This window comes from Vigna umbellata, chromosome 4 (assembly GCF_029865625.1).
Source record: "Vigna umbellata cultivar VRB3 chromosome 4, Vumbellata_1.0, whole genome shotgun sequence".
NCBI lineage: Eukaryota > Viridiplantae > Streptophyta > Magnoliopsida > Fabales > Fabaceae > Vigna > Vigna umbellata.
The window spans coordinates 3082928-3153837 of NC_142168.1; the positions used below are offsets into that span (position 1 = coordinate 3082928).

At 38.7% G+C, this 70910-nt stretch overlaps 6 protein-coding genes and 2 long non-coding RNA genes across 13 annotated transcripts in view; 4 read left to right on the forward strand and 4 right to left on the reverse strand.

Annotated features, from left to right (window-relative positions):
• The first annotated feature begins 4195 nt into the window (after window positions 1-4195).
• Window positions 4196-18950, forward strand: LOC148198993 (uncharacterized). The gene is made up of 4 exons (XM_088111970.1): window positions 4196-6123; window positions 6187-6479; window positions 17986-18263; window positions 18414-18950. The coding sequence occupies exons 1-4, from the start codon at window positions 4196-4198 to the stop codon at window positions 18948-18950; spliced, it is 3036 nt and encodes a 1011-aa protein (XP_087968096.1).
• Window positions 18951-27315: 8365 nt separating this feature from the next.
• On the forward strand, window positions 27316-33199 carry LOC148198994 (putative glucose-6-phosphate 1-epimerase). 5 transcript variants are annotated; one of them, XM_088111382.1, is made up of 11 exons: window positions 27316-27571; window positions 27663-28253; window positions 29156-29251; window positions 29788-30001; window positions 30186-30260; window positions 30726-30782; window positions 30865-31028; window positions 31187-31321; window positions 31939-32041; window positions 32266-32365; window positions 32481-33199. In XM_088111382.1, the coding sequence occupies exons 4-11, from the start codon at window positions 29891-29893 to the stop codon at window positions 32687-32689; spliced, it is 954 nt and encodes a 317-aa protein (XP_087967508.1). In that variant the 5' UTR covers window positions 27316-27571; window positions 27663-28253; window positions 29156-29251; window positions 29788-29890; the 3' UTR covers window positions 32690-33199. The 5 variants fall into 5 exon arrangements, with proteins under 5 accessions (XP_087967508.1, XP_087967505.1, XP_087967506.1 ...); XM_088111379.1 differs by having other exon boundaries at window positions 27663-29251; window positions 29564-30001; XM_088111380.1 differs by having other exon boundaries at window positions 27663-28482; window positions 29156-30001.
• A 1411-nt stretch (window positions 33200-34610) lies between these two features.
• On the reverse strand, window positions 34611-39114 carry LOC148198995 (exosome complex component RRP41 homolog). The gene is made up of 11 exons (XM_088112389.1): window positions 39063-39114; window positions 37726-37774; window positions 37580-37640; window positions 37376-37411; window positions 37218-37285; window positions 36385-36463; window positions 36263-36299; window positions 36027-36143; window positions 35817-35887; window positions 34759-34848; window positions 34611-34658 (listed from the first exon to the last, which is right to left on the reverse strand). Exons 1-11 carry the CDS (start codon window positions 39112-39114, stop codon window positions 34611-34613), a joined length of 708 nt encoding a protein of 235 aa, XP_087968515.1.
• A 3647-nt stretch (window positions 39115-42761) lies between these two features.
• Window positions 42762-46729, reverse strand: LOC148198996 (uncharacterized). The gene is made up of 2 exons (XR_015786159.1): window positions 46458-46729; window positions 42762-46186 (listed from the first exon to the last, which is right to left on the reverse strand). It is a non-coding gene; the product is annotated as an uncharacterized LOC148198996 (long non-coding RNA).
• Window positions 46730-47866: 1137 nt separating this feature from the next.
• Window positions 47867-53160, forward strand: LOC148198997 (exosome complex component RRP41 homolog). Its single transcript, XM_088111973.1, has 7 exons — window positions 47867-47916; window positions 48691-48769; window positions 48855-48891; window positions 49011-49127; window positions 49252-49337; window positions 52923-53012; window positions 53113-53160. The coding sequence occupies exons 1-7, from the start codon at window positions 47867-47869 to the stop codon at window positions 53158-53160; spliced, it is 507 nt and encodes a 168-aa protein (XP_087968099.1).
• Window positions 53161-53563: 403 nt separating this feature from the next.
• On the reverse strand, window positions 53564-55760 carry LOC148198998 (uncharacterized). Of its 2 annotated transcripts, none has more exons than XR_015785602.1 (3): window positions 55550-55760; window positions 53963-55458; window positions 53564-53648 (listed from the first exon to the last, which is right to left on the reverse strand). It is a non-coding gene; the product is annotated as an uncharacterized LOC148198998 (long non-coding RNA). The 2 variants fall into 2 exon arrangements; XR_015785601.1 differs by having other exon boundaries at window positions 53567-53713.
• Window positions 55761-59236: 3476 nt separating this feature from the next.
• Window positions 59237-59896, reverse strand: LOC148198999 (uncharacterized). The gene has a single exon (XM_088111509.1). The coding sequence runs from the start codon at window positions 59894-59896 to the stop codon at window positions 59417-59419; it is 480 nt and encodes a 159-aa protein (XP_087967635.1). The 3' UTR covers window positions 59237-59416.
• Window positions 59897-66423: 6527 nt separating this feature from the next.
• LOC148199000 (exosome complex component RRP41 homolog) overlaps window positions 66424-70910 on the forward strand; it is a 7337-nt gene continuing 2850 nt past the window's right edge. The window contains exons 1-3 of the mRNA XM_088111276.1: window positions 66424-66477; window positions 70566-70612; window positions 70698-70758. Of these exons, the coding sequence (XP_087967402.1) occupies window positions 66424-66477; window positions 70566-70612; window positions 70698-70758 (162 nt within the window). The remainder of the gene's footprint in view (window positions 66478-70565; window positions 70613-70697; window positions 70759-70910) is intronic.

A 70910-nucleotide genomic window follows, 5' to 3' on the forward strand; every position in this document is an offset into this window, starting at 1 on the left:
GGAATGAACTTAACACCCAACATTTGCATAATACTATTTGGATGAGCACTGCTCACCGAACGAACGCTACTGGACGAACGCCATTGGACGAACGCTATTAACACCATAGGACGAACGCTAATTACCAAACACCAGGCCGAACACTGTTTGGACGAACGTTATTAAATCCTACACTATCAGGCCAAACGCTAAGTCCGAGTACAATATTAAATTGCACACCATTTGGCCGAACGCTGAGATTAATACTTAGGACGCACGCTGGGATCGCGTACTTAGGCCGAACACTATTTTACCAATTACCATATTGATTTAAACACTATTGGGACGAACGCTACAATTTCTAATACACTAAGACCGAACGTTCATGATCCAACCTTAAGAATATCAATTTACAACCGAACGTCCCAGATCTAAATTTAGGAATATCAATTTAAAACCGAACGCATACTAACACATCTAAATCGAACGTTCAAGATTAAATCCTAAGAATATCAATCTAACACCGAACGCTTACGAACAACCGTACACCAAAACGGATCACTCAAGATCAAACACTGTTAAATTCAGCATCCTTAGAACGAACGTTTATACTTACTAATACACCAAGGCCGTACGTCTAAGATTCAGACTTAGAATACTAATTATAACGAACGCTCACAATCAGAATTAAACCATTACCGAACGCTTACGGAACAAAACCGAACGCTCCAGATTTAAACTTAAGACTATCAAATTATTACCGAACGTTCACATCACAATTAACCAAGGCTGAACGCTTACTAATACACCAAAACCGAACGTTTAAAGATCCAGACTTAACAGTATCAACTTAAGGTCGAACGATCAAGATTAAACTTAAGAATCCATATCAAGGACGAACGACTGCAATTTCTAATACCCAATACCGAACGCTCAAGATCACGTAAATATCAATTTAGGGACGAACGCCTAAAATTTCTAATTCCCTATATACAGTTGGGACGAACGTCTAATATATCATTGCAAACGAACGAACGCTCGTTAACACAAAACCAAACGCTCATGCTATTTTGGCCGACCACTAATTGGTCGAGCCATTTGGACTCCAAATTGGACGAACGCGCGATCTGCAGAATTTTGCAGAATCGCACCAGATTTCCAGAGAGAACCCAGAAACCCCATTTTCATCCCCTTTTTCCCAGATTTGCTTCAACAACAATATTCTACCATCACTCATACAGATTCATACACGATAAAGTCACTCTAAGTACGAAATTTGTTCATCAACGACACTAAATCATAGATTTCAGTACACACATACATGGTTCATACAATCCAGAGAAAAGGATCTAGCTCCCCTTACCTCTTGAAGACTTCCTTGGAAACCTTGAATCAATCCCTGAGTTCTTCTTCTGCCGTTCTAGTTCTCTGCTACAGTGCCCAGCTCTCCTTCTCTTCTCCCAGATTGCAGCAAGCCTCTCACTCCTCCAGAATTTCAGAATCCCCCAAAACCCTTTGAATCCATGGCTTTTACCTTTAAGAAGGAAGAAATGGTGCTCCCCACAGCCACTCCTCAGTGCTATGCCCACCAACGAAGGAGATGATGGTGTTCCTTGGTGGTTGGAGCACTTCCAAGTGGAGTGACTCACCCTCCACCGGCAGCTGCACCATTGCTGAACATGGAGTCCCACCACTACCAAAAGGGAGAGAACGTGCGGTCATTACAGGAAGTCTCTCCACTGCTTGTGAACGTGGAGCCGCCCACTTGAAGTCCCTACCCCACCACTAACATTAAAATGAACGTGCAGGTCCTTACATTTCGTGTTGAGGAATGGGTGTAGCAAACTACCTTCTGATGTAGCCAACTACCACCGTCCCACATATCTCATCCTTTTAATGTCCACTATTCAACGACATTGCTTTCCATACATGTCACATCTCTCACACCACACCCACACAATCCTCAATCTTCAATTCTGCTTAATACTTATATTCTTTCGAAGATAACGATAATCTAAAAATGATATTTTAATAATATTTTAACTTTATTTATGTATCATTATATAATTAATTTAAAATTATTTTATAATTAATAATAATAATTATAAATATTAATATAAATCAATTACAGAATGATACATGTAACATCCCAAAAATTATACAGTCATCAACTATATACTTAGAATAATCACATATATTAATATGGCAAAACAGTTTTAAAGCAAAGGGAACGAAAATTCGAAAGTGGCTGAACGCTCATGAGGTCTACGTTTGTAAGGACTTGGATTTGAGTCAGCAAAAAGGGAATGACAAGTGACAAAAGATGAGAGGTTGAGTACTTTAAAATAAAATTACATTAGTTTTGAAACATTGATTTTTAACTCATTCCTCTTGTCTGAGAAACCATTCCTCTTCCTGCAAGCTCTCTCCTCCCCCTATATCTTCTCCCTTTCCCTTCTTCACACTGAACCATTAAATTCTCGATTAGGTGCTGTCCCAACGATCACAAAGTAGCGGGTCTTGCTCTTAGTCGATCAATTTCTCTAATCAGAACCGGTAAGAAAACCCCCTTTCTCATGTGCCCTAGGGTTGTAAGCATGTGATTGAACTTGTTGCATGCAACCCATTTCGTTTTCTTCCGTAATCTAGCTTCTATTGGGTTCTAAGATTCGTTTTCTATCATCAATTGATGATTTATAGGTGATTCTAACATTTTGAGAGTGCAAGCAAGTGGTCTAGGGTTCCTACTTGAGCTTGGTTGTCTACACTAGAGGTAAGGGGAGCTAGTTCTACTTTTGATTTTACTGTGTGGAGTGAATGCATGATAAAATTTGTAGTGGTTTGTGGTGGAAGCATGAACTTGGTTCTAGCTAAACTTGAAATGCATGTATGGAAGTGTGTGTTATGTGTATTTGGTGATTGATGTCTATAAACTGTTTGGAATGACTTAGAATGATGGAATTGTGTATGTTGGAACTGTTTTAGCGTGAAAATTCTGTGGTAGTGCTGTTAGAAAGGAAATAAAGTGTCTTTAGGGTCAATTTTAGGCCATTTTAGAGGAAGTGAGGTAGGGATTTTGAGTAAATGAAGGCTGCAGTGTTCCTGGACTGTTTGGGCAGCCTAGACAAGTCCATTGTGACTTGTTAGAAACATAAGAGTGGTCGGAAACATGTTCCAAGTAGTAGAATCAAATTTGGGTCCCTAAGTTGTTGAAGTTCGTGTTTTGGAGCTGAAAGTGAACTTTAATCACTTAAAAATGGTAGTAGGAATGCTTAGAATCAGTTGGACAAGTTTAATTAAGTCTAAAACGAGAATTAAGAGTCTAAGAAGTTGAGAAAAGTGGTTAGAAATGGTCAAAGGGAGGTTCTGTTACCATTCTGCATAATTTTGCATAATTCTGCAGAATGCGTAAACTGACCGTTCGTCCATGTCGGATTTGAACGCTCGGTCATGCCATGTGCTGAGTGACGTTCGGTCAAATGTTGGTTTGATTAGCGTTCGTCCTTGTCTGGGCAATGGCTTTGCAAAGCAGTAGAGGCCACCACGAGTGCATAACCCGCCATAGCTCGGTAATCATTCTGGTCCGGACGAGTCGGTCTATAAAGTAACAAGTCGGGGTTTAATGTAACAAGTCTTGTGATGTTAGTTTACGATGTATGAGTGACTTTTGCATATCATGTTGGATTGTATAACATGCTTTTTATATCTAGCTCACCCTTGCATTGTTTGTGTTGTGTGTTGTTTGGGTATGTTTCTTTGGCGATGATCATCCACTTGGATGGGAGCAGATGGCGAGGAGAATACTTTGGAAGCAGCTCTTGATGAAGACGGCAGTGCTGCAGCCTAGATTAGCTAGTCTTATTTCATAATTCTTAATGTTTGGAATAACTCGTGTGTATTTTAAGTTTTAAATTCTCTGTGATTTTCATGGAGAAATTCTAAATACTCTTGTTGTCAATTCCGCACTATTCTAAGGATGACTGTAATCCTTAAATTACTCTTGACTGCTTTCTTATATTATGTATGATGACGTCTTTATTATATATGCATGATGTATATTTTTGGGATGTTACATTAATGGTATCAGAGCAGTTCCTTCCTTAGAAACCTGTAGGTTGTGAGTGTGCTTTGTTTGTGATTGCGTACTCTAACCTCGTATAGGAAGTTGTATTAGTTTGAGTCAAGCTAATGGTCTTTCTCTCTATGTGGACAGAAGATGGCACCCACGTCTCCTCATCGTTCTCCTCCGCGAGTCGATCAACTTGACTCTAATCAGATGCTGAATGCGGTACTCCAAACGTTGCAACAGCAGAATGCTGCGTTGGTTCAACAGAATACCTTTGCATTACAAAATCTTGAAGCCGCAAGGATATCGGCAGAGAACGCAAGAGTGTCTTCCGAGAACACTCAGAGGGAGTTCATGGAAATGATGACTAATGCTAGGACTCCTCCAAGTGTTTCTTCCGTTGTTATTCCTGCGCAAGAGTGGAGCTTGGAGAGCTTTCTGCAACATCGCCCAGCAAGATTTACTGGCAAGTGCAACCCTGATGAAGCTGATCACTGGTTTGGGGATATGGAGAGGATATTCGAAGCCAAGGGATGTCCTGATGAGAAGAAGCTAGCCTACACCCAATACTTGCTGACAGGTGAAGCTGGACATTGGTGGAACAGTGTGAAGACGATCTTGGAGAGGAACGGGACTGCTATCACTTGGGAGTTGTTCAGAACTAAATTCTACACTGAATACTTCCCAGACAGTGTCAGGTTTGCTAAGGAGATAGAGTTTCTTGAGTTGGCTCAGGGCAACAAATCAGTATCGAAGTATGCAGATAGTTTTAAACACCTGCTTCGCTTCTACACCATGTCAATAAATGAAGAATGGCAGTGTCGAAAGTTTGAGAATGGCTTGAGAAAGGATATAAAGTTACTAGTGAAGGGATTGCGCATTAGAGAATTCTCTGCTTTGGTAGAGATGGCCCGTGATATGGAAAAGACTAAGGGAGAACCAGAAGGGCCTCAGAAACAACAGAGCCAACCACTTAGGGTTGGTGGACCTGCGATATCCCGGGGAGGCTCCATTTCTAGAAGGACCCCTTTCTCTAGACCTTCTTCCTCCAGATCCAGGGGTTCTTCCTCTCGGTCATCGGGGCAATCCAGTTTTGCCAGTTCCGTTAGATGCTTCAGGTGTGGTGGACCACACTTCCAGAATTCCTGCCCTCAGTTAGAAGGGTATAGGAGGTGTAATATCTGCCGGCAAGAAGGACACTATGCCAAAGACTGTCTTACTACTAGGAGGGTAGGACCACAGCCAAGCCAGGCTGGCAGATCTATTCAGAGGGGTGGGCATAGACCTCAGGCAGCAGGGAGAGTCTATGCGTTGACCGGAACTAAGGCAGCCAGCGCAGGTAATTTAATTGTCAGCAGTTGTTTGTTATTTGGAGCTTCGTGTGTGACGCTGTTTGATTCGGGGGCGACACATTCGTTTGTGTCTAAAGCTTGTGTGGAGAGGCTTGGTTTAGTTGTCAGAGAGCTTCCGTGTGATCTGGTGGTGTCTACACCAGCAGCTGGGTTAGGCAGGACATCTAATGTGTGCTCTAGGTGTCCTATTGAGGTAGAGGGCCGCAGGTTCAGAGTGAACCTTATTTGCTTACCTCTACAGGAGTTAGAGGTAATTTTGGGAATGGATTGGTTAGCAGCCAATCGTATTCTTTTAGATTGCGGTGGTAAGAAGCTAATATTTCCCGAAGAAGATGAAGACATGTCATTATCGCTCGGTGTATTGAGGAAGGACATCTTCGAGGGTGCCAGCTGTTTCCTAATCATGTTCCATAAGGACGGGACTCCTAGTTTAAATTCTTCAGCGCTTGTGAACCAGAGTGTAGACCTTCTGGTTGTGAATGATTTCATGGATGTTTTCCCTGAAGAAGTTCCTGGTTTACCTCCTCCGCGAGAAGTAGAGTTCTCTATTGATCTGGTCTCAGGAGCAGGACCAGTATCCATAGCCCCTTATCGGATGGCTCCAGCTGAGCTGGTTGAGTTGAAGAAGCAGATTGAAGAGTTATTAGAGAAAAAGTTTATCCGGCCGAGTGCTTCGCCGTGGGGTGCGCCAGTATTACTAGTAAAGAAGAAGGATGGTAGCTCGAGGTTGTGCGTTAACTATCGACAGCTGAATAAGTTGACGATCAAGAACAAGTATCCCTTGCCAAGGATTGATGATCTAATGGATCAATTACACGGGGCTACGGTATTCTCCAAGATTGATTTGAGGTCGGGTTACCATCAAATTTTGGTGAAAGACGATGATGTGCAGAAGACAGCATTCAGATCCAGGTATGGCCACTATGAGTATGTGGTAATGCCTTTTGGTGTGACTAATGCTCCAGCCATATTCATGGACTATATGAATCGAATTTTCAGACCCTTCTTGGACAAGTTCGTGGTGGTGTTTATAGATGACATACTTGTTGTCAACACCCAATTTCGTCCGGATGGACTAATAGGTTTGCTGTATTTTATTTTCATCATGAGTGTAAAATAAAAAATAAAAAAATGAAAAATAATGAATAATAAAATAAAACAAAATAATAAAATAAAAAAAAAAGAACAGAGCGTTCGGCCTTTTGCTGTGCGACCAAGCCGTTCGTCCTCTTCTCTGAGCGACCGTTCGTCTTCTACTCTGCACAACCGTTCGTCCGCTACTCTGAGCGACCATTCGTCCTCCACCATGCGTAACTGATGGACAAATTTATGATCACCAAAATATGATGTCACAAACTTGTTTCACAATCGGCAAGTATGACCGAATCGTTCAAGTAATAAACTTGGTAAGACCAAGTATCGTTCTCCCAAAGGACTCACGGCCTAGTTTAGTTGTGTGGTTTGTTGATTAGCTAAGACTTAAGAACAAAATAATTGAAGTTTAATATGCAAAACAGAAAGTAAACATGTATGCATGAAGTTTTGATCAATGGCAAAAGCAAAAGACAAATACCTTCAATGAAATATATGGATGAATATGTTGTTGGGGGTCAATTTCATCTTATCCACTCTCATATATTTTAGGAATTCAACATTCAAATCATCATTGTTAATGCCACTCTCTAAAGTACCTTTCTAGAAGGCTTCTCCCTAATCACGAGTTCATACAATTCCTAGCATTCCTAATGATCAGTTCATAAGTGCAGGAGCTTAACGACAACCAACATAATATTGGGAGAAATTCCCCGGATCTAGACTTCCCCGTACGTTCCCGTATCGACAAAACCAATAATCATGCATCGAATGAGTTAAACAATGCAAGCATTAAGCAAAGAGGAAAAACCCTAACTAATGATGAAAGAAAGCATAAGTCTTAATTAAAAGATGTAAAAACAGATTCCATATATGAGAGCTTCAAAAGATTACATTGATTCCCCAACAAACATACAAGGTTTAGTTCACCATATTCATGGTGAACCTAGATGAACAATGAAAGAATGAAAGAATAAACCCTAAAAAGGTGAAGAGGTAGCCTGAGCATCCAAGATCCTCCTTCAAAGGGATGGAAGAGAGAGTGTTTGCCTCGTTTCTGCCAAAGATACAAACCCTAGGACGTCCTAAAGCTTATATACTATTCTAAAATTACAAAGAATCTAAGCCCAAGCCCATAAGTGTGCCGCTCAGCGGTAAAGTACCGCTCAGCGTTGAGTGCGCGTCTCTTTTCTTCCCCTCAGCGGCCATTTTGCCCCTCAGCGGACCTCCCGTGACCTCTTGAGTGCCGCTCAGCGGTAAAATGCCGCTGAGCGGTGCCTTCGGCTTCTCCTTTTGCACTCTTTGAATCCTTTTCTGATTCCATCTCTCTCATTCTTCACTTCTTTCACTAAATTCACCTTAAAACCTGCACAAAAACACTGAAATCAAGCATAAACCTGTCCAGCTCTCTTATTTCTAAAAATATGGATAAAAATATGATTTCAAGCTAGTTTCTAAGTATAAAGGTTGCTTTTAGTATCAATTTTAAGCATGAAAATAACAGTTTTTCAATTGTTATCACAACCCCAAACTTAGAACTTTGCTTGTCCTCAAGCAAACAAAATGTAACTCAATCTCCAACTAATTCATATGATGGTTCACTCATTCAAAAATCCTCTTTTTCAAGATAAGTAACAACTTCACTCAAACTTATGACCAAGAGTTCATTCAAGATGTGCACATGCTTTAGTGTTCACAAAGTCATTTAAATTCCAACAAATGTTATTTTTCATGAATGATCAATCAATTAAGCATGGATGTTCATGTGCTTATGGAATATTTCCTCACTAGATAAAGTGTTTCACTCAACACACAAGTGTATAAGAGGTAAAGTGTTTCACTCATTCACTCTACTATCACAATGTCACATGAATCAACTTTGCCTTTCATTTTACCACAATCAAAAGCATTCACAAGCATGCATCATCACAAGGACTTTTCAATGGCTTATAATGTGGCTGGGCTGACAAGAAAATTGGTTTTTCTGGATCACAAAATCCTTGAGTTAAGAGAATCATAATAACACAATCATCTTATTCATTCCCAACTTTCTTTTGCCTTTGCATTTGCATTGAGCTTTGCTTCTTTTTCTTTTCTTTTCTTTTTCTTTTTCTTTGCATATTCTTACTTTTTTAGCTCTTAGCTCAATGCTTTTCCTTTTTCATGTTTTCCCAACAACCCCAAACTTGAACATTTAACAATACCACACAAGATCTTTTACTTAACTCAAGGTAAAGATTTTTCAATCAAAGGTTTCAGTGTATGTTCAAGGCTAAGGGTTCAAAGGATAGAACACAAAGTGTTCTCTTTTAGTGGGCTAACTTTATGAACTTGGCCAATAAAAAGGGTTTCAACAAACGGCCTTGATCACATGATGCAAAACAAGCAATTGATTCAATCATATAAAACCTGGGCAAAGTCATTCATGCTTTCAAAGTAATAGCATTCAACAATAACAACTCTGGAGCTCAAAACCTCACATATAAGCTCATTCACATTTGACATACACATCCTGCTTAATTTCACAATCACAATCATGATATCCTGCATTTGTTCACAAAGCTTGTGAATCACCTGTATAAGCATTTTATGTGCACATCTATCTCAACATCAATCACTCAATAAGCATCATCAAGCATTTCTTATCACACAATCACAGTTAATAGCAAACCATCATAAGAAACCAGGTGTTCAATAGAGTACATCAACCCTAATCTAAAAACAAAAACAAATAAGTTCAGAAAACTTAAACCAACAAAAGCATAAGCATATGATAGCATTCATCAGTAAATGCTATCTCAGCTCCTCATCAGTCTGAGTTGTCCTCTGTATCTTCCTCTTCCTCCTCATCTTCATCATCATCAAATGCATCCTCCTCCTCAGCTTCATCTTCTTCCATATCTCTAGCTGAAGCTTCAGCTGCTCCAGCTCCTCCTCCATGTACTGGTTCTTCTGGCCAAGCTACTACATTATGGAATTCATCCATAGTCCACCTGTGGGCTGGAGGTGTATCATACATCCCCACTATCATCTCAGCAGTGGCCACCTGTCCTCTGTGAATGGACTGCAACTGAGCACCTATAAGAGACATATACATGTCCCTCATCTGGAATGGTTCTGCTTCATGTGTATCAGCAGATGTCTGGCTCTGTGCTAGCCCTCTCTCTCTACGAGCTTGGCGTGGTGGAACTGGCTGAGCTACATCCTCACCTCCACAGTACTGTCTGTAATAGGCCTCATCAATAGCTTTTCTTGGCCTCTCAAATGGTGGAACAGAAGTGTCCACCCCAGCTAGCTTGCAAAGGTGAGTGATCAAAGAAGGATGTCCTAGTGGTGCTTTGTTGTTTGAGGTGTTAGCACATACACTAATTTCATCAGCTATCACCTGCCCAATATTAACATTCAAGTTTCTGATAGCACAATAGATGAATAGTGCCCTGCTGAGAGTAATATCTGACACATGTGAACATGGCTGAATGTTGGCATGAGAAAACGCCATCCAATACTTTGCAAGAGGAGTCAAATCTGTCCTCCTAATGTTAACCACTGAGCCAGATCTATTTCTTTGGAAGTGTCCTCCAGGTATACACAGCACTCTCTCCACATCCTCAAAATCAGCACCTTCCTCCATGCAAAGAGCAAACTGGCATTGCTCACCAGCCCACACAGTATCCAGGAAGTTGTTGATAGAATCAGGATCATACCTGATAGCATGGCCTCTGACATAGCCCAAATAATTCTCAGCTGGATAATCACCAATCTTCTTTGCATTGGTGTAGAATTCCTTTACCACAGCTATGTTGGCAGGTGCAGGATATGTAGCTAGCTTTCCCCAATCATTCCCTAACACTTGCTCTCCAAATTGAGGAGCAAAGTTAGGTATCATTCCAACCTTTCTCTCCATCAGAAGTCTCCTGTCCTGAACCACCCTAAAGTGCTTCTCATGTTTCCTAGAGAGGAACCTGCTAGAGTGGGGTTGCTCTGGTTCCTTTTCCTTTCTCTTGGTTGCCATGGTTTTCAATCTTTTTCCTAATGAGGATGCCATTCCTACATTCAAAACACAAACAAAACCACAGAACATGATGTTAATCATTAATAAAACACAGAACACAACTCCTTTCGAAGCTAAACCACCGCTGAGGGCCAGAATTTCCCCTCAGCGCCACCAGTGCCATATTCCACCACGCAAAAATTCAGAAAAACCAAATCTGGCAGAGTGCCGCTCAGCGGCAGTTTACCCCTCAGCGGTAACTCTGCAGATTTTTGAAAAACCTGTTTTAAAGCTGTCCTAACTCCACCCAAATGCAATTTTCAGTTTTCCAGTTCATAATCATGCAGTTTAATCGGTTCAAACATCAAATATATCATCAAATCATGCATAGAAATCAAAAACCCCTAAATATTCATGCTTTGACAATCACATTCAACTTCAAGAACCCTAGAATGAACAAAATGCATTTTACTTACTTGGGTGGAGATACTAGATGCAATGAGAATGCTTCCAAGCTAGAATGCTCTCTTCCAACCCCAAACTTTGATGGCACACTAGTGAAAAAGTGAGTGGAAGAGATATTTTCTTAATAGGGAAGAGTGAAAAGATGTGGAAAACCTTGGAGAAAGTATGTGGAAGTGTTTATGCAGAGAAAAGCCTGAAAGTATAAGACTTTGCGCAGTTTAGGGTTTAAAAATACCCTAATGGGCTCGGGTCCCGCTACGGGGAACTAAGGCCCAATCTGCGAGAGTACCGCTCAGCGGCAAAATACCGCTCAGCGGCACTTTCATGATGTGCTCCTCTCCTTCTTTTCTTAACCTACGTGCCTTCCCTACATGCCCCTCATAGGTTCCCTGCAATTCAATGTTAAAAATGCTTATGCAAACCCTAACTAAAATAAACAAACAGAAATATTCAATCAACTGGGTTGCCTCCCAGGTAGCGCTTGTTTAACGTCACGAGCCTGACCCAAAATCCACCAACACCCATCAGTAGGTGTTTCAAACTTACCAACACCCATCAGTAGGTGCAAAATTCTCTCACCAACACCTATCAGTAGGTGTTACAAACTTAGTATCCTTCAGTAGATACTTAACCACCTAGCATCCTTCAGTAGATGCTGTATCCAACAAAATATTTACAAAATAATGTCCACAGATTAAAAGTTACAGAACCAAAATCAAAATCAAAAGTTTTTAAATCCACTGGGTTGCCTCCCAGCAAGCGCTCTTTTAACGTCATTAGCTTGACCCATTAAAGCTCAAGTTCCTTCTTCTTTTTCTTCTTTCTACTGAACTTCTTCAGAAATTTGATCAAACCAGGAACCTGTTGCAGTGTCTCAATCATAGGAACTTTAATCTCCAATTTCTTGAAGATTTCCATAAAGCACTTAAATTTCTTTTCCTTCCTATGATTCTTCTTTAGATGAGGATGGGATTTTTCATATGATTCCTTCTTCTTTCCTCTCATCTTCTTTTTCTTATGCTTCCTCTCCCCAAATTTTCTCTTTTTCTTTTCTCTTATTTTTTTCTTCCCTTCTCTTTTTCTTCTCAACTTCTTTATTTTCACACAAATTTTCTTCCTCTCTTCTCTCTCAACCACTTCTTTTTCTTTTTCATCATCTTTATCTTTCTCACTCAACTCTTGTTTTTCTTCTCTCTCTATCTGATGGAAGAATGAATTGGCGGATTCGGATGGAGGAACAAATCAACCAAGCTCACCTATGACTTGGACCATAGAAGCACCCAGCAATGGAAGAGGTGCTTTGGCAATGCAGCGGAATGGGTTGAAGATGATTGGAGGAACAGAAAAGTGTGGAAGTCACTCTGAAGAGGTGTTCGGTGGTTGGATTGGAGAAGATATAATGACTCGGTGATGAAGATAAGGTTGGAATGAAACAATGGTTCAGTGAAGGAGAAACTGAAATGAGGGAAGTGTTTTAGGTGTTGAAATGTGATGCGGATGGGTGGAGATATGCTAGTAATGGAGCCTAGCTAGGGAGAGAGGCTAGAGGAAACTCTCAAGCTCTCTCTCGGTGACCTTCAATAAGAAGAACTTTCTGGACAGCAGAAAACAATTCTTCATTCAAATCAAAGGTGGGTTACAACCAATGGAGCAATGTATTTAAAGGAGAAACCAAGCTCCTGGTTCACATCTACAACGTTAACTATGATGCAAGGGCCAGCTGTGCAAGTGGAAGGAAAACGTGAGTGGCTACGTGGCCTATCAAACAAGAAACTGGTGAAGAAACGTGAGTGGCAACTGGCGCAAACCCTCATCTGCTGAGCACTAGGCTTTCTTCAACTTCAACCAAGCTGCTGGTTGGAATGTGACTCATGTGGGCTTCCAAAGCAGCTTACTATGGATCCAATTGAAGATTCCAACATTCCTCTAAGTGAAGATTTGGCTTGCTTCTTCATTCTTGATGTTTCCTTGCTTCTTGATTTATCAAGTTTCTTGGCTAGTTGATCCATGATCTCCTAGCTTTATTAGACCCTACAAAACACATACAAACATATTAAAGAGAATCCTACTAAGACTTAGAGAAAGAAAATTAAGAATGAGTCTTTAACAATCCATCTTCACTTCCCTTTCTTAGCCTTAGCTTAAGTTGATACTCCTTTGAATGGAATGCCCTTAAATGGGTTTCCATCACTATCTTTTCCTCATCTCTCTCTATTTTTTTCTCTGCAAAAATCTTGTCACTTTCAGTGACAATGGCTTGACCTTCCTCCTTAAGGTTAACTTCAGTATTAACCTTAACATTCAATTTTTGACTAATAAAACGAAGGTGCATCTCCATCCTTTTACATGATTCTTCAATGCTTTTCTGAGTAGAGTTGGAATTTTTCAAAAATTGTTGAAGGGTGTCATCCAAATTTACTGATGGAGAGGGTTGTTGCTGCCATTGTTGTGGTGGCGGCCTATCAAATTCTTCGGCAGCTTGAGTGGTTTTGTGATGACAATCAGGTATCTGTATATACTGTTGAACTGCCTCCTCCAACGTTATCCTTCTTCCCGATAGAGAGGGTTTTTGCTGCCTTTGTTGTGGTGGTAGATTCTTAAATTGTTCGACAGCTTGCCAAAATTGATCATTATCCATGCTTGAGTGAGATCCCACCAGTGATTGAAATTACCTTAGTAGAATTGAGTGCCTATTAAATTCTTGTTCGAATTGCATCCTGCAAACATTAGGCACAAAACTCTAAAAAATATTTGTTAGCACAAAAAGATATAAGAGAATATATATATTCAGAAGATAAAAGATTCAGAAGATAAAAGATTCAGAAGATAAAATAAAATAAGATAGAATAAAATAAAATCAAATCAAATCTAATCTAATCAAATAAAATAAAATCAAATCTAATCTAATCAAATAAGATAAAATAAAAACAGAAAAATAAAAACAGAAATTCAAAATCAAAGTCAAAGATAATCAATAATCACACAAATTAACCAGTTAAACCACGAGTCCCCGGCAACGGCGCCAAAAACTTGATGGACAAATTTATGATCACCAAAATATGATGTCACAAACTTGTTTCACAATCGGCAAGTATGACCGAATCGTTCAAGTAATAAACTTGGTAAGACCAAGTATCGTTCTCCCAAAGGACTCACGGCCTAGTTTAGTTGTGTGGTTTGTTGATTAGCTAAGACTTAAGAACAAAATAATTGAAGTTTAATATGCAAAACAGAAAGTAAACATGTATGCATGAAGTTTTGATCAATGGCAAAAGCAAAAGACAAATACCTTCAATGAAATATATGGATGAATATGTTGTTGGGGGTCAATTTCATCTTATCCACTCTCATATATTTTAGGAATTCAACATTCAAATCATCATTGTTAATGCCACTCTCTAAAGTACCTTTCTAGAAGGCTTCTCCCTAATCACGAGTTCATACAATTCCTAGCATTCCTAATGATCAGTTCATAAGTGCAAGAGCTTAACGACAACCAACATAATATTGGGAGAAATTCCCCGGATCTAGACTTCCCCGTACGTTCCCGTATCGACAAAACCAATAATCATGCATCGAATGAGTTAAACAATGCAAGCATTAAGCAAAGAGGAAAAACCCTAACTTATGATGAAAGAAAGCATAAGTCTTAATTAAAAGATGTAAAAACAGATTCCATATATGAGAGCTTCAAAAGATTACATTGATTCCCTAACAAACATACAAGGTTTAGTTCACCATATTCATGGTGAACCTAGATGAACAATGAAAGAATGAAAGAATAAACCCTAAAAAGGTGAAGAGGTAGCCTGAGCATCCAAGATCCTCCTTCAAAGGGATGGAAGAGAGAGTGTTTGCCTCGTTTCTGCCAAAGATACAAACCCTAGGACGTCCTAAAGCTTATATACTATTCTAAAATTACAAAGAATCTAAGCCCAAGCCCATAAGTGTGCCGCTCAGCGGTAAAGTACCGCTCAGCGGTGAGTGCGCGTCTCTTTTCTTCCCCTCAGCGGCCATTTTGCCCCTCAGCGGACCTCCCGTGACCTCTTGAGTTCCGCTCAGCGGTAAAATGCCGCTGAGCGGTGCCTTCGGCTTCTCCTTTTGCACTCTTTGATTCCTTTTCTGATTCCATCTCTCTCATTCTTCACTTCTTTCACTAAATTCACCTTAAAACCTGCACAAAAACACTGAAATCAAGCATAAACCTGTCCAGCTCTCTTATTTATGAAAATATGGATAAAAATATGATTTCAAGCTAGTTTCTAAGTATAAAGGTTGCTTTTAGTATCAATTTTAAGCATGAAAATAACAGTTTTTCAACTGTTATCAGTAACCGTTCGTTGTTGACCAATATCAAGACGCTCGTCCTTTACTGGTCTCACGTGTCCACACTTTCAGCATCACGGACGTTCGACCTCAATTGCGTTCGGTCGCTCGGCCTCAAACCAATCGACCCCAAAGACGTTCGGTCGCTCGTCCTAAATTGTTCAGCTATTTGGTCTGTGGTTGAACGTTCGGTCTATTTGTTAGTGAACGTTCGGTCATGTTTACTTGCTATTGGACGTTCGGTCTTAATGTGGTTGAACGTTCGGTCTTGATGTTGTAGAACGTTCGGTCTTGATGTTGTAGAACGTTCGGTTTTAATGTGTTTATTGTTGAACGTTCGTTAACGTTCGGTCCTGTTTTAGCATTCGCCCAAACAGTAATAATTTTTTTAGATGGTCGTTCGTCATTCTATCGTTCGTCCTTACCCCATTTTCCTCTTCTACCGCTCGTCCAGGTCACTCCGCCGTATACCGTTCGTCCTGAACGCTCGTCCTGACCGATCGTCCTGATCACTCTCTCGTGTCTCCCCTCCGGCCCCAGTAATGATTCCCACAATCTGCCAACGGTCCACTTCTACCTTCTCCCACTTCACCAACCATCCAATTATGCTTCCAACTATTCCACCAACCCAATAATTTCTGCATCCTCCAATCGCAGCTACCGACACTCCTCATCCTCCAATCATAGCTACCGACACTCTCATCTCTTACTGTGCTGAAGCCTACATAATTCACACGAGGAAAGGGAGGGGGAAGAGGGCCGAGGGGCATTGGCTCCCTCTGAGCCCCTCACCCGTTACCATCTCCATCTTCATCTCATTCTTCATCCTCACAGCCATCACAACACCTCATCACCACAGCCTTGGGGGGCACTGGCTCCTCTCAGCCGTAACCACAGCAAACCATTTCCTTTTCACTCCCAACTCCACGGCCAAACACCAAACCAGGATTCACCACACATACTCCTATCCCATTCACTCCACAGAATCATCTCCGCATCACACAACACTCAATCCTCCTCCATTCTCTGTCAACAGGGCCAACACCCATCATCATTTTATCCAGACCTCACGCCCACCACACATCCTTCAATCATCATCATTTTATCCAGACCTCTGGCTGAGACAGTGGCGCGTGTGCGTGACGGGGTGGAGATACCTCCGTTGGCTACTTTGGAAGAAGACTCTAGGTCTCTGTTTTGAGTTGAGATTGTGGAACGAAGGAGACCCCAAGGAATGTTGGCTGAAGAATGGAAAGGCCTTGGGCCTCTTCTTTTTTATTTCTTTCCGACCCAACTCTCTCTAATAAATAAAAAAAAATAATGATACTAAAACATTTTCCTCCTTCACGCACCCCCTGTTTTCTCATCCGCGCACCCCCGCATCCATTCCCTGGACTCAGACCCATCCAAACCCTTAAACAAAAAAAAATAACTTTATCTGCACCCACGGTTTCATGTTTCACACCCCATTTTTTGGGCTTAAGCCCATTATGTGCAAACAAAATAAAAAAGAAAAAAAGAAAAAGGAAAGGGGAATTGGATCTGACACACGTTTCAGGATGCCCTTCTGTTTTCATTTTTACACCCCTGACAGACAAAGGAGCTTCAAATCTACTCTCTGCACTCCGGGTTTTTATCTCTGCACCCCCTATTCTTGTTGGTTTGTTTCTCTCGCTTTGTTCTTAAATTTTTATTTCTTTATGTAGCCCTTTGTGTTATAACTCCACTCTTGTATATTGCATCTTATATTTTGTTGGGTTTGTTCATAAAAAATATAAACAAAAAATAAAATAAAACAAACAAAGCCGTGTGAGTGCTCGTGCGATCGTACGCATCAGCCTAGTGCTCATTACGCAAACAATAAGAGAAAAAAGCCATGTGAGTGCTCGTGCGATCGTACGCATCAGCCTAGTGCTCATTACGCAAAAATTTAAATATTACATCAAAAAATACCAAAAAAATATAAAATCTTCAAAAACCAAAAACATCCACATTTTCAAACAACAAACAATCTTTCTGGCCAGAACTACATGATCCTTGATTCTCCATCAAAAGTGGAGATACGTAGGAGCAAGGCTAGTCCTTGTCAGGTTCATTTCCCCAAAAATCCAAATTTATCCATAATCAATCAAACAAATCTTTCAAACAATTTTCAAACAAATTTTCAAGCAGTTTTCTACAAGAACTACGTAACCCTGATTTCTCATTCTGAATGAGAATACGTAGGAGCAAGGTCAATCTTTGTCGGGCACAAAAAACTAAAAAATATTTTGTTTCTTTAGAATTTTTATTTTAGGCGATAGTTAAACATTTTGAAAACCACATCACATTCGCATATTTAGTTCAAGGTACTGCCCTAGGGCAGGCGTTGTAGGGTGCTAATACCTTCCCTACACGTAACCGACTCCCGAATTTAGAATCTCATTTTCGCAGACTATGCCTTATCATTTTATGGTTTTTCCGTAGTTTTCCAGAATAAACTATGGTGGCGACTCCCAAAAAATCTTTTTTTCAAACCCCTGCGTTTTCTTTTTCGGATCGTCGTCCCGTCGCGATTCTGGTTGCGACACTTGTCTATTCTAAAACGCGGGAAGAACATGAAGATCACCTTAGGGCAGTGCTTGAAGTGCTGAGAGAAAGAAGATTGTATGCCAAGCTATCCAAGTGTGAGTTTTGGATGGAAGAGGTTCCTTTTCTTGGGCATGTGATTTCAGCTGGAGGAATTGCTGTCGATCCCGCTAAGGTGCAAGCAGTACTTCAGTGGGAGAGACCTAAGACTGTTACAGAAATCAGGAGCTTTGTGGGTCTAGCGGGCTACTATCGTCGTTTTATTGAGAGCTTTTCCCGGATTGTGGCGCCGTTAACAAAACTGACTAGGAAGGATCAACCTTTTGTTTGGACAGACTGTTGTGAGACTAGCTTCCAAGAGCTAAAGAACAGATTGACTAGTGCACCAGTTTTGGTTATCCCTGACACAGATAAACCTTTTGAGGTTTTTTGTGATGCCTCTCATCAGGGATTAGGGTGCGTACTGATGCAGGAGAAGAAGGTAGTGGCATATGCATCAAGACAACTCAAGGTTCATGAGAAGAATTATCCCACTCATGACTTGGAGTTGGCAGCTGTGGTATTTGCTTTGAAGATATGGAGACACTATCTGTATGGCGCGCAATTTCAAGTGTTCAGTGATCATAAGAGCCTGAAATACCTTTTTGATCAGAAGGAGCTTAATATGAGGCAAAGGCGATGGATGGAGTTTCTTAAAGATTTTGAATTTGATCTCCTTTATCACCCTGGGAAGGCTAATGTGGTGGCAGATGCATTGAGCAGGAAGTCAATGCATATTTCAGCCTTAATGGTCAGAGAGTTAGAGTTGGTAGAAAGCTTCAGAGATTTGAGGTTGCAGGTAGAATTTGAAGCTGACAGCATCAGATGCAGTAATTTGGTGGTGTCCAATGACTTGTTGAAGCGTGTTAAAGAAGAGCAGTCGAAGGATGTTGAGCTCCAAACGTCATCCAGTTTGATTGGGACTGAGCAGAAAAAGGATTTTGCCTTGGGGGCTGATGGTATCTTAAGGTTCAAAGGCAGAGTCTGTATCCCTAGCAATTCAGAAATGAAGAGGTTAATCCTTGAGGAAGGTCATAAAAGCCGTTTTAGCATGCATTCCTGGCATGACTAAAATGTATCAAGACCTCAAGGAGTCTTTTTGGTGGTCCGGTATGAAAAGAGATGTAGCTCAGTTTGTTGTCTCTTGTTTAACTTGTCAGAAAGCTAAAATAGAGCATCAGAGACCAGGAGGTTTGTTGCAGCCATTGGAAATTCCAGAATGGAAATGGGATAGCATCGCTATGGACTTTGTTACCCATTTGCCACGCACTGTTCGAAGACATGATGCAATATGGGTAATAGTGGACCGATTGACCAAGAGTGCCCACTTCTTGGCGATCGATTTGAGGATGTCTATGGCGAAGTTGGCACAACTGTATGTTAAGGAAATAGTGAGGTTACATGGGGTACCTTCGAGTATTGTATCAGATAGAGACCCAAGGTTCACATCCAGGTTTTGGCAAACTCTTCAGAGTGAGATGGGAAGCAGACTTCAGATGAGCTCGGCTTATCATCCCCAAACGGATGGACAGTCTAAGCGGGCAATCCAATCGCTTGAAGATTTGTTGCGGACTTGCATTTTGGATCACCTAGGGGTATGGGATGAGATATTGCCACTAGTTGAGTTCACTTACAACAATAGCTATCAAACTAGTATCGGCATGGCACCGTTTGAAGCGTTGTATGGGAGGCGCTGTAGAACACCTCTTTGTTGGTTTCAGGATGGAGAAGCAGTTTTGACGGGACCAGAAATAGTTCAGCAGACTACAGAGAAGGTGAAGCTTATACAAGAAAAGATGCGGGCGTCTCAGAATAGATAGAAGTCCTATGCTGATCGGAGGCTCAAGCCGTTAGAATTTGCAGTTGGGGATCATGTGTTCCTACGAGTGACTCCTACTACCGGTGTAGGAAGAGCCATTCGTGCTAGGAAACTATCTCCTACATATCTTGGTCCTTACCAAATTCTACGACGTGTAGGACCCGTAGCTTATGAGATAACCATGCCACCTCGGTTGGCAAACTTGCATCCAGTGTTCCATGTATCTCAACTCAGAAAATACATGTCTGATCCTTCTCATGTGCTTGAAGTTGACGATGTGCAAGTCAGAGAAGATTTGTCAATTGAAGTGCAACCAATAAAGATTGAGGAGAGTCAAAACAAACAACTTAGAGGAAGAACTGTCAGACTTGTCAAAGTTATCTGGAACAGTGGAACGGGCGACTCTACCTGGGAGTTAGAGGACGAGATTGTCAGAGCGGCTGCAGCGGATGGGTTAGCGTGGAACAACAAACCAAGAGGGGGGGTGAATTGGTTCTTACTAAAAACGTGTGCCTTAAAAATTTCTACTCAATTAAACTTGGTTTAATACCTCTTTTGGTCCCTAGAAAGGGAGCCAATGTTCAATGTGGTCCCACCTTTTTTTAGAAGTTCAATGTGATCCCATCTTTTGTAAAAATTGTGCAATCAAGTCCTTTTTGGAAACGGCGTGAAGTTTTTAACGGAGCAGCTGACAGGGTGGACTGAAGTTAGCTACGTGGCTTTGTGTGGGTAATACGTGGCAGAGAGAGGGTGATACGTGGCTGTGAGAGGGTAAATCAGAAATTAGGGTTTGAGTTGCAGAGAAATTGGGATTTATTGTCGCCTTCTTCATTCGTCAGACCTTCCTTCGTACAATTCAGTTCGCGGAACACTTCATCCACAGGAATCCGCTCCAGATCCACTGCCTCGTTCTTGATATCTTCGAGACCTCCCATGTTGTTGTCGTTGTTGTTATGTTAACGAGAGAAACAAGATGGTTGCTTGAGAAAGAAAGTGTCACAGATGGGTATATATGCACAAAGAAATGCACAGATGCCTTCACCTCAATATGTAGACTTCTTTCCTCGAAGAAAATTTGATGAGAAGCTGCTCGGCAATTTGAACATCATGCTGCATTCTATCAAATCTCTCGCTAATGATGCAGAACAGAAGCAGTTTAGAGATCCACACGTGAAACCAGGTTTCCATGTTTCCATATCATGCTAGAGCTTCTCAAACCAGCAATTACAATATACATACACATATACATAAATGCCATAGACATGTTCTTTATCAATGATCACGTACATCAGTCACTTAACGTAGTCGATTGAAGGTAAATATTACACAATCCTTCAGAAGAAACACGACAATAAATCCCAATTTCTCTGCAACTCAAACCCTAATTTTCTGATTTACCCTCTCACAGCCACGTATCACCCTCTCACTGCCACGTATTACCCACACAAAGCCACGTAGCTAACTTCAGTCTACCCTGTCAGCTGCTCCGTTAAACACTTAACGCCGTTTCCAAAAAGGACTTGATTGCACACTTTTTACAAAAGATGGGATCACATTGAACTTCTAAAAAAAGGTGGGACCACATTGAACATTGGCCCCCTTTCTAGGGACCAAAAGAGGTATTAAACCATTAAACTTACTTAGCAATTAATAATAACAATAAAATAGAGTAAGGTTGAGAGAAATTTGCACAGATGATTTTATCCTGGTTCGGATCTTACCAATCCTACGTCCAGTCGCTTATCTCAAACCAAGATAAACAATTCACTAATCACAAAACAATTACAAACTACAATCACAAAGATACAATTTGTAAAAGTTTAGAAAACACCTCTCTTGATGCCACAAGAGATGAAACAACACCTCCTTTGAATCTTCACAAAGGATGAAACACTTCCTCCGAATACTTCACGAAGGATGAACACCTCTTCCAAACACTTCCTTAGACACACCAAGGATGAACCAGCTATTCCTCTATCACCGTAGCAGTATTTCACCAACTCTACAGACAGAGTTTCCTTAGCTGAGCAAGAGCACACAATTCTCAAGAGTTTCTGAGTATTTGAGCACAAGGGAAGAGTTTTTCTAGCTCTCTAGATGTTGATCTTGAGAGGAAATGAGAGTCTATTTATAGACTCATCCAAAGGCTCTTCCATTTTTCGTTTTCAGCCTTTCTGACTGTGTTAATCGATTGTTCTAAGTTGTTAATCGATTAACACACCAACGGATAGTCCAACGGCTCTAAAAACGGCTAGTTTTTCAAACGGGCACTTTGTTAATCGATTAACAGCCCTTGTTAATCGATTAACACTAATCGATTAGGACCCCTTGCTAATCGATTAACACTGAACTGCTGTGCTTCTCCATTCGTCTCTGGAACAATCGATTAACAGCCCTTGTTAATCGATTAACGTTAATCGATTAACACCCCTTGTTAATCGATTAACACTGCAATGTTTTTACACTTAGTTTATTTTTACATCACTTTTGAATACATACATAAAACCACTAAATTTCCTATGTTTTATACAATTATTACAAAAGGTTACAAGTCTTCAAAGATCATTCTTCATGAGTCTTGGTTGTTCTTGACTTGATTTGGACATCATCAAAACTTCATCTTCATCATTTTGCTAACAGAGATGAGAGAAACCTACCCACACTTGTTCTGATAAAGCCTAATTTTCGAGGACGAAAATTTTTGTTGTTGGGGAGAATGTAAAGACCGCACGTCCCACTTTCTTTTGAAAGTGGGAGGGGCGGCTACCTAACAGAGAAGTGGTGGGGAAGGGAGGCACGTTCCTGGAAGTGGAAGGGGGCAGGGACCGTTGAGTGCCCCCACAGATCACCACCAGGCTTTCCAGTGTGCTTTGTCCTCACTCGCACACTTTCTGGGAAAACTTCCCAGAAGGTCACCAATCCCAGAATTACTCCAGGCTAAGCACGCTTAACCATGGAGTTCTTATGAGTCAGGCTACCGAAAAGTAAATGCATTTTGGTGATATGAGTAGTCAAATCAATTCCTTTAAGCTATCCTTCAACTGTATAGTCCCATACCTATACAGTCTCCAAATCCCTCTCATTCTGGTGTATGTTCGATTCATCCATGTACCCCTTCCACCCGAAGCTGCCAGGAGCCGCTCCTTGTCTGTGCCCCCTGCACCATGCTTCTTGCACCGGCGTCACTCCCCGCCCTCGTCTCCGTGCCCGGGTGTCACATGCCCACCAGCTTCTGCTCTGGTTCGTCCTCGAACCACACCGTACTGGGAGAGGCTAGGCTCTGATACCATCTGTAACGTCCCGGCAACTCGCAGGGACCGTTGACTGCCCCCACAGATCACCACCAGGCTTTCCAGTGTGCTTTGTCCTCACTCGCACACTTTCTGGGAAAACTTCCCAGAAGGTCACCAATCCCAGAATTACTCCAGGCTAAGCACGCTTAACCATGGAGTTCTTATGAGTCAGGCTACCGAAAAGTAAATGCATTTTGGTGATATGAGTAGTCAAATCAATTCCTTTAAGCTATCCTTCAACTGTATAGTCCCATACCTATACAGTCTCCAAATCCCTCTCATTCCGGTGTATGTTCGATTCATCCATGTACCCCTTCCACCCGAAGCTGCCAGGAGCCGCTCCTTGTCTGTGCCCCCTGCACCATGCTTCTTGCACCGGCGTCACTCCCCGCCCTCGTCTCCGTGCCCGGGTGTCACATGCCCACCAGCTTCCGCTCTGGTTCGTCCTCGAACCACACCGTACTGGGAGAGGCTAGGCTCTGATACCATCTGTAACGTCCCGGCAACTCGCAGGGACCGTTGACTGCCCCCACAGATCACCACCAGGCTTTCCAGTGTGCTTTGTCCTCGCTCGCACACTTTCTGGGAAAACTTCCTAGAAGGTCACCAATCCCAGAATTACTCCAGGCTAAGCACGCTTAACCATGGAGTTCTTATGAGTCAGGCTACCGAAAAGTAAATGCATTTTGGTGATATGAGTAGTCAAATCAATTCCTTTAAGCTATCCTTCAACTGTATAGTCCCATACCTATACAGTCTCCAAATCCCTCTCATTCCGGTGTATGTTCGATTCATCCATGTACCCCTTCCACCCGAAGCTGCCAGGAGCCGCTCCTTGTCTGTGCCCCCTGCACCATGCTTCTTGCACCGGCTGTCACTCCCCGCCCTCGTCTCCGTGCCCGGGTGTCACAGGGGGCGCTTCAAGTGGCAACAGCAGCTGGTGGATGGTGGGGTCTTCCCACTTTGAAAGTGCTCCAGCCACCAAAGACACCATCATCTCCTTTGTTGGTGGGCATAGCACTGAGGAGTGGCTATGGGGAGCACCATTTCTTCCTTCTTAAAGGTAGAAATCGTGGATTGAAGGGGTTGGATGCTGCATCTGGAGAAGGGAGAGGCTTGCTGCAATTTCGGGAAAAGAAGAAATTGGAGTTTTGCTGCAAAAATCTGAAGAGTGAGAGGAGAGCTCTGGAATTTCAAGGAGACCTTGGGAGAGAGATTCAAGATTCAAGGAGGTCTTCAAGAGGTAAGGGGAGCTAGATCCTTTTTTCTGGATTTTATGAACCATGTATGTGTGTACTGAAATCTATAATATAGTGTCGTTGATGAACAAATTTCGTACTTAGAGTGACTTTGTTGTGTATGAATCTGTATGAGTGATGGTAGAATATTGTTGTTGAAGCAAATCTGGGAAGAAGGGGATGAAAATGGGGTTTCTGGTTTCTCTCCGGAAAATCTGGTGCGATTCTGCAGAATTCTGCAGATCGCGCGTTCGTCCAATTTGGTGAGCCAAATTGGACGTTCGTCCAAATGGCTCGACCAATTAGTGGTCGGCCAAAATAGCATGAGCGTTCGGTTTTGTGTTAACGAGCGTTCGTTCGTTTGCAGTGATATATTAGACGTTCGTCCCAACTGTATACAGGAATTAGTAATTTTAGGCGTTCGTCCCTAAATTGATATTTACGTGATCTTGAGCGTTCGGTATTTGGTAATAGAAATTGCAGTCGTTCGTCCTTAACGGATTCTTAAGTTTAATCTTGATCGTTCGACCTTAAGTTGATACTATTAAGTCTGGATCTCTAAACGTTCGGTTTCGGTGTATTAGTCAGCGTTCGGCCTTGGTTAATTGTGATTGTGAGCGTTCGGCCGTTAGTTGGTATTCTTAGGATTGGATTTTGACCGTTCAGTCATAGTTTAATTCTCATTGTGAGCGTTCGGTTTTGGTTTAATTCTGATTGTGAGCGTTCGGTCTTTCCTTGATTCTAATTGTGAGCGTTCGGTCTTGGCTTGATAGTTTTAAGTTTTGGAATTTTGAGCGTTCGGTCTTATTCTGTTGAACGTTCGGTTTTGATAAGGTATTCTCGCTTCTGAGCGTTCGATTTTAATTTGGATTCCTTAGTTTGGATCATAAGCGTTCGTTCATGGATATTTGTGATTGTGAGCGTTCGGCCATAATTGGATATTATAATTTGAAATCTTTAACGATCGGCCTTATAATATTAGTGAGTTTGAGCGATCGTTCTTAACATTGTATTTTCGGATAGCAATGTTGAGCGTTCGGCCTTGAGTAGTATTCTTAGGTTCCAAGCGTTGCGCGTTCGTCCAAGTGTTGAATTTAGTATTGGTGTTCGATGGTTTAGCGTTCGGCCTGATAGTGTAGGATTTGATAACGTTCGTCCAACAGCGTTCGGCCTGGTGATTGATAACGAACGTACGTCCAAATAGTGTTCGGCCTAGTGGTTGGAAGGTAGTGTTCGTTCAGTAACGTTCGTCCACTGTGCTCGGTGAACAGTGCTCGTCCAAATAGTATTCTGCAAATGTTGGATTTTAAATTCATTTTCTCTTGAATTGAATTACGTGCAAGGTTTGGAAAATATATACTGTGAAGTGATTTATGTGAATGTATGAGGTGTGTTGGATTTACTGTGATAAAATGGATATCTGGTGATTCGGGAGTAACAATATGATTCAGGGACGTAATTCCATGATCCTCATGAGAGGATACATGGTGGTGGACGTAATTCCATGATCCTCAAGGAGAGGATATATGGTGGTGATTTGGGGTGTACAGAATGATTTCATGGTAGCTCATTCTTGAGGGTTTTCCTGACGCTCCAATGGTCTTTCATTCTCAAGTAGAGAGGATTGATCCATGTGGTGAGGAGTAGCAGGAGGTCCTAGTCTTGGAGGCTTCCAGTATGCTCCAGGGCGCGAAACGGACTAACCTCGTGAGGGTGGTAGGGTGGAACCCATTGGCAATGGCTTTGCAAAGCAGTAGAGGCCACCACGAGTGCATAACCCGCCATAGCTCGGTAATCATTCTGGTCCGGACGAGTCGGTCTATAAAGTAACAAGTCGGGGTTTAATGTAACAAGTCTTGTGATGTTAGTTTACCATGTATGAGTGACTTTTGCATATCATGTTGGATTGTATAACATGTTTTTTATATCTAGCTCACCCTTGCATTGTTTGTGTTGTGTGTTGTTTGGGTATGTTTCTTTGGCGATGATCATCCACTTGGATGGGACTAGATGGCGAGGAGAATACTTTGGAAGCAGCTCTTGATGAAGACGGCAGTGCTGCAGCCTAGATTAGCTAGTCTTATTTCATAATTCTTAATGTTTGGAATAACTCGTGTGTATTTTAAGTTTTAAATTCTCTGTGATTTTCATGGAGAAATTCTAAATACTCTTGTTGTCAATTCCGCACTATTCTAAGGATGACTGTAATCCTTAAATTACTCTTGACTGCTTTCTTATATTATGTATGATGACTCTTTATTATATATGCATGATGTATATTTTTGGGACGTTACAGTTAGTATTATAATATATTTTTTAATGAAGTCTGGTATTAGTTGAAAACAAACTCAACCACCAAAATACTTTCCTTTACCATAGAAATAATCCTAAAATTCTCTTGATCATTAACTTTCAGGTTAACTTTTTCTGTGATGTATTTGAAGACTAGTTATCGCAACTCATTAATGTCTTTGGACTATTGAGGTTAGGCCAGGAAAGAAAATGGCCTTGTCGTTGTTTATAATGTAATCCACCAAACATTTTACCTAGAACCAAATTCAGCATTATAATTTAAAATATGTTGGTTATTGATTGCATCAACAATGTTATAGTTATTGAAGTAATATAAAATCTTTGTTTTGTAATTATTCTTTCAATAAATTTGTAAAACAAAATATAACTTTCAATCCTTAAATCAGAATGTACGAAAATAATTTTTTTAATATTAAAAATATGTAAATATATTGGAATTTGATTTAAAACTATTTTAACTTCATTTTAATCATCACTTTTTTTATTTTAAAAGTTCACATTTTAAACCAAAAGGCTGAATACAGCCACAAATCCTTTTCCTATGATCTTCTATTTTCTTTTCTTTTACCAATATTAAAATGAATCTTTCCTTTTCCTATGATCTTCTATTTTCTTTTCTTTTACCAATATTAAAATGAATCTTTCCATGTAGGCCAAAACGGTTCAGTGCAGCTAATATTTTTTTTTAATAGATTCGAAAGTCCTTGTATTTACGGGTTCATTTTAATTAAATCTTTTAATTTTAGAAATGATCAATTGAATCCCTAATTTAACATAATTAAATAATAATACCTTTTCTTTTACGTTAATTTTTTAAACAGGAGACATGCTCACGTATCATTTTATTTGCAGGTGGCAGAGTCTGACCTGAATACATCGACCTCTATGAAGGATATATGAAGGATGTATGAAGGGTGAGGATGACGGGTGAGTTACCGCCCTTTCTATATCACTCACTCTTGCTTCTGTATCTGATTTTCTCCGACAACCAAATCTATGGCTTCCGATTCTTCTCCGAATTTCAACAACGGTTCGTGCCGCTCCTCTCTCTGTCTCTTCTTTCGGTTTTCATTTTCCGAATTTTCTGATTTGTTAATTTATTCAAACCTCCTTTCTGATAGGTCCTTCTTCCCCCGACGACTCCCTTTCCAGCCCCATCAGCAACACCTTCTCTTCTCCGGGAAGTAGGCGCCGCCGCCGCCGCCGCCGCTCCTCCACTCCCTCCGCATTCGCCACTCCGTCGGAGCGCTGATCTCGATTCGCCTCCTCCGAAGCCACCCCAACCGCGCCGCGCTCCCGCTAAGGCGTCGGCGGAGGTGGGCGCGTTCCCGTCACACCTACATCCACAACATATGACGCGGCGGCCTCGTCTGACGGCGGCGATGGCTACGACATGGACGACGCCAGGCCCACCTTTGTGTGGGGCACTAACATAAGGGTGGAAGACGTGAACGATGCTATTCACAGGTTTTTGAGGGACTTTAGGGAAGTGTCTTCGTCGCAGGGCGAGGATGACAGGTTGAACTTGCACACCGAAGGGAAGTATGAGAAATTAGGGATGACGGGTTTAACCGCCTATGCCCTCTACATCAACCTCCTCAACCGCCACGCCTTCTCCTTCTCGTCCAGGAATGGATATATGAAGGATGTACTGAAAGAACAAACCTTGTCCCAGGAAGCTTCAGGATCAAACAATTTGGCAAATTTTGAAGGCGAGAAGTGACCATCTTATTTTTAAACCTATTTTTATTGTGGGAATTTTAATTTCTTTTTTTGTGTGCTCTGTCTCAGTATATTAAAAAGAAAGAAAATGGTCAGTGTTTCCGTGCTAAAAGAAAAAAGAAAGAGAAATTGAAAGATAAGCCCGGGATTGCGGTGACAAATCCATTTTGCACACCTCATTGGAAGAAATACCGAACATCTACGCATGCCCTTATAATAGTATGCTGAAGTGATGTGATGTCTCTGTGTTGTGTGTTCTGTGTTTAAGACATAAATGTTTTTTTTTTTTGTTTTTTCTATTGGTTTACATCTTGAGATGGATTCATCCATCACCTTCGATTGTGTTGTGCTGTGTGTTGTGTATGTGACTCTTGATTCTGTCCACCACAGTCCAAAGAAAAAGTAGCTTTCAACCCTGTACTGGAATGGTGTATATTTTATTCTGGTTTTAAATCTTGTACACAAAATTAATGTAGTTTAATTGTCATTAAAAAATGTTTAAATTTTTTAACGGTTTGTACATGTGTACATTTACTTTTCGTATTTCCACGTCCAAGAACTAGATCTCTTCAGCAGCCAACAGACACAGAATTTACAAGACCGGTTTTTGCTCCTTATCTTAAGCTTCTGTAAAAGTTTTATCTCGCCTTCACACAACATTGCCACCTACCATTTGCTGTAGTTTTTTTGGTTTTTCAAATCTTGGGGTTGTTGAAAGTTTTGAACTTTCTTGATTCAATTGCAAGTATGGTCTTGAATGCATACTTCTAAGAAAAGGGTACCTTTCAACTTTTTGAACGCTTCTTCTTCGTCATGTATGTATCTATGTACTTGATGAGCATGTGCTGCCTCGTGTCATTGGATGTGTGAATTTTCTTAACTCATTTCACAGAGGTCATGCATTATTCTGGCTCCTGCTGCTGCTTCTCTCTGCATCCAAGACCTGGTGTCGGTTTAGACTTAGAATTCCTGATTCCGGATTGTTGAAGTAAGTAAACTTATTACCAGTGTTTGGTTAATGGGAGATTTATTATTCAGTATTCTCTTGAGATTTATTAGTGTTTGGTTTTTCTTCCTTAATTTGAATTTTCCTGAAGAAATTATGGTTATTGTATTCTGCTTATATTAAAGAAAATTTTAATTTTATTACAGCTGTAATATATGTATGTGTGTATGTATATGTATGTATGCGTGCGTGATTTATTTATTTACTGATAGTTATTATGTTTTTTCAGTGTTTAATTGTCTTTTTCTGCTGTGAATCTGACAAGTTTTAAGGACATGTTTGGATGTGTACCAGGTAGATTGGTATTCAATTGCTAAATGTTCAGTGTAATGTTTCTGCTCTTGGCTTTCTGGAGTTTTCGTGGAATTCTATCACACATTCCAGATTCTTGTTTAAATAGGTCTATTGTTCCGTAGATCTGAATCATACCAGTGAGAAGAAATTTTCAGTGAAATTGGGTGTTGGGATTTTGGATTTAACTGACGAGGAGGCTAATTCACGTGTTTGTTACGGTATAGGTGTGAGGTGGAGACCCCTTCAATCCTCTGGCATTTGCATGTTCCGAATTTGAGAAGCTTAATAGGATTTTGCTGAAGAAATTTAGGATCTGCATTAATTTGAATGGGGCATTCTGCAGCCGTATGGGACTATAGAGCAGCAACTGAAATTACAAAGGACTGGAATGGAATTGATCAAGTTCTGCTTCGGACCCCAAGGGGTTCTTCGGCACGGGTGAGAAATTGTTCATTGCAAAACTGGTGTCGATTTTAACATTTGGTAAAGTTATGATTTTAAAATTTACTATGACATCCAATGCGAATTCTTGATGTGGATAACTTGGTCTGTCAAGATATTTGTAGTTTGAGTAATTTAATTACTACGATTACTTAGATTAACTGTTTTTTCTCGAAATTAGGTAAGCTTACATGGGGCGCAGGTCACTTCATGGCGGAATGAGCACGGGGAAGAACTTCTATTCACAAGCAGCAAGGTATGTCTTTCAATTTTGATTGAAAATCAATTTGTACATTTTAAATTATATGAATTTTGTTAGTTGTCAGCGCTGATAAGGAAAACATGTCAATATTTCATAATCTTGCTTTCTGAACATTTTCATTTTAGGATAATCTGCATTATATTGCAACTGGCATGTGAAGGGCATTTGCCCAAATAATCAATAAATTTAAGAAGAGTTTGGATTTTGATGAATCATAGTATTCTATGCTGTCCATCAATCACATCGATGCAAGAGAAAAACAGGGAAGAATGGTGCATTGTAGTGCTTTTGTCCTTTGGAACCACTGGGGTTGAATACTGGTATAATGAAAAACTTTGACGGCAAAACCAACTTCTTAACTGATGCTTTTGTAGGAACACAGAACTTTAATCAATTATACTTTTTAAAGAGGCAAGTAGTAATAACTAACTGTTTTGTTTCCTTTTCCATTATCTGTAGGCAATTTTCAAGGCTCCAAAAGCAATTCGAGGAGGAATTCCCATGTGTTTTCCACAGGCAAGCTTATTCCTTTTTACGTTCATTTTATATAACTTGTAACATGCATACTTACATATCTTGAGCTGAATTTGTTTCACAGTTTGGAAACTGTGGATCGCTGGAGCAGCATGGTTTTGCAAGAAATAGAATGTGGGCAATTGATGAAAACCCTCCTCCTCTTCCTGGGAATGACTCCAGTGGGAAATCCTTCATTGACCTGGTGCTAAAATCATCTGAAGAAGATATGAAGTGCTGGCCACACAGGTATGAATAGCATGATGTGACAGTATAACAGGGATATCCACTCTCCATGTGTTTGATAATTTGAATCTGGCATATATGCACTCGATATTACTTTTTCCTGTGTTTGGCAGTAAATTTCAAGCAGTAGTAATCTAACTATTGTTTAATAATTGTACCAGTTTTGAATTCCGTCTTCGGGTGTCTCTTGCAGCAGATGGGGACCTGACTTTGATATCTAGAGTCAGGAATATAAATGGCAAGCCATTTAGTTTCTCATTCGCGGATCACACATACTTATTGGTTTCTGACATTAGGTATGGATAATTCTTTGTTGTACTTGGTCTGCATTCCCTTTTCTGAGTGTGTGGGATGATGTCCAACCATCATTTTTCTTTTCCATAGTAAATTGATTGCTGAACACTTGATCGGAGTTTTATTAGCACTAATGGTACTTCCTTGTTCAATATTTATAGTAGACAAATATATTTGGTTTTTGTTCTGAAACGTGTAGTTTCTGCATTTGCTGAATGCTTTAAATTGTGGGATTTTAACATTCAAGCAGATCTTAGAGGACTGTTTCTCTTCTTTAGAAACTAATAACAACTTACACTCTAATCATTTGAAACTAGCATGGATACTCTATATATTAGGTGGATTCTTCTCCGAATACTGGAATTATGAGTTTTATTCATGTCAGTTATCGGGAAATATGTAAACAAGTGATCAGTCGTAATGAAAGTACAAAGTTCTTACACAGCCTATAGAATTTGTAAGCATTTGAAGCAAACTACTGTTTGCAATGCTTGTTACCTATATAGATTCTTGTTTACATATTTTTACTTGAACTACCTCTCTTTTGATTGTTTTAGAACAGGAAATTTTATTTTAAGATTGACAATCATTATTAACGTCACATTAACAATTTTTATAGTGAGATAAGGATTGAAGGTCTGGAGACACTGGACTACCTAGACAACCTTTTCAAAAAAGAACGATTTACTGAACAAGGAGATGCAATAACATTTGAATCTGAGGTAAACCCTTCTAGGTTATATTGATGTTAACAAAATGTAGACATTTATAGTTCCATGCTGCAATTTAAGCTATTACTTCAGGTTGAGATAAATAGAGCACTATATTCCTGGCCTATGCTGCAGTTTTGTCAATCACACACAGTATCCACTACTAAAGTCTTTTGGTTTTGACACAATGAAGGCTAATGAAGATGTTTTTAATATCCATACTTCCTTCATGGCAGGCGGATCGAGTTTATCTTAGCTCTCCAAACATAATTGCAGTGCTAGATCATGAGAAGAAGCGAACATTTGTTATAAGGAAGGAAGGTCTCCCTGATGTTGGTAAGCTCTAAGTAGCAAATTTTTTCCACAAACAAAATACAAACGTAGATAAGGTTTCGAGTTGTAGAAAATATAAAATCAGTCCTTTTCATCTTAACTTTTATGGTGTGTTCAGCTGTGTGGAATCCATGGGAAAAGAAATCAAAATCCATGGTAGATTTTGGTGATGAAGAGTACAAACAGATGCTTTGTGTTGACGGGGCGGTGATAGAGAAACCGGTGAGCTTGAAGCCGGGAGAGGAATGGACCGGTCGGCTGCAGCTATCAGTTGTGCCATCAAGTTTTTGCAGTGACCGTCTTGGTCTTGACAGAAGTGGTCTTTGAGGAATTGTACAAAATGGGTCTGAGTTAATGCTGCTACTACATCCAGCAATGTAGCAGCATCTAGTTTTAGAAATAGTGCTGTTCAGTAGGAGTGTCAGGTTTTATGTTGTTATGATCTTAGGCTAGAAATAGTGCTTTATAGAGGCCTATGTTTTTTGTGAGAATGGCTTTCAAGTGTTACCAGGTCATTAGTCAGTTGGTTCCTTCTGTTCTGCTATGGATGCTCCTTCTTTAAGCATTAGATTTGTTGAGTTGGTGCCGAGTTTATTCTCTCCATGGATTTGATGATATGTTCCACGGCATGGATAATTTAGCTTTGGTGTTCCAATTTGCTTATATTGGATGGTTACGGCTATGATCTGCCTCTCATGACAGAGATAAAACGAGTGATTAGTGGACAATGTGATCATGCATCTTTTTTTGGCATTTTCCATTTTACAGTGATACGTGCATAATTCAATAACCTTCACATAAATTTTGTATACTATCACTGTTTTTATTTCATGGTTAGTTGGCTGAATTATGCTATAAATGGCTTTTAAAGTAATCTAGAAGTCAATATTTTTATTATAAATGATGTTTACAATTGAATGACATTGTCAAGAATTCTGATGTTGACTGTGATGTAATTGAATTCATGTCTGTATTCAATAAAGTGGGTCAAAAGTGGTGCGTCAAAAAGCAATAGCACTTCTCCTGCTTTGTACAAATGGGACCGATGGGCTGTGCATTAAAAGGTTGAAGTTGCTGAGATTCGAGACATTGCGGTTGGTTATTCAAACTATGAATCGGTATTTACTTTTTTCCAACTGAGCTTCATATGTTCATCTGCACTTATAATTATCTTAATTTTTTCATCATTTACCAGTGGTTTCTTTTAAGAGGTAAAATTTTTGTGTTCAATTATATTCTCGTTATATCACTCTCCATTCATAATTCTCATAACTTCAAACTTATTTTTATAAATAGTTAGTATTATAATATATTTTTTAATGAAGTCTGGTATTAGTTGAAAACAAACTCAACCACCAAAATACTTTCCTTTACCATAGAAATAATCCTAAAATTCTCTTGATCATTAACTTTCAGGTTAACTTTTTCTGTGAAATTTTTTTCCCAGAAAAATTAACATTTTTCCATACAATATTATTATTTCAAATACTTTTTTTTCTTCTAAATCTGTATTAGTGATGTTTCAAACTTACAGTATTCAACTCTACCAAAAAACTTCAGTATTCCGCTCTAGCATACGTATTTAAAAGAAATAAAAAAATGTTAACTTAATTAAACTACTTTATATTTACCAGGATTTAGAAATTACTATAAATTATTTACTTTTTATATTTACATAATTAATCAGTTTAACTCGTTATATCAAGACTTTAACTGCAATACAAACATTTAACACCAAAGCTGTCTTTATCAAACTGTATCGTACCCAAAAAGGAAATTTAGGAAACTAACCATTGAAATTAGTTAGCAATTAAATTGTCAATACTGATGTCATTGCTTTTTCTGAGGATGCAATCACCGTGTACACACACTCAACCAACCCACTGATTATTTTGATTCTAACTTCAATCATTAATTCTTCATTCGTTGAAGTGTCAGATCATTAGTTCCATTCCACACGTCTTATTTTGGGGGATTGGTGGAAATTCAGAAAGTGGTCCCAAAATAAATCATAATTTTGCTACCTTTTATTCATAGTGATAAGGTGACAGAAATGAGAAACGAATTCTACAACAAATTTCCGTTTTATTAAGCACCGTATGCTAAAAACAAAATTGTTCCACGTAAATACAAGAGAATTCTCCTCCATAACCAAAAAAAAGCACAAATGCTGAAAGAACGGACCTACAAATCTGGAAAACCGTGACCACAGGTAATAATAATCATAGCATCATTTCTGCTATAAAAACTATACACCTCGTCGATACTCCAGTTGCTTTGTGTTCTCCAGCAAAATCTGCCAGCCAACAAAGAAACAGGATTTAAGCAGTGAAATTAATGTAAAACTTGTTTGGACTCCTCTTAGTATAATCACAAAAGTGTCAGCAGGTTCTTACTTCTCGAATGTAGTTTGCTATTGCTTTGCAGCCTTCGATTGCCAGTTGCATAACATTTTCCAAAATGTCAATTGGTAGTTTAGAATCCATCTATAGACAGTAACAACAGAAATTAGTGCAAATAAAATTAAACTAGGAGCTTTTCCATTCTAAACTACGGAATATGGCAGGGAGTGAACGAATGAAATAAGCTGGATGAGAAAAGAAAAGCATTGCATGCTTTTCATAATAATGATAGTAGTAAATTTCTGATTAAAACTTTGAAGGTTCACAATCTCAACCAGCCTTTACATAGTGGCACGTGTTCGAAACAAATTTAACTCCATAATATCAATCTAAGAATGGGAGCAATAAACTGACTGATAAACTGTCATTGGAAAAAATCTATGCCAGCCCCACCAAATGAAGTTACCCTCCCTCTCTGTTTTGTGGACCATACATGAATTTCATCCTATAATAAGGTGGCGGAAAGAATATATCAACTATATTTCTTCAGTCAAAATTTAAAGTATCAACAAAAGATCTGCAACTAAAAAAGTAAAAGATGCTGAACTGGAATTCCAAATAAAGAGTTACCAAGTATGATACTAGTGAAAATTAAGTTACACTTGATCAAACATTAACTCAGACTAAAAAGAAGATTTGTCATGACATAACTCCATCAATGGGTACAACAGCAAATCACTCTATCAGGAACCTTCGTAAGAAGTATCTGTTGATTAAAAAACAACTGATATTTGAAAAAAGATTCATGTGTACAGCAAACTATTAAGTTGTTAAATCTGAGGCGAGCTTAGATAAGCTTCTTTTGGGGATTTCCGAACATGCACCTATTCCCTCGAGTAATCAAGGGTTAAAACTCTACTGTTCTCTCCAAAATCTCTAATAACAAGAACAGTTTTTGAAGGAAGAGGAATTACAGCTTCAACACCACCAGACTCTTTACTACGTGAGTATCAATGACTGAGAGAGCAATAAAAAGTTTTCCTTTCTGTTGAACTAATTTACCTGGTTGACTACACAATAGATACAGAGAAAATAACAAGACATGAATTAACCTGAAGCAGTGTTACTTTATCCAACTTTGGCAGAATTCCTAGGGTTACATCAGGACCTCCAGCACTGTCTTCTACACAGTTCAAATCTGTACACATTCAGAAACCTTTAATAATTAGGGCAGCCCGTGCATCAGAAGTAGACAGAAACAAAACAGACATACCACACTTGTATTTAGCCAGTTCAAATTTAGAGTAAAAACAGATATGTACCAAGCAGACTTGTGCTGTTAAGGTATCCGGCACTGCAGGATGTTACAAGATCACGCATAGGGATCCCAGCATCGGCAAGGGCCAAAGTTGCAGCATTTATACAAGCAGATCTAGTTCCTATAAAAGACATGTCAACATCACCCAAAATTAATGTACATATTAAATGAGTAAAGAGAGAAAATAAAATGGCAATGACAAAAGAGAATCACAAGATCCCATTATCAAGTCTTAGTTACCTCCATCTGCTTGGAGAACTTGGACATATATATCTATCTGCAAATTTAATAAGTAAAACATTAGGGAGGACTAGGGGAAAGCAAAGCACATGACAAAATAAGTTCTTAATGTGTAATAAAACCTGAGATCGAGGCAATAGATGTGTCAATATAGATGCTTCCATGGTTTGCCGAATAACCAGGGAAATTTCAGTTGATCTCCTGTAGAATGAGAACTTCAAATCACGTAGTAAAAAATAAGAAGTGATCCTATTATCCTTCTGTAAGAGAACCTTACAATGAGAACCATATTAAAACTATGAAGGAAAAGCAAAACAGGATAACATTTATATCTGCAAACATTGATGGTTAAGCCATTCAAAACTATTCAGTGAGTTTTGGCCAAAGATTACTCAAAAAAGTCAAAGCTTGCAAAAAAGATTAAAAATGAGAAAAGGCAGTAAAAGGGTGCATGGGGTTAAGCTTTTCATTGTTTTATGATACATAACCCATTGCTGAGCCTGTAGTCAGCTATATCAAAGGCATGGAGCAGCCAGCCCCAAAAACACTACAATACGTTAGTGGATAGCAAGATAGTTGTTACATAGAAAATTATGAATGCAAGATTAAAAAAAAATTATACTGTATCACATGAACAAATGCAATATATATATATATATATATATATATATATATATATATTACTAATTAATAATCAAAATTTATACTCTAAAAGTCTAAACATGCATTACCACCATTGCTATTAAATTCTTACCTCAGTAAAAAGATCAAAAAGTCCAATTTACAAATTACAAGGCACTCTTAAGATAGATTCTACTAATGCAACATTCACTATCATCCTAGTAGTCTATGCTCCAATACCATTTTGATAAGTATAAAACTACGAATATATAAAAAATAAGTGAAAGGTCAAAAAGAATAGGAAGTTAAACAAAAGCAAGTAAATGAGCAAAACCTGTCACCCTTTGATTTCCTCATGCGATCTCCAGTGCTAAAATTAGCCATGCTGTACTCACACCCAACCTATAGACATACATTGCACATAAGCAACAATTAAGTTTTTGTTACAATTCATATAAATACAGACAACATAACTTAGAAAAAAAAAACTACCAGAGCATGGTTGGTTATTTGGCTTCTATTTTGCACCTGAAATGCAGAGAAGTTACTAAAGAAAAACAGCAAATCATCTAAAGCTCAACTACAACATCAAAGTTTTTTAAATGTCTAAACCAACTAACACTGAAAAAGGATAGTTAACAATCCTTAAATTACATAGACGAATTTTCATTAGCAAGGTAAATAATTAAACAGTACCTCTCTAGGGCCATAGACGACAGCAATAACTTTTGTATTACCCATCTCAAACATGGCAGAACTGTTTTCAAAATAAAAAAACTTTATGGTCAAATGCTTCAAATGATATCACAACTTAATTTTCTAAAAAGCTAAAATTCATTTACCCATCTGCTTTGGATACAGCACCAATTTCTGCACGAATTTGTCGCATCTACAATATACCATAAAGAGAGGAGAAAAAGTTAAAGGCAAAAGATCAGTAGAGAAAGAAATATAAAATCATAGATTTAGATCCTCTGCAGTGAAGGAATAACACTTTAGAGGATAAACTGCAGTAATAGTCATTGAGATTTTAATAACTTCATAGTTTCTTATACATGTACATATATTTTATCACACTCTTAAATACTAAATTTTTAATAAATAGTAATAACTTCACCTTATCCTCTAAAGTGCATCTCCTCATTTTAAATAGTCGAATCCCAAAATCATGTCCAAATCACAGCTGTTAAATAGGACTGAATTCCATAGGCCAGACCTTAAAATGCTGCTTTCAATTAGCTCATTTTGTCATAGGACCAAGTTCATATATCTCACTAAAAAAGGTTGGTTAGACATCCTTAGGGTTAGAACCCTCCATTTTCTTACTTTTATCATTTGGCAAACTACAACATTTGTAGCTTTTAAGTGATATGATGGAATCGTACTTGACGTAGTCCTCTTTTTGTATTTTTTTACTTTTTATAGTTTAGCTCTTAAGGAGCATAGGTTACTATAAATACGCAGCTCCTCTATTGTATTGTCACTTTTGAGCTGAATGAGAATTATAGTTTTTCCATTTCTCCAAAATTCCACGGTGCTACTCATTCCTCCACGCCACCTCTCCTTCGCTGCCACCTCGCATGCGTCAGCGTTTTTCAATTCCTTCTTCAGCCACGCGTCCGCTCCCTCGTTCCACATCATTTGCTTTTCTTCTCACACATCAGACACGCACAGCCACATTCTCTCTTTCGTGAGAGCTTTTTCTCCATCTCGCAGAACCACATCTCGTTCTTCCACTCAAGAGTTTCCTCGTCGCCAGCCATTCTTCATCACAAATCCATCTCTTCTCCTCCGTAAGTATCAGATTCACAAGTTTCTTCATCTTTCTTCCACTGTCACCAAATCATCTGCACATTTGTCTAGGGTTTCTTCATCCTTCATCATTTTCTCTGATTTTAGCCGATTAAAATGTTCCCTTACACATTTCCATTACCCATGGCATGGCTCATCTATGTATAACCCATATGCAGAACTATCTGCAGATCTTATATATACTAATTAACATAAAGCTTCAGTAATTCATGACTATGTAAGAATTCATGTAGGATATTATTATTTATTAATACTCCGCATTTCATACGCTTCATGAGTATTCTTGAAAGATCTAAAGGAACCTTTTTTGGAATGAATATTAAGTGAAGAAAAAAGGAGGAAAAAAAAGCCCAAGAAAAAAACAATAGCATGGGTCTGCGACCATCCAGTCGAAGTCCTTCTGGGCTGACGTATTCCATCCTCTATGGCAGAGACAAAAAGGAGACAAAGATGAGACATAAGCAGCTGGATTTTGTTTTATATTCTTGGCTTCCAAAAAAAATGATATTTTCTACTAAAGTTATTGAAACAAAATGGTGAGATTTTGGAGAATCTGAGCCATTTAAAAGTTTGTGTTGGCTCAAGTAGTTTGTGGGTCATGCAGTGAGATGAGTGAGAGGACAGTTCGAATTAATAACACTGCTCAATTGAAAACATACCGAACAAACTCCAGTTGCTCTGTAAAGATTAGGATGAAAACAAGGTTACAAAAAATCAAGCAATCTGAACTTTGAATGAATATCATATAGGCAACAACAAACATTTACCCAATAAGTGGGGCACTAGGTAAATAATATTACAAAAATAAATATTAGAAATCAGCAAACAACAAAATAACAACGCATTTGAAGAAAATAAATCTGGTCGTGTCCCTACCCTTTTAAACATTTAAGTTTGCTCTTAATCTTACTGCAAGCAAAGAAAAAGAGGAAAGTACACCACGGACAGAAAGATATTGTAAAGGGGTGGTTCTCGAAGCAAATTCAATCTGCATACTGTTATTATTTTTATTTTATTCTAGCACTCCCCGAATTTCAACAAATTTCTAAAGGAGAATGAGCAGGCTTTTAGTTTAATAGTTAAAGAAGAAAGATTTGGGTCAATTATATATGAGAAGGACAGTGTTCCCTTCCCACTTAATAAACTAATAACACAGAGCAATGATTTTAGTGACTCGGTTATGCTATAGATCAATTTTATGGTTGAGTGGTATGCAAGTTCAAGGTGCAGGATTTTTAAGAAGAGCTTTTGTGAGATCGATACAAAGGGCAAGGAAGGGTTATAAGTTTGATTGAGATAACGATATAGTATAGGAGTAATTGGTTATCAAGATGTTCAATGTTTGAAGCTTATACAAAGCTGTCGTAAACTCCATTTTTCTTGGTTGTAAATGTTGAATTGATTAAATTAGAAAAGCATAGCAACTTTTACAAGTTTAACAGAAAATAGGGATTGGGTGGTGAGTGGTGACACTGCAAGGCACTACACATGACAATGCAAACATTGAAAGGGTTTGAACTTTGATGACCAGAGAGAGAGAAAAGGAAAAGTACCTGACTGACGGCGAGATTTGACGGTGGCTGTTACGCTCTGTGTGGCGACGGCGAGAACGAAAGTTGGTCCGCACACTGCAAACGAGCCTAGTCTAGGCAGGGTTCCGTTGTTCGGTGTTTAAATAGGTCACTAAATAGGTTTAATAGGTCACTTGTTTAAACCTGTTCGGATAGCAATGTTGAGCGTTCGACCTTGAGTAGTATTCTTAGGTTCCAAGCGTTGCGCGTTCGTCCAAGTATTGAATTTAGTACTGGTGTTCGATGGTTTAGCGTTCGGCCTGATAGTGTAGGATTTGATAACGTTCGTCCAACAGCGTTCGGCCTGTTGATTGATAACGAACGTACGTCCAAATAGTGTTCGGCCTAGTGGTTGGAAGGTAGTGTTCGTTCAGTAACGTTCGTCCACTGTGCTCGGTGAACAGTGCTCGTCCAAATAGTATTCTGCAAATGTTTGATTTTAAATAGGTCACTAAATAGGTTTAATAGGTCCTATTTTTTTTTCTAGAAAAATCAAATTTAAACACCGAACAGCGAAACCCTGCCTAGACTAGGCTCGTTTGCAGTGCGCGAACCAACTTCCGTTCTCGCCGTCGCCACACAGAGCGTAACAGCCACCGGCAAATCTCGCCGTCAGTCAGGTACTTTTCCTTTTCTCTCTCTCTGGTCATCAAAGTTCAAACCCTTTCAATGTTTGCATTGTCATGTGTAGTGCCTTGCAGTGTCACCACTCACCACCCAATCCCTATTTTCTGTTAAACTTGTAAAAGTTGCTATGCTTTTCTAATTTAATCAATTCAACATTTACAACCAAGAAAAATGGAGTTTACGACAGCTTTGTATAAGCTTCAAACATTGAACATCTTGATAACCAATTACTCCTATACTATATCGTTCTCTCAATCAAACTTATAACCCTTCCTTGCCCTTTCTATCGATCTCACAAAAACTCTTCTTAAAAATCCTGCATCTTGAACTTGCATACCACTCAACCATAAAATTGATCTATAGCATAACCGAGTCACTAAAATCATTGCTCTGTGTTGTTAGTTTATTAAGTGGGAAGGGAACACTGTCCTTCTCATATATAATTGACCCAAATCTTTCTTCTGTAACTATTAAACTAAAAGCCTGCTCATTCTCCTTAGAAATTTGTTGAAATTCGGGGAGTGCTAGAATAAAATAAAAATAATAACAGTATGCAGATTGAATTTGCTTCAAGAACCACCCCTTTACAATATCTTTCTGTCCGTGGTGTACTTTCCTCTTTTTCTTTGCTTGCAGTAAGATTAAGAGCAAACTTAAATGTTTAAAAGGGTAGGAACACGACCAGATTTATTTTCTTCAAATGCGTTGTTATTTTGTTGTTTGCTGATTTCTAATATTTATTTCTGCAATATTATTTACCTAGTGCCCCACTTATTGGGTAAATGTTTGTTCTTGTCTATATGATATTCATTCAAAGTTCAGATTGCTTGATTTTTTGTAACCTTGTTTTCATCCTAATCTTTACAGAGCAACTGGAGTTTGTTCGGTATGTTTTCAATTGAGCAGTGTTATTAATTCGAACTGCTCTCTCACTCATCTCACTGCATGACCCACAAACTACTTGAGCCAACACAAACTTTTAAATGACTCAGATTCATCAAAATCTCACCATTTTGTTTTAATAACTTTAGTAGAAAATATCATTTTTTTTTGGAAGCCAAGAATATAAAGCAAATAAAAACAAAATCCAGCTGCTTATGTCTCATCTTTGTCTCCCTTTTGTCTATGCCATAAATTGACCTGAGCACGTCAGGCCAGAAGGACTTCGACTGGATGGTCGCAGACCCATGGAGGTACAGCTATTATTTTTTTCTTGGGCTTTTTTTTTCCTCCTTTTTTCTTCACTTAATATTCATTCCAAAAATGGTTCCTTTAGATCTTTCAAGAATACTCATGAAGCGTAGTATATATAAGATCTGCAGATATGTTAATGCACCTATATCTTTACCAAAGGATGGAAGATTCCTAGCTTGTTTAAACATTTCATCAACTTTATCTAACCTAGAAGACCTATATGAACCATAAGACATCTTTGTTTTTAAAAGTTTTCTTAATCTAAAGGGTTCAAAACTTTCACTTAGACAAGTCCCAGGTAAGAGAGGTGAGCTAAAGAGCTGCTTAAGTACCAAATCTTGCCTTGCCAGAAATGTCTTAGGCTACTAACTAATTACCCCTTAAACTAAAATCACCTTTAGAAACAAAGTACACAACTCAAACAATTAATCACAAATAAAAGACTAGACTCTCGGACTCTAATGTGAAAAAAAGGCTTAGAGTTTAATCCCTTTTAGCCTAATCAACCCTAAACGTGAACACAAAATCAAAGAAACAAAAACACTAAAGAAACCAGCGGACTCTAATGACCCCTACGAGATACACAAATTAAGTCAATATTAAAGTCTACTCCTATGGTGAAGCTTGTAGCTTTGGCTAACAAGACACATTCACCTGTCTAGCTATGCTACAAATAAAAGCAAATAAAGTTGCCAAGAGTTTGAAAGAGCACCAAGGACTCTTCCTAAACACTTGGACTTTATAAAAGGCCCTTTTACAAAACAAAAGCTAAAGCTAACAGTAGGCTAACACAAGCCTATTACAAACAAATTGAAGAAAATAATTACAAAAGAAAAACTATACTAGGCTGCTACGGTCCTGGTCCTGGTCCACTTCATTCATTTTGATGCCAAGTCCTTCTGCCAAAAAAAAATGTACACTCCTGTTGCTGGTTCGGCCAGCTTTGGCCCCTTTTCTAGCTTCTGGTTTATCCTATAATCACAAATCACAATTGGAATCAATGTGCCTTATCTACACACAGATATCAAAAGGATTAAATTCACACAATATAAAAGATTCTTCCCTTTTCTCCTAGTCTCGTACACTTGATGCAGCTATATAAATTTCTGTTGCTCTCAAATGACAAACTGCAATCAAAGATTCACAATCAATTCAGCAGAGTAACCATCAATGCTATCAATTTCCAGCTAAGACAGAAACAATTAAGTAATCCAGAGGCAACAAAATTAAACAACTCCCCTAATTAAATGGTTGGTCTATCTTGCTGTAAACTCTACTGATATTCTGCTACTGCTTAAAATTCTTGACTCCAAATGTTTATCAACTCTGCACACAACAACATCAAACCAGATTCCAATTCAGCAAATCACATCATCCAACAAATTGCAAGCTATAACACAAACAGTTAAACAAATAGAAGTAATATAGCTAAGCAACTTCCCTGATTAATGCTATTTCTAGTTGTTGGTTTTAGTGGACTTTGTTGTAGGTTCTTCCTTGTGCTCAACTAATCAGCAGATTCATTCTTCACTTTTTCCCTGCACTGATTCGTTTCAGATCTGCTCACAGAAATTGCACCAACTCCAGCAAAAATACACAAGGACATAGATATTAAACCAGATGCAATGGGTGTAATTCAAAGCTGAACTAAACTGATTTAAACAACCATTCAATTCTAATTTAAATTCTGATCAATCCAATGGGTAAAAGAATTATGTGCTTAATTCAACCACAACGTCAGAATTGGAAAGTAAGTGCTTTAGTCACTTCTTCAAATGGAATGATGCTTTGGCAGTTAAAACAAGTTCATGCACAAGACTAATTACTCCAAGCAAATCAATTCATGCATAAATCAGTCCATGAACAACTAACTAGGTGGCATGCAAGGTATTCAATCAATCAATCTGAATAAAACTGAAATCTGCATGTGATTAATACCAGGAAAATATTTTCTATATGCATTTGGAAAAATTGATCTCAACAACGAAAGAATGATGGTGCTAATAAGTATTCAACAGATTTCAACAATTGTAAGCAAACCATGAAATCAGTAATCACATTCAGACATATAATATCTCAATGATTTCAGCAAGCAGTTTATAATCCAAAATGAATGCAATGTCAGTTTAAGCAAACCACAACTGATCCAATCTAATTGATCCAATTTCTTTTCCTGCACAATGAACAATCACAAAACAGTTAGACTAACAATGAATTCTCTATTTCAAAGTGCCAAGGAATTAGGCCAAATCAGCCTTACAAAACTCACAACACTCAGGCTTCTTTTTAAAAGCTTAAAGCACTCAAAATGTAAAGGTTTGGAAGGGAGATTCTCCCTTGGCAGTACACAGCTGGAGAGTATTCCACACCACCACCACCTAAAATGCTACCAAGCACACAAACCTTCTTTCAATTTCCAGAAATCCAGAGTGAAAAAGCTTCTCAAGTAATAAAGAAATGGCTAGGCAAAGATCAAAGTAATGGACAGACAGGTAGAACAGAACAGGACAACCACTAAAGCAAAAGAATTTACAGCACAACAGAGAAACTGACTCAAGATCAGATTATGAAAGCAAACAAAGCTCAAATTAGAACAGCTGAACAGATTTTACATGTAATGTAGACAAAACTAAGACATTCAACAATGACAAGCAAGAAACAAAGCTTTTGATCACAGTAAGCACTCAAACAGGATCCTAAGATCAGTTCTAGAGTAGATTTCAAAAGCAATAAAAGATCAAGAACAAATTGCAGAATTTTTGTAAACAAATGTTCAAACTGATTCACTTTATTTCAGACTTGTAGTGCAGCATTTAACATTGTTAATTTCAGCCTTATGCACTGTTTTACAATGAAATCAGTAGAATCAACTCCAATTACAAGTGTTACTGCTAGGTTCAAATTCAAATCACAGATTTAGTGGTTGTTTTGTACAAGATTACAAGTACTGCTGATGTGATGCAGATTTTTGTGGACTTAATCATCAACCACTTACAAATTTTAAGCCAGAACAACTTTGACACAAAGGTGCAGTAACACAAGTCAAATCAAATTTAATTCTGCAGAAAAGAAATTAAAGCACTCAGACACAATGACTCTAGGATGTACTGATGTTAGAACTTAGTAATGATCTAATACTAAGTAGAACAAACACACACTCAAAACATTAACACAGACTTCAAAGAAAAACCAGTTCGGTGTAGCTGGCCAAATGAAAGACTGATGCTGCTGTAAGCATCTTGCACCCAAGCTCAATGCAACATTTCATAGCTTAATTGGTGTGCATTTGCTATCCACAAGCAGATTCAACTTTCAGCTCACAGAATTTCAAAAGTGCAATACAAATTACATGTAATGGTCAGCATCAAAAACTCAAGACAGCTTCAGATAAATGAAATGAAATTAAACTGCTGTTGAAGTCTGCATCAAGCTCATTCAATTGAATGTCACTGCTTATGATGATGAACAGATCATACTCAAAGCAAAAAAAACTCAATTGAATCACAGTTAAACTCAGATTTAATTGACAATTAAAACAAAATAACATGACATAGACAAAACAGAAATGGATTTAGAAATTAAAATACTCAAACAAAGACTTGCACCGAAATAAAATGAAATAATACTCATATAATGACTCAAAGGCACAGAACAAGAAAGCTTAAACAAATAAGTAACACTCAACTTGAAAACCTAAACGCAGAAATTGAGATCCAAGAACGAACAAACATATTTGAATCTCATACAGAAAAAACAACACATACTGAAACTGAATCAAGGCAAAACACTTTGAGAATTCCATGACGAACAAAAGTTAAACACAAGACAGTAAAGAAATTAACTAAGAACGCGAAAATGGAAGAATAAACTCAGAATCAAGACAGAATCAAAACACAAAACTAGAACAAAGACAGAGACACGAATCAAACTGAAACAAGAATCGAAACAACTCAATAATGGAAGAAAACTCAGAACAGAGACGAACCGAGATACTTACCTCTGAAGCGTGTTCGAACCTGGCTCTGATACCACTTGATGGACGAACGCCCGAGGAGAGGTCGATTGAAGCTGCGCGAATACAAACCGGACCTCCTCGAAGCTTCTCCGACGAAGAATACGCAGCGGAAAATGACAACAACAGAGGGTTAAACTCGATAGAAACCCTAGAAATGGAATGAAACCCAATATGAACCGATTAATCGGTTCAAAATGAAGATTGAACGGTGGAAAAGGTTTGGAACGAATCAAAATTAATTTTAATCGGCTAAAATCAGAGAAAATGATGAAGGATGAAGAAACCCTAGACAAATGTGCAGATGATTTGGTGACAGTGGAAGAAAGATGAAGAAACTTGTGAATCTGATACTTACGGAGGAGAAGAGATGGATTTGTGATGAAGAATGGCTGGCGACGAGGAAACTCTTGAGTGGAAGAACGAGATGTGGTTCTGCGAGATGGAGAAAAAGCTCTCACGAAAGAGAGAATGTGGCTGTGCGTGTCTGATGTGTGAGAAGAAAAGCAAATGATGTGGAACGAGGGAGCGGACGCGTGGCTGAAGAAGGAATTGAAAAACGCTGACGCATGCGAGGTGGCAGCGAAGGAGAGGTGGCGTGGAGGAATGAGTAGCACCGTGGAATTTTGGAGAAATGGAAAAACTATAATTCTCATTCAGCTCAAAAGTGACAATACAATAGAGGAGCTGCGTATTTATAGTAACCTATGCTCCTTAAGAGCTAAACTATAAAAAGTAAAAAAATACAAAAAGAGGACTACGTCAAGTACGATTCCATCATATCACTTAAAAGCTACAAATGTTGTAGTTTGCCAAATGATAAAAGTAAGAAAATGGAGGGTTCTAACCCTAAGGATGTCTAACCAACCTTTTTTAGTGAGATATATGAACTTGGTCCTATGACAAAATGAGCTAATTGAAAGCAGCATTTTAAGGTCTGGCCTATGGAATTCAGTCCTATTTAACAGCTGTGATTTGGACATGATTTTGGGATTCGACTATTTAAAATGAGGAGATGCACTTTAGAGGATAAGGTGAAGTTATTACTATTTATTAAAAATTTAGTATTTAAGAGTGTGATAAAATATATGTACATGTATAAGAAACTATGAAGTTATTAAAATCTCAATGACTATTACTGCAGTTTATCCTCTAAAGTGTTATTCCTTCACTGCAGAGGATCTAAATCTATGATTTTATATTTCTTTCTCTACTGATCTTTTGCCTTTAACTTTTTCTCCTCTCTTTATGGTATATTGTAGATGCGACAAATTCGTGCAGAAATTGGTGCTGTATCCAAAGCAGATGGGTAAATGAATTTTAGCTTTTTAGAAAATTAAGTTGTGATATCATTTGAAGCATTTGACCATAAAGTTTTTTTATTTTGAAAACAGTTCTGCCATGTTTGAGATGGGTAATACAAAAGTTATTGCTGTCGTCTATGGCCCTAGAGAGGTACTGTTTAATTATTTACCTTGCTAATGAAAATTCGTCTATGTAATTTAAGGATTGTTAACTATCCTTTTTCAGTGTTAGTTGGTTTAGACATTTAAAAAACTTTGATGTTGTAGTTGAGCTTTAGATGATTTGCTGTTTTTCTTTAGTAACTTCTCTGCATTTCAGGTGCAAAATAGAAGCCAAATAACCAACCATGCTCTGGTAGTTTTTTTTTTCTAAGTTATGTTGTCTGTATTTATATGAATTGTAACAAAAACTTAATTGTTGCTTATGTGCAATGTATGTCTATAGGTTGGGTGTGAGTACAGCATGGCTAATTTTAGCACTGGAGATCGCATGAGGAAATCAAAGGGTGACAGGTTTTGCTCATTTACTTGCTTTTGTTTAACTTCCTATTCTTTTTGACCTTTCACTTATTTTTTATATATTCGTAGTTTTATACTTATCAAAATGGTATTGGAGCATAGACTACTAGGATGATAGTGAATGTTGCATTAGTAGAATCTATCTTAAGAGTGCCTTGTAATTTGTAAATTGGACTTTTTGATCTTTTTACTGAGGTAAGAATTTAATAGCAATGGTGGTAATGCATGTTTAGACTTTTAGAGTATAAATTTTGATTATTAATTAGTAATATATATATATATATATATATATATATATATATATATATATATATATATATATATATTGCATTTGTTCATGTGATACAGTATAATTTTTTTTTAATCTTGCATTCATAATTTTCTATGTAACAACTATCTTGCTATCCACTAACGTATTGTAGTGTTTTTGGGGCTGGCTGCTCCATGCCTTTGATATAGCTGACTACAGGCTCAGCAATGGGTTATGTATCATAAAACAATGAAAAGCTTAACCCCATGCACCCTTTTACTGCCTTTTCTCATTTTTAATCTTTTTTGCAAGCTTTGACTTTTTTGAGTAATCTTTGGCCAAAACTCACTGAATAGTTTTGAATGGCTTAACCATCAATGTTTGCAGATATAAATGTTATCCTGTTTTGCTTTTCCTTCATAGTTTTAATATGGTTCTCATTGTAAGGTTCTCTTACAGAAGGATAATAGGATCACTTCTTATTTTTTACTACGTGATTTGAAGTTCTCATTCTACAGGAGATCAACTGAAATTTCCCTGGTTATTCGGCAAACCATGGAAGCATCTATATTGACACATCTATTGCCTCGATCTCAGGTTTTATTACACATTAAGAACTTATTTTGTCATGTGCTTTGCTTTCCCCTAGTCCTCCCTAATGTTTTACTTATTAAATTTGCAGATAGATATATATGTCCAAGTTCTCCAAGCAGATGGAGGTAACTAAGACTTGATAATGGGATCTTGTGATTCTCTTCTGTCATTGCCATTTTATTTTCTCTCTTTACTCATTTAATATGTACATTAATTTTGGGTGATGTTGACATGTCTTTTATAGGAACTAGATCTGCTTGTATAAATGCTGCAACTTTGGCCCTTGCCGATGCTGGGATCCCTATGCGTGATCTTGTAACATCCTGCAGTGCCGGATACCTTAACAGCACAAGTCTGCTTGGTACATATCTGTTTTTACTCTAAATTTGAACTGGCTAAATACAAGTGTGGTATGTCTGTTTTGTTTCTGTCTACTTCTGATGCACGGGCTGCCCTAATTATTAAAGGTTTCTGAATGTGTACAGATTTGAACTGTGTAGAAGACAGTGCTGGAGGTCCTGATGTAACCCTAGGAATTCTGCCAAAGTTGGATAAAGTAACACTGCTTCAGGTTAATTCATGTCTTGTTATTTTCTCTGTATCTATTGTGTAGTCAACCAGGTAAATTAGTTCAACAGAAAGGAAAACTTTTTATTGCTCTCTCAGTCATTGGTACTCACGTAGTAAAGAGTCTGGTGGTGTTGAAGCTGTAATTCCTCTTCCTTCAAAAACTGTTCTTGTTATTAGAGATTTTGGAGAGAACAGTAGAGTTTTAACCCTTGATTACTCGAGGGAATAGGTGCATGTTCGGAAATCCCCAAAAGAAGCTTATCTAAGCTCGCCTCAGATTTAACAACTTAATAGTTTGCTGTACACATGAATCTTTTTTCAAATATCAGTTGTTTTTTAATCAACAGATACTTCTTACGAAGGTTCCTGATAGAGTGATTTGTTGTTGTACCCATTGATGGAGTTATGTCATGACAAATCTTCTTTTTAGTCTGAGTTAATGTTTGATCAAGTGTAACTTAATTTTCACTAGTATCATACTTGGTAACTCTTTATTTGGAATTCCAGTTCAGCATCTTTTACTTTTTTAGTTGCAGATCTTTTGTTGATACTTTAAATTTTGACTGAAGAAATATAGTTGATATATTCTTTCCGCCACCTTATTATAGGATGAAATTCATGTATGGTCCACAAAACAGAGAGGGAGGGTAACTTCATTTGGTGGGGCTGGCATAGATTTTTTCCAATGACAGTTTATCAGTCAGTTTATTGCTCCCATTCTTAGATTGATATTATGGAGTTAAATTTGTTTCGAACACGTGTGTAACATCCCAAAATACAGTAATTACCATATTACAGAATTAATTACAATTAACAGTAAACAATGCAGTCTTTATATACAGAAAAGATGTTCCAGAGCCGAACGGCTTCAGTACAAAAGAAACGCGCATAAACGCATACAAATGAAGCCTAGAACGAACAGCTAACTAAAAATAACGTACGCGCCAAAACAGAATCAGAGGTAATTAGGACGAACGACTTTACAAAATATTTAACCGAACGTCCAACTAAGCTAATATTCACATTCCTAATCTAACGAGCGCTCTAAGGCTCGGCCTTTACTTCCACTTCAACCAGATTTGCATCTTCCAAATTTCCTTCTTCTAGCATTTCTTCAAGAGATGCACCACCATCTGCTCACATCCACACGGATGATCATTGCAAGACAAGACGAACGTACATAGACAGGAGACAACACAATGGAAAATGCAAGGGTAAGCTTATATTATTTAATTCATACAATTAACACATACATTTAACACATCAATTCACACATACATCAGGTAACTTAATATAGAATAACATAGAGATATGTATATATATATGACAGACCGTCCGGACTGTATGAACCATGTAGTTACAAGCGTCCTTGCACCCGAGTGGTGTAGTAGCCGGGATATACCTAATCAGCTGCCACTCGAGGTTAATCCTTCGCCCATGCTAAGTGATGAACTAAGGACCTCCTGCCATTCCCACACATGACTACCCCCTTCTACGTGAAGATGAGTATCACGGAATATCAGGATGGACAGCGAGTCTTAACTTATCCATGTTCATACTTTACCAAATTTAATATTTAACTCATCTGAGACGTTCCTCCTTGGAACGCTCGTTCAAATTCCACAATCGTATAACCATTTAATATAGTGTTCGAACGTCTTAACATTTTATATTTTTAACATTTTCATTCTATGTTCCACTCTCTGAAAAAGACGAACGTTCAACTTTCTGAAGGAAGAGGACGAACGTTAAAAGCCAGATTTAAAAGAAACTCCTTTAAAACCATAAAGACTTCAGAATAATAAAGCCAACTCCAGAATATTTTTAAATACCAATAGATCAAATTAACTCAACTTGGATGAAGAGACATCCAGGAGAATACTTAACTATATAGGGAACCTTTTATTTGAAAGGGATTGGCTGCCAGTCAATAACCGAACGCGCCAACATCCATTTACTAAGTATTTGGACGAACGCTATTTACATTCGTTAAGGAATCAAAGATAAGGACGAGCGTTCAATCTAAGACCGAACACTTCATTAAAGCGAACGCTAGGTAAATGACCGAGCACCAAGTATGACGAACGCTTGGTGTATAAACCGAGCGCTATTTAGGACGAACGCTTCGGTATAAGACCGAGCGCTATTTAGGACGAACGCTCAATATAAGACCGAGCGCTACGTATTTAAAATTTTAACACATTTATGTACGACTGAGCTGAACCGAACGCTCAGACACATAGGGACGCTCGTTCTCGAGCAGAGTTCTTTCCAAATGAAAGAATTCCATTCTAAGTTATTTTAAGGAAAACCGAACGGTCTAAGATCGTACGGTGACGATCGTCATTTATCATAGGGAATGATTTAAGTTTCAGGTTTTTCAACCCTAACAGATTTCCAGATTTCAACATTTCAATTCATACTGTATACTTCATATCATTTTCAAATTTATAAACTTTATAACTTCCATTTCCAAATTAATTCACCTTAAACATCATCATACAGATCTCATCATTTTAATCATTCCAACTATACAATAGTCATACTCCGTTCATACATATCCAAATTAACATGCATTTCAAACCACCAAAAACATATATAATTCATACAAGCAGTGCTCGTTCATGACAGATCAATCAGCATACGTTTTATACATCCAAATCATATCATACAACATGCAAGTATAAATTAAACATATAAGCTTCCCTTACCTGGATAGCAGTGTTCGCCCTAATGCAAGTTTATGGTGCTTCCTCTAACAGCGTTCTACTCCAAGGTTCACTCACTAAATTCCACTTAAGTTTCTTCCACTAAATCTAGCCAAAGGAATGTAGAAACGAATATCCAGAAACGATACCTAAGTTGGGAGACTTACCGTTTTCAGAACTGAGATTGGTTCGGTCCAAAATGAAGCTCACAGCGTAAGGATCGTTCCTACGGTTCTGAATGTTAAACGGAGAAGAGATGAATGAGTAACAGTAGAGAGAAGTTTTAAGGTTTCTAGAGAGAGGTTGGAGAAGATGAAAAGTTAAGTTCAGAGGTAGAAGATGAGTGGTGCAGGGGAGAGAAAGAGTTTTCGAAAATCTAGTTTTGTTTAACTCACGTTCGTTTGAACGAACGTCTCCCAAGCTGACACCTGCACACCAAACTCTGAATTGGAAGCTTCCAACGTGACAAGTGGCGTGTGTGCATGCACAGTTTGGTGCGTTTTTAATGTTTCAGAGGAATGATGTGGCTCGGCTTTCCGTGCACAACAGAGAGATGAAAAATTCAGAGTTGGGAGTGGGTTTTTAATTACCCGTAGCAGTGACGTGGAGTGCGTATTAATGGTGATGTGACAGAGAATTTGCAGAGAAATTTCTAGGGTCTTATAACGTGCCACTATGTAAAGGCTGGTTGAGATTGTGAACCTTCAAAGTTTTAATCAGAAATTTACTACTATCATTATTATGAAAAGCATGCAATGCTTTTCTTTTCTCATCCAGCTTATTTCATTCGTTCACTCCCTGCCATATTCCGTAGTTTAGAATGGAAAAGCTCCTAGTTTAATTTTATTTGCACTAATTTCTGTTGTTACTGTCTATAGATGGATTCTAAACTACCAATTGACATTTTGGAAAATGTTATGCAACTAGCAATCGAAGGCTGCAAAGCAATAGCAAACTACATTCGAGAAGTAAGAACCTGCTGACACTTTTGTGATTATACTAAGAGGAGTCCAAACAAGTTTTACATTAATTTCACTGCTTAAATCCTGTTTCTTTGTTGGCTGGCAGATTTTGCTGGAGAACACAAAGCAACTGGAATATCGACGAGGTGTATAGTTTTTATAGCAGAAATGATGCTATGATTATTATTACCTGTGGTCACGGTTTTCCAGATTTGTAGGTCCGTTCTTTCAGCATTTGTGCTTTTTTTTGGTTATGGAGGAGAATTCTCTTGTATTTACGTGGAACAATTTTGTTTTTAGCATACGGTGCTGAATAAAACGGAAAATTGTTGTAGAATTCGTTTCTCATTTCTGTCACCTTATCACTATGAATAAAAGGTAGCAAAATTATGATTTATTTTGGGACCACTTTCTGAATTTCCACCAATCCCCCAAAATAAGACGTGTAGAATGGAACTAATGATCTGACACTTCAACGAATGAAGAATTAATGATTGAAGTTAGAATCAAAATAATCAGTGGGTTGGTTGAGTGTGTGTACACATCAAGAATCTGGAATGTGTGATAGAATTCCACGAAAACTCCAGAAAGCCAAGAGCAGAAACATTACACTGAACATTTAGCAATTGAATACCAATCTACCTGGTACACATCCAAACATGTCCTTAAAACTTGTCAGATTCACAGCAGAAAAAGACAATTAAACACTGAAAAAACATAATAACTATCAGTAAATAAATAAATCACGCACGCATACATACATATACATACACACACATACATATATTACAGCTGTAATAAAATTAAAATTTTCTTTAATATAAGCAGAATACAATAACCATAATTTCTTCAGGAAAATTCAAATTAAGGAAGAAAAACCAAACACTAATAAATCTCAAGAGAATACTGAATAATAAATCTCCCATTAACCAAACACTGGTAATAAGTTTACTTACTTCAACAATCCGGAATCAGGAATTCTAAGTCTAAACCGACACCAGGTCTTGGATGCAGAGAGAAGCAGCAGTAGGAGCCAGAATAATGCATGACCTCTGTGAAATGAGTTAAGAAAATTCACACATCCAATGACACGAGGCAGCACATGCTCATCAAGTACATAGATACATACATGACGAAGAAGAAGCGTTCAAAAAGTTGAAAGGTACCCTTTTCTTAGAAGTATGCATTCAAGACCATACTTGCAATTGAATCAAGAAAGTTCAGAACTTTCAACAACCCCAAGATTTGAAAAACCAAAAAAACTACAGCAAATGGTAGGTGGCAATGTTGTGTGAAGGCGAGATAAAACTTTTACAGAAGCTTAAGATAAGGAGCAAAAACCGGTCTTGTAAATTCTGTGTCTGTTGGCTGCTGAAGAGATCTAGTTCTTGGACGTGGAGATACGAAAAGTAAATGTACACATGTAAAAACCGTTAAAAAATTTAAACATAAGCTACTTTTTCTTTGGACTGTGGTGGACAGAATCAAGAGTCACATACACAACACACAACACAACACAATCGAAGGTGATGGATGAATCCATCTCAAGATGTAAACCAATAGAAAAAACAAAAAAAAAACACTTTTGTCTTAAACACAGAACACACAACACAGAGGCATCACATCACTTCAGCATACTATTATAAGGGCATGCGTAGATGTTCGGTATTTCTTCCAATGAGGTGTGCAAAATGGATTTGTCACCGCAATCCCGGGCTTATCTTTCAATTTCTCTTTCTTTTTTCTTTTAGCACGGAAACACTGACCATTTTCTTTCTTTTTAATATACTGAGACAGAGCACACAAAAAAAGAAATTGAAATTCCCACAATAAAAATAGGTTTAAAAATAGGATGGTCACTTCTCGCCTTCAAAATTTGCCAAATTGTTTGATCCTGAAGCTTCCTGGGACAAGGTTTGTTCTTTCAGTACATCCTTCATATATCCATTCCTGGACGAGAAGGAGAAGGCGTGGCGGTTGAGGAGGTTGATGTAGAGGGCATAGGCGGTTAAACCCGTCATCCCTAAATTCTCATACTTCCCTTCGGTGTGCAAGTTCAACCTGTCATCCTCGCCCTGCGACGAAGACACTTCCCTAAAGTCCCTCAAAAACCTGTGAATAGCATCGTTCACGTCTTCCACCCTTATGTTAGTGCCCCACACAAAGGTGGGCCTGGCGTCGTCCATGTCGTAGCCATCGCCGCCGTCAGACGAGGCCGCCGCGTCATATGTTGTGGACGTAGGTGTGACGGGAACGCGCCCACCTCCGCCGACGCCTTAGCGGGAGCGCGGCGCGGTTGGGGTGGCTTCGGAGGAGGCGAATCGAGATCAGCGCTCCGACGGAGTGGCGAATGCGGAGGGAGTGGAGGAGCGGCGGCGGCGGCGCCTACTTCCCGGAGAAGAGAAGGTGTTGCTGATGGGGCTGGAAAGGGAGTCGTCGGGGGAAGAAGGACCTATCAGAAAGGAGGTTTGAATAAATTAACAAATCAGAAAATTCGGAAAATGAAAACCGAAAGAAGAGACAGAGAGAGGAGCGGCACGAACCGTTGTTGAAATTCGAAGAAGAATCGGAAGCCATAGATTTGGTTGTCGGAGAAAATCAGATACAGAAGCAAGAGTGAGTGATATAGAAAGGGCGGTAACTCACCCGTCATCCTCACCCTTCATACATCCTTCCTATATCCTTCACAGAGGTCGATGTATTCAGGTCAGACTCTGCCACCTGCAAATAAACTGATACGTGAGCATGTCTCCTGTTAATTTTTCATTGTATTTAAAAGAAAAGGTATTATTATTTAATTATGTTAAATTAGGGATTCAATTGATCATTTCTAAAATTAAAAGATTCAATTAAAATGAACGCATAAATACAGGAACTTCCGAACCTATTAAAAAAAAATATTAGCTGCACTGAACAGTTTCGGCCTACATGAAAAGATTCATTTTAATATTGGTAAAAGAAAAGAAAATAGAAGATCTTAGGAAAAGGAAAGATTCATTTTAATATTGGTAAAAGAAAAGAAAATAGAAGATCATAGGAAAAGGATTTGTGGCTGTATTCAGCCTTTTGGTCTAAAATGTGAACTTTTAAAATAAAAAAAGTGATGATTAAAATGAAGTTAAAATAGTTTTAAATCAAATTCCAATATATTTACATATTTTTAATATTAAAAAAATTATTTTCGTACATTCTGATTTAAGGATTGAAAGTTATATTTTGTTTTACAAATTTATTGAAAGAATAATTACAAAACAAAGATTTTATATTACTTCAATAACCATAACATTGTTGATGCAATCAATAACCAACATATTTTAAAGTATAATGCTGAATTTGGTTCTAGGTAAAATGTTTGGTGGATTACATTATAAACAACGACAAGGCCATTTTCTTTTCTGGCCTAACCTCAATAGTCCAAAGACATTAATGAGTTGCGATAACTAGTCTTCAAATACATCACAGAAAAAGTTAACCTGAAAGTTAATGATCAAGAGAATTTTAGGATTATTTCTATGGTAAAGGAAAGTATTTTGGTGGTTGAGTTTGTTTTCAACTAATACCAGACTTCATTAAAAAATATATTATAATACTAACTGTAACGTCCCAAAAATATACATCATGCATATATAATAAAGAGTCATCATACATAATATAAGAAAGCAGTCAAGAGTAATTTAAGGATTACAGTCATCCTTAGAATAGTGCGGAATTGACAACAAGAGTATTTAGAATTTCTCCATGAAAATCACAGAGAATTTAAAACTTAAAATACACACGAGTTATTCCAAACATTAAGAATTATGAAATAAGACTAGCTAATCTAGGCTGCAGCACTGCCGTCTTCATCAAGAGTTGCTTCCAAAGTATTCTCCTCGCCATCTGCTCCCATCCAAGTGGATGATCATCGCCAAAGAAACATACCCAAACAACACACAACACAAACAATGCAAGGGTGAGCTAGATATAAAAAACATGTTATACAATCCAACATGATATGCAAAAGTCACTCATACATGGTAAACTAACATCACAAGACTTGTTACATTAAACCCCGACTTGTTACTTTATAGACCGACTCGTCCGGACCAGAATGATTACCGAGCTATGGCGGGTTATGCACTCGTGGTGGCCTCTACTGCTTTGCAAAGCCATTGCCAATGGGTTCCACCCTACCACCCTCACGAGGTTAGTCCGTTTCGCGCCCTGGAGCATACTGGAAGCCTCCAAGACTAGGACCTCCTGCTACTCCTCACCACATGGATCAATCCTCTCTACTTGAGAATGAAAGACCATTGGAGCGTCAGGAAAACCCTCAAGAATGAGCTACCATGAAATCATTCTGTACACCCCAAATCACCACCATATATCCTCTCCTTGAGGATCATGGAATTACGTCCACCACCATGTATCCTCTCATGAGGATCATGGAATTACGTCCCTGAATCATATTGTTACTCCCGAATCACCAGATATCCATTTTATCACAGTAAATCCAACACACCTCATACATTCACATAAATCACTTCACAGTATATATTTTCCAAACCTTGCACGTAATTCAATTCAAGAGAAAATGAATTTAAAATCCAACATTTGCATAATACTATTTGGACGAGCACTGTTCACCGAGCACAGTGGACGAACGTTACTGAACGAACACTACCTTTCAACCGCTAGGCCGAACACTATTTGGACGTACGTTCGTTATCAATCACCAGGCCGAACGCTGTTGGACGAACGTTATCAAATCCTACACTATCAGGCCGAACGCTAAACCATCGAACACCAATACTAAATTCAACACTTGGACGAACGCGCAACGCTTGGAACCTAAGAATACTACTCAAGGCCGAACGCTCAACATTGCTATCCGAAAATACAATGTTAAGAACGATCGCTCAAACTCACTAATATTATAAGGCCGATCGTTAAAGATTTCAAATTATAATATCCAATTATGGCCGAACGCTCACAATCACAAATATCCATGAACGAACGCTTATGATCCAAACTAAGGAATCCAAATTAAAATCGAACGCTCAGAAGCGAGAATACCTTATCAAAACCGAACGTTCAACAGAATAAGACCGAACGCTCAAAATTCCAAAACTTAAAACTATCAAGCCAAGACCGAACGCTCACAATTAGAATCAAGGAAAGACCGAACGCTCACAATCAGAATTAAACCAAAACCGAACGCTCACAATGAGAATTAAACTATGACTGAACGGTCAAAATCCAATCCTAAGAATACCAACTAACGGCCGAACGCTCACAATCACAATTAACCAAGGCCGAACGCTGACTAATACACCGAAACCGAACGTTTAGAGATCCAAACTTAATAGTATCAACTTAAGGTCGAACGATCAAGATTAAACTTAAGAATCCGTTAAGGACGAACGACTGCAATTTCTATTACCAAATACCGAACGCTCAAGATCACGTAAATATCAATTTAGGGACGAACGCCTAAAATTACTAATTCCTGTATACAGTTGGGACGAACGTCTAATATATCACTGCAAACGAACGAACGCTCGTTAACACAAAACCGAACGCTCATGCTATTTTGGCCGACCACTAATTGGTCGAGCCATTTGGACGAACGTCCAATTTGGCTCACCAAATTGGACGAACGCGCGATCTGCAGAATTCTGCAGAATCGCACCAGATTTCCGGAGAGAAACCAGAAACCCCATTTTCATCCCCTTCTTCCCAGATTTGCTTCAACAACAATATTCTACCATCACTCATACAGATTCATACACAACAAAGTCACTCTAAGTACGAAATTTGTTCATCAACGACACTATATTATAGATTTCAGTACACACATACATGGTTCATAAAATCCAGAAAAAAGGATCTAGCTCCCCTTACCTCTTGAAGACCTCCTTGAATCTTGAATCTCTCTCCCAAGGTCTCCTTGAAATTCCAGAGCTCTCCTCTCACTCTTCAGATTTTTGCAGCAAAACTCCAATTCTTCTTTTCCCGAAATTGCAGCAAGCCTCTCCCTTCTCCAGATGCAGCATCCAACCCCTTCAATCCACGATTTCTACCTTTAAGAAGGAAGAAATGGTGCTCCCCATAGCCACTCCTCAGTGCTATGCCCACCAACAAAGGAGATGATGGTGTCTTTGGTGGCTGGAGCACTTTCAAAGTGGGAAGACCCCACCATCCACCAGCTGCTGTTGCCACTTGAAGCGCCCCCCATCACTACACGAACGTGCAGCCAGCCGCCCACTTCCATCGTGCAGCCGCCCCCTTCCACTTCCAGGAACGTGCCTCCCTTCCCCACCACTTCTCTGTTAGGTAGCCGCCCCTCCCACTTTCAAAAGAAAGTGGGACGTGCGGTCTTTACATTCTCCCCAACAACAAAAATTTTCGTCCTCGAAAATTAGGCTTTATCAGAACAAGTGTGGGTAGGTTTCTCTCATCTCGTCCTCTAACTCCCAGGTAGAGTCGCCCGTTCCACTGTTCCAGATAACTTTGACAAGTCTGACAGTTCTTCCTCTAAGTTGTTTGTTTTGACTCTCCTCAATCTTTATTGGTTGCACTTCAATTGACAAATCTTCTCTGACTTGCACATCGTCAACTTCAAGCACATGAGAAGGATCAGACATGTATTTTCTCAGTTGAGATACATGGAACACTGGATGCAAGTTTGCCAACCGAGGTGGCATGGTTATCTCATAAGCTACGGGTCCTACACGTCGTAGAATCTGGTAAGGACCAAGATATCTAGGAGATAGTTTCCTAGCACGAATGGCTCTTCCTACACCGGTAGTAGGAGTCACTCGTAGGAACACATGATCCCCAACTGCAAATTCTAACGGCTTGCGCCTCCGATCAGCATAGGACTTCTGTCTATTCTGAGACGCCCGCATCCTTTCTTATATAAGCTTCACCTTCTCTGTAGTCTGCTGAACTATTTCTGGTCCCGTCAAAACTGCTTCTCCATCCTGAAACCAACAAAGAGGTGTTCTACAGCGCCTCCCATACAACGCTTCAAACGGTGCCATGCCGATACTAGTCTGATAGCTGTTGTTGTAAGTGAACTCAACTAGTGGCAATATCTCATCCCATACCCCTAGGTGATCCAAAATGCAAGTCCGCAACAAATCTTCAAGCGATTGGATTGTCCGCTCAGACTGTCCATCCGTTTGGGGATGATAAGCCGAGCTCATCTGAAGTCTGCTTCCCATCTCACTCTGAAGAGTTTGCCAAAACCTGGATGTGAACCTTGGGTCTCTATCTGATACCCCATGTAACCTCACTATTTCCTTAACATACAGTTGCGCCAACTTCGCCATAGACATCCTCAAATCGATCGCCAAGAAGTGGGCACTCTTGGTCAATCGGTCCACTATTACCCATATTGCATCATGTCTTCGAACAGTGCGTGGCAAATGGGTAACAAAGTCCATAGCGATGCTATCCCATTTCCATTCTGGAATTTCCAATGGCTGCAACAAACCTCCTGGTCTCTGATGCTCTATTTTAGCTTTCTGACAAGTTAAACAAGAGACAACAAACTGAGCTACATCTCTTTTCATACCGGACCACCAAAAAGACTCCTTGAGGTCTTGATACATTTTAGTCATGCCAGGATGCATGCTAAAACGGCTTTTATGACCTTCCTCAAGGATTAACCTCTTCATTTCTGAATTGCTAGGGATACAGACTCTGCCTTTGAACCTTAAGATACCATCAGCCCCCAAGGCAAAATCCTTTCCCTGCTCAGTCCCAATCAAACTGGATGACGTTTGGAGCTCAACATCCTTCGACTGCTCTTCTTTAACACGCTTCAACAAGTCATTGGACACCACCAAATTACTGCATCTGATGCTGTCAGCTTCAAATTCTACCTGCAACCTCAAATCTCTGAAGCTTTCTACCAACTCTAACTCTCTGACCATTAAGGCTGAAATATGCACTGACTTCCTGCTCAATGCATCTGCCACCACATTAGCCTTCCCAGGGTGATAAAGGAGATCAAATTCAAAATCTTTAAGAAACTCCATCCATCGCCTTTGCCTCATATTAAGCTCCTTCTGATCAAAGAGGTATTTCAGGCTCTTATGATCACTGAACACCTGAAATTGCGCGCCATACATATAGTGTCTCCAAATCTTCAAAGCAAATACCACAGGTGCCAACTCCAAGTCATGAGTGGGATAATTCTTCTCATGAACCTTGAGTTGTCTTGATGCATATGCCACTACCTTCTTCTCCTGCATCAGTACGCACCCTAATCCCTGATGAGAGGCATCACAAAAAACCTCAAAAGGTTTGTCTGTGTCAGGGATAACCAAAACTGGTGCACTAGTCAATCTGTTCTTTAGCTCTTGGAAGCTAGTCTCACAACAGTCTGTCCAAACAAAAGGTTGATCCTTCCTAGTCAGTTTTGTTAACGGCGCCACAATCCGGGAAAAGCTCTCAATAAAACGACGATAGTAGCCCGCTAGACCCACAAAGCTCCTGATTTCTATAACAGTCTTAGGTCTCTCCCACTGAAGTACTGCTTGCACCTTAGCGGGATCGACAGCAATTCCTCCAGCTGAAATCACATGCCCAAGAAAAGGAACCTCTTCCATCCAAAACTCACACTTGGATAGCTTGGCATACAATCTTCTTTCCCTCAGCACTTCAAGCACTGCCCTAAGGTGATCTTCATGTTCTTCCCGAGTTTTAGAATAGACAAGTGTCGCAACCGAAATCGCGACGGGACAACGATCCGAAAAAGAAAACGCAGGGGTTTGAAAAAAAGATTTTTTGGGAGTCGCCACCATAGTTTATTCTGGAAAACTACGGAAAAACCATAAAATGATAAGGCATAGTTTGCGAAAATGAGATTCTAAATTCGGGAGTCGGTTACGTGTAGGGAAGGTATTAGCACCCTACAACGCCTGCCCTAGGGCAGTACCTTTAACTAAATATGCGAATGTGATGTGGTTTTCAAAATGTTTAACTATCCCCTAAAATAAAAATTCTAAAGAAACAAATATTTTTTAGTTTTTTGTGCTCGACAAAGATTGACCTTGCTCCTACGTATTCTCATTCAGAATGAGAAATCAGGGTTACGTAGTTCTTGTAGAAAACTGCTTGAAAATTTGTTTGAAAATTGTTTGAAAGATTTGTTTGATTGATTATGGATAAATTTGGATTTTTGGGGAAATGAACCTGACAAGGACTAGCCTTGCTCCTACGTATCTCCACTTTTGATGGAGAATCAAGGATCACGTAGTTCTGGCCAGAAAGATTGTTTGTTGTTTGAAAATGTGGATGTTTTTGGTTTTTGAAGATTTTATATTTTTTTGGTATTTTTTGATGTAATATTTAAATTTTTGCGTAATGAGCACTAGGCTGATGCGTACGATCGCACGAGCACTCACACGGCTTTTTTCTCTTATTGTTTGCGTAATGAGCACTAGGCTGATGCGTACGATCGCACGAGCACTCACACGGCTTTGTTTGTTTTATTTTATTTTTTGTTTATATTTTTTATGAACAAACCCAACAAAATATAAGATGCAATATACAAGAGTGGAGTTATAACACAAAGGGCTACATAAAGAAATAAAAATTTAAGAACAAAGCGAGAGAAACAAACCAACAAGAATAGGGGGTGCAGAGATAAAAACCCGGAGTGCAGAGAGTAGATTTGAAGCTCCTTTGTCTGTCAGGGGTGTAAAAATGAAAACAGAAGGGCATCCTGAAACGTGTGTCAGATCCAATTCCCCTTTCCTTTTTCTTTTTTTTTTTATTTTGTTTGCACATAATGGGCTTAAGCCCAAACAAAAACGGGGTGTGAAACATGAAACCGTGGGTGCAGATAAAGTTATTTTTTTTTTGTTTAAGGGTTTGGATGGGTCTGAGTCCAGGGAATGGATGCGGGGGTGCGCGGGTGAGAAAACAGGGGGTGCGTGAAGGAGGAAAATGTTTTAGTATCATTATTTTGTTTTGATTTATTAGAGAGAGTTGGGTCGGAAAGAAATAAAAAAGAAGAGGCCCAAGGCCTTTCCATTCTTCAGCCAACATTCCTTGGGGTCTCCTTCATTCCACAATCTCAACTCAAATCAGAATTTAATTCCCTTAAACCACTCTGCCTTTATGGAAAAACGCACCCCAACATTTCATCTGTGTCACTAAAAACGCACCAAACTCTGCATGCACGCATGTCACTTGTCACGTTGGAAGTTTCTGAAGTCAGAGTGGGGGTGCAGGTGTCCGAAAATGAGACGCTCGTTCGTCTGGAGTTGGAAGGAACAAAAGTGATTTTTCGAAAACCCTTCCACTCACCTGCACCACTCATCTTCTTCCTCACGAAACTCACCCCTTCATCTTCTCCAACTTCTCTCTAGAACCTCCCAAACTTCTCTCTACTGTAACTCACCAAGCCTTTCTCCAAATTCCATTTCAGAACCGTAGGAACGTTCGTCCAGCTGTGATCTTCCTTTTGGACCGAACAGAATTGGAATCCAAGCTAGTAAGTTCCCTTCTCTAGTAGTTGTCCATTAGGGTTTCATGCGAAACCATACTCTCGGTTCATGCATAGACTATATCTGAGCCATCTCTGATTTTGATGTTTAGATCAAGTGAAAGTGTTAGTGAAACTGAGGGTAGAACACTGTAAGAGACAAACCCAACTTTTGCATTAGGGCGTACACTGCTATCCAGGTAAGGGAAGCTTATATGTTTAATTTATACCTGTATGTTGTATGATCTGAGTTGCATGTATGAAAAGTATGATGTTTGAGCTGTTATGAACGTTCACTGATATCAGATATGATTTCTGGTTTGTTTGAACTGCATGTTGGTTTGATACGTATGAATGATGGATGAATATTGTAATATATGAGTTATTAATGTGATGATGTTGAATGTGAATTAATTGGGAAATGAAAGTTATAAAGTTCATAAATTTGAAAATCATATGAAGTATAAAGTATAATTTAAAATGTTGAAATCTGGAAATCTGTTAAGGTTGAGAAATCTGAAATTTTAAATCATTCCCCTTTGATAAATGACGCTCGTCACCGTACGGTCTTATACCGTTCGATTTTCCTGGAAATAACTTAGAATGGAATTCTTTCAATTGGAAAGAACTCCGCTCGAGAACGAGCGTCCCCATTTGAATGTCTGAGCGTTCGGTTCAGCTCAGCTGTATATAAATACCTTGAACTTTAAAATACGTAGCGCTCGGTCTTATACCGAAGCGTTCGTTATATATAGCGCTCGGTCTTATACCGAAGCGTAAGTTCTATATAGCGCTCGGTCTTATACCGAAGCGTTCGTTCTATATAGCGCTCGGTCTTATACCGAAGCGTTCGTTCTATATAGCGCTCGGTCTTATACCGAAGTGTTCGTCTTAAATAGCGCTCGGTCTTATACCAAACGTTCGTCCTAAAGAGCGCTCGGTCTTGTATCGAACGTTCGTCACGATTTACTTTCGGTCATCTACTTAGCGTTCGCTTTAATGTAGTGTTCGGTCTTAAACCGAACGCTCGTCCTTATCTTTGAATCCTTAACGAACGTAAATAGCGTTCGTCCAAATAATTAGTAAATGTATATTGGCGCGTTCGGTCATTGACTGGCAGTCGATCCCTTTTAAACAAAAGGTTCCCAATGTAGCTAAGTATTCATATTGATGTCTCTTAGCCAAGTTGAGTCAACCTGACCTCTTGGTACTTAAAAATATTCTGAAAATGATCTCATTATTTTGGAGTCTTCCTGATTGTTAAATGAGTTCTTTTAAATCTGGCTCCTAACGTTCGTCCTCTTCCTTCAGAAAGTTGAACGTTCGTCTTTTTAAGAGAGTGGAACATAGAATGAAAATGTTATAATTATGAAATGTTAAGACGTTTGAACACTATATTAAATGGTTATACGATTATGGAATTTGAACGAGCGTTCCAAGGAGGAACGTCTCAGATGTGTTAAATATTAAATTTGGTAAAGTATGAACATGGATAAGTTAAGACTCGCTGTCCATCCTGATATTCCGTGATACTCATCTTCACGTAGAAGGGGGTAGTCATGTGTGGGAATGGCAGGAGGTCCTTAGTCCATCACTTAGCATGGGCGACGTAAGAACGGACTAACCTCGAGTGGCAGCTGATTAGGTATATCCCGGCTACTACACCACTCGGGTGCAAGGACGCTTGTAACTACATGGTTCATACAGTCCGGACAGTCTGTCTTATATACATATTTTTACGTTAATTATATGTTGAGTTACTTGCTGTATGTATGAACTGAAACGTTAAATGTATGTGTGTTGTATGAATTAAATTATATAAGCTTACCCTTTCGTTTTTCCTTGTGTTGTCCACTGTCCATGTACGTGCGTCCTGTCTTGCAATGATCATTCGTGTGGATGTGAGCAGATGTTGGTGCATCTCTTGAAGAAGTGCTTGAAGAAGAAAATTTAGAAGATGCTAACTTGGTTGAAGTTGAAGTGAAGGCGGAGCAGTAGGGCGCTCGTCTTTTCTTTATAGTTTAGGACGATCGTTTTTGAAATGGACGTTCGGTTATATCTTTTTGTAAAACCGTTCGTCCTTATCTTTTGTAATCATGTACTTAAACCGTTCGTTCTAGTTCGCCTGATGTGCGTTATATTTTGTACTGAAGCCGTTCGACTTTTAAACCCTGTTTTATTAATGCAAAGACTGTTTATGTTACTGTTAATTGTAATTAATTCTGAATTATGGTAATTACTGTATTTTGGAATGTTACATAAACTAAAAGCCTGCTCATTCTCCTTTAGAAATTTGTTGAAATTCGGGGAGTGCTAGAATAAAATAAAAATAATAACAGTATGCAGATTGAATTTGCTTCGAGAACCACCCCTTTACAATATCTTTCTGTCCGTGGTGTACTTTCCTCTTTTTCTTTGCTTGCAGTAAGATTAAGAGCAAACTTAAATGTTTAAAAGGGTAGGGACACGACCAGATTTATTTTCTTCAAATGCGTTGTTATTTTGTTGTTTGCTGATTTCTAATATTTATTTCTGCAATATTATTTACATAGTGCCCCACTTATTGGGTAAATGTTTGTTGTTGTCTATATGATATTCATTCAAAGTTCAGATTGCTTGATTTTTTGTAACCTTGTTTTCATCCTAATCTTTACAGAGCAACTGGAGTTTGTTCGGTATGTTTTCAATTGAGCAGTGTTATTAATTCGAACTGCCCTCTCACTCATCTCACTGCATGACCCACAAACTACTTGAGCCAACACAAACTTTTAAATGGCTCAGATTCTGCAAAATCTCACCATTTTGTTTCAATAACTTTAGTAGAAAATATCATTTTTTTTGGAAGCCAAGAATATAAAGCAAAATAAAACAAAATCCAGCTGCTTATGTCTCATCTTTGTCTCCTTTTTGTCTCTGCCATAGATTGACCTGAGGATGGAATACGTCAGCCCAGAAGGACTTCGACTAGATGGTCGCAGACCCATGGAGGTACAGCTATTATTTTTTTCTTGGGCAGTTTTTTTTCCTCCTTTTTTCTTCACTTAATATTCATTCCAAAAAAGGTTCCTTTAGATCTTTCAAGAATACTCATGAAGCGTATGAAATGCGGAGTATTAATAAATAATAATATCCTACATGAATTCTTACATAGTCATGAATTACTGAAGCTTTATGTTAATTAGTATATATAAGATCTGCAGATAGTTCTGCATATGGGTTATACATAGATGAGCCATGCCATGGGTAATGGAAATGTGTAAGGGCACATTTTGAACTGCAAAAAAACATATAAACAGATTAGAAGCAGTCAATAACCTTAGTTCTGATAAACATTAAAACCTATCACTTAAAAGCTACAAATGTTGTAGTTTGCTGATGGACAAATTTATGAGCACCAAAATATGATGTCACAAACTTGTTTCACAATCGGCAAGTATGACCGAATCGTTCAAGTAATAAACTTGGTAAGACCAAGTATCGTTCTCCCAAAGGACTCACGGCCTAGTTTAGTTGTGTGGTTTGTTGATTAGCTAAGACTTAAGAACGAAATATTTGGAGTTTAATATGCAAGACAGAAAATAAACATGTATGCATGAGTTTTTGATCAATGGCAAAAGCAAAAGATAAACACTTTCAATGAAATATATGAATGAATATGTTGTTGGGGGTCAATTTCATCTTATCCACTCTCATATATTTTAGGAATTCAACATTCAAATCATCATTGTTAATGCCACTCTCTAAAGTACCTTTCTAGAAGGCTTCTCCCTAATCACGAGTTCATACAATTCCTAGCATTCCTAATGATCAGTTCATAAGTTCAGGAGCTTAACGACAACCAACATAATATTGGGAGAAATTCCCCGGATCTAGACTTCCCCGTACGTTCCCGTATCGACAAAACCAATAATCATGCATCGAATGAGTTAAACAATGCAAGCATTAAGCAAAGAGGAAAAACCCTAACTAATGATGAAAGAAAGCATAAATCTTAGATGAAGATGCAAGCATAAATTCCATATATGAGAGCTTCAAGAGATTACATTGATTCCCCAACAAACATACAAGGTTTAGTTCACCATATTCATGGTGAACCTAGATGAACAATGAAAGAATGAAAGAATAAACCCTAAAAAGGTGAAGAGGTAGCCTGAGCATCCAAGATCCTCCTTCAAAGGGGTGGAAGAGAGAGTGTTTGCCTCGTTTCTGCCAAAGATACAAACCCTAGGACGTCCTAAAGCTTATATACTATTCTAAAATTACAAAGAATCTAGGCCCAAGCCCATAAGTGTGCCGCTCAGCGGTAAAGTACCGCTCAGCGGTGAGTGCGCGTCTTGTTTCTTCCCCTCAGCGGCCATTTTGCCCCTCAGCGGACCTCCCGTGACCTCCTGAGTGCCGCTCAGCGGTAAAATGCCGCTGAGCGGTGCCTTCGGCTTCTCCTTTTGCACTCTTTGATTCCTTTTCTGATTCCATCTCTCTCATTCTTCACTTCTTTCACTAAATTCACCTTAAAACCTGCACAAAAACACTGAAATCAAGCATAAACCTGTCCAGCTCTCTTATTTCTGAAAATATGGATAAAAGTATGATTTCAAGCTAGTTTCTAAGTCTAAAGGTTGCTTTTAGTATCAATTTTAAGCATGAAAATAACAGTTTTTCAACTGTTATCATTTGCCAAATGATAAAAGTAAGAAAATGGAGGGTTCTAACCCTAAGGATGTCTAACCAACCTTTTTTAGTGAGATATATGAACTTGGTCCTATGACAAAATGAGCTAATTGAAAGCAGCATTTTAAGGTCTGGCCTATGGAATTCAGACATATTTAACAGCTGTGATTTGGACATGATTTTGGGATTCGACTATTTAAAATGAGGAGATGTGATGAGAGGGTCGCACCTCCCACAAAAATTGTGCATAAAAGAATGCAGTATAGTGCTAGGAAGTGACTCCTAGGTCGTCTCTCAAGGACCAAATTGTGGTTCAGTCTCAGATCAAACACGTAGTGGGGGGGGTTTTTGTGATTTTTTTTATGAATGCAAGTGAACTAAATCAAAACAGGAACATAAACACGGATGTAAACACAGGATTTAAAATAGTTGATCACTTAAGCTAACATCATAACTAAAATATCACAACCAAGAAAAAGAGAGAACATTAAAATGAAAAATGCTTAAACCAAATTAAAAGTGCAACATTGAACTAAACAATTAAATGCAAACTGAGAATTGAAACACCAATTTTAAAACTGGATGTGTCGCTCCAAATTAAATCACCCTTGTCCTCTAAAACTCTTTCACCGTGGCCTCCTCCATCAAAATTGATTTCTCCTCTTCCTTTAATCAATGCTTCTAACCTTTAAACAAAAAAAAATTCAATTCCCCTACTGCTGAAACGAAAAGAAACCGAGAGCTAGTGCCATGTGGGTGGAACCGAAATGTGACACCACTCCCCTGCTCCACTTTCCCGTGCACCATTATCTACTATGAAATCACCGTATGTGCCACTGTTTGCAAATAAAAGAAATTCCCTTGCACCTAAGCTAGACATGACCGTGCTGCTGCCCTGTTTTTCCATCCGAGATTATGACATATTTGGCAAGCAAAGAAAAAAAAATGTCAAAACAATTTGGTTGCCTCTTCCTTCCAGACGTAAATTCCCATCTTCTACACACATGCTCCACTCACTTTCCAAAAGCAATCTAAAGCAATTAAGTTGATGTCTATCACCGTGCAGCTACTACTCATCAAGTTATCCATCATTAAATAATAAAAGAAATGCATCATGGCCATGGGCCACTTCCCTTTTCACGTGAATCAACAACCATTCTTCCAATTGATCACCGTGCCAATCTAAAGAAAGAAAAGGAAACTCACTTCAGCTGCTTGCTTCTCTCCAACGTGTTGCTGTGATAAAGTAAAGAAATGAGAATGTGCTTCCTCTGGACGTGACATTGATGTATTGAAATTCACGCTGCTCCTCATTCCCGTGACACGCTGGATGCTCCAAGAGTGGGGCTGCTTGCTGAATACCGTGCACACCAATGTTGCCCCTGGACGTGACTTCCCACCAACCTTCAATCACTTCTTCATTTCTCAAAGAGAAGAACTCTCCAAAGTATTAATCACGGTACTTTTGCATTCAATGAGAAGAGAGAAAACGTTACTTCCATTTGAAAATTAACTTCCTTTTTCGTTCCAGCCAAGAAGCAATGAAAGACTTCAATCAAAGTGCATAGAAAATAAACAAAATGAAAAGGCAAGAGTGTTCTTCTTTCATTCCATTTCAAAGACCACGTTCAACTCTCAAGAAAAATTCCGAATACAGTGCCTCCCCCAAATCTCCAAGACCGAGAGTGTGAAACCAAAAAAAAAAATGTCCCAATGGCCAGTGGCGGCTAGGGCTTTTCAAGAGCCGTGGGTCACCTTTAATAATGGGGTCCACACAAAAGAAAAACCTAGGTCTAAATCACTAACTTCTAATTTTTTTGGGTCTACTCTAATTTACCAAAAATTGACCCATAATGTAAGAGTTGATACAAAAATTCTAAACTACTGAATTACAATTTAATTAATTCAAAAATGTCTGTCTGGAGAGTCTTGAATTTATTTGGCATTCTTCCTGATGTCCCAAATTGTATTTCCGAAATTTTCCTGCACTTCAAAAATGCACTTAATCAGCTCAGAAAACCCAAATTAGCACAATTACAAATTTCCGACCAAATTAAGCAAAATTCGGAAAACGGGGAAATAACAAACAATTAAACACAATTCCCTGGTTTATTCAAGTGCAATAAACTAAATATAATTCAAGAAATAACAACTCATCAAGATGCACTTTAGAGGATAAGGTGAAGTTATTACTATTTATTAAAAATTTAGTATTTAAGAGTGTGATAAAATATATGTACATGTATAAGAAACTATGAAGTTATTAAAATCTCAATGACTATTACTGCAGTTTATCCTCTAAAGTGTTATTCCTTCACTGCAGAGGATCTAAATCTATGATTTTATATTTCTTTCTCTACTGATCTTTTGCCTTTAACTTTTTCTCCTCTCTTTATGGTATATTGTAGATGCGACAAATTCGTGCAGAAATTGGTGCTGTATCCAAAGCAGATGGGTAAATGAATTTTAGCTTTTTAGAAAATTAAGTTGTGATATCATTTGAAGCATTTGACCATAAAGTTTTTTTATTTTGAAAACAGTTCTGCCATGTTTGAGATGGGTAATACAAAAGTTATTGCTGCCGTCTATGGCCCTAGAGAGGTACTGTTTAATTATTTACCTTGCTAATGAAAATTTGTCTATGTAATTTAAGGATTGTTAACTATCCTTTTTCAGTGTTAGTTGGTTTAGACATTTAAAAAACTTTGATGTTGTAGTTGAGCTTTAGATGATTTGCTGTTTTTCTTTAGTAA

Bases quoted from the DNA above. Each gene is read 5' to 3' on its own strand.
- LOC148198993 (XM_088111970.1), top strand. From the start codon at position 4,196: ATGGCACCCACGTCTCCTCATCGTTCTCCTCCGCGAGTCGATCAACTT. The intron at 6,124-6,186 runs GTTGTGCGTTAA...TCCCTTGCCAAG, and splicing joins AAGAAGGATGGTAGCTCGAG to GATTGATGATCTAATGGATC. The intron at 6,480-17,985 runs GTTTGCTGTATT...ATGTGATTTCAG, and splicing joins TCGTCCGGATGGACTAATAG to CTGGAGGAATTGCTGTCGAT.
- LOC148198994 (XM_088111379.1), top strand. From the start codon at position 29,891: ATGGGGCATTCTGCAGCCGTATGGGACTATAGAGCAGCAACTGAAATT. The intron at 30,002-30,185 runs GTGAGAAATTGT...TCTCGAAATTAG, and splicing joins CAAGGGGTTCTTCGGCACGG to GTAAGCTTACATGGGGCGCA. The intron at 30,261-30,725 runs GTATGTCTTTCA...CATTATCTGTAG, and splicing joins TTCTATTCACAAGCAGCAAG to GCAATTTTCAAGGCTCCAAA.
- LOC148198995 (XM_088112389.1), bottom strand. From the start codon at position 39,114: ATGGAATACGTCAGCCCAGAAGGACTTCGACTGGATGGTCGCAGACCC. The intron at 36,464-37,217 runs GTTTTGCTCATT...CTCATTCTACAG, and splicing joins AGGAAATCAAAGGGTGACAG to GAGATCAACTGAAATTTCCC. The intron at 35,888-36,026 runs GTACATATCTGT...TGAACTGTGTAG, and splicing joins TAACAGCACAAGTCTGCTTG to AAGACAGTGCTGGAGGTCCT.
- LOC148198997 (XM_088111973.1), top strand. From the start codon at position 47,867: ATGGCTAATTTTAGCACTGGAGATCGCATGAGGAAATCAAAGGGTGAC. The intron at 47,917-48,690 runs GTTTTGCTCATT...CTCATTCTACAG, and splicing joins AGGAAATCAAAGGGTGACAG to GAGATCAACTGAAATTTCCC. The intron at 49,128-49,251 runs GTACATATCTGT...GAATGTGTACAG, and splicing joins TAACAGCACAAGTCTGCTTG to ATTTGAACTGTGTAGAAGAC.
- LOC148198999 (XM_088111509.1), bottom strand. From the start codon at position 59,896: ATGCGGGCGTCTCAGAATAGACAGAAGTCCTATGCTGATCGGAGGCGC.